At 39.8% G+C, this 72089-nt stretch overlaps 4 protein-coding genes across 4 annotated transcripts; all 4 read right to left on the minus strand.

Moving 5' to 3' along the window:
• Positions 1 to 17305: 17305 nt before the first annotated feature.
• LOC121977706 (GATA transcription factor 16-like) lies at positions 17306 to 18414 on the minus strand. Its single transcript, XM_042530149.1, has 2 exons — positions 18152 to 18414; positions 17306 to 17918 (listed from the first exon to the last, which is right to left on the minus strand). The coding sequence occupies exons 1-2, from the start codon at positions 18362 to 18364 to the stop codon at positions 17610 to 17612; spliced, it is 522 nt and encodes a 173-aa protein (XP_042386083.1). The 5' UTR covers positions 18365 to 18414; the 3' UTR covers positions 17306 to 17609.
• An 874-nt stretch (positions 18415 to 19288) lies between these two features.
• On the minus strand, positions 19289 to 20996 carry LOC121977708 (palmitoyl-acyl carrier protein thioesterase, chloroplastic-like). Its single transcript, XM_042530150.1, has 6 exons — positions 20638 to 20996; positions 20421 to 20554; positions 20130 to 20243; positions 19875 to 20043; positions 19718 to 19786; positions 19289 to 19641 (listed from the first exon to the last, which is right to left on the minus strand). Exons 1-6 carry the CDS (start codon positions 20980 to 20982, stop codon positions 19315 to 19317), a joined length of 1158 nt encoding a protein of 385 aa, XP_042386084.1. The 5' UTR covers positions 20983 to 20996; the 3' UTR covers positions 19289 to 19314.
• Positions 20997 to 21347: 351 nt separating this feature from the next.
• On the minus strand, positions 21348 to 24898 carry LOC121977709 (ent-kaur-16-ene synthase, chloroplastic-like). The gene is made up of 13 exons (XM_042530151.1): positions 24852 to 24898; positions 24480 to 24765; positions 24227 to 24407; positions 23825 to 24039; positions 23610 to 23730; positions 23430 to 23527; positions 23131 to 23348; positions 22952 to 23064; positions 22766 to 22864; positions 22461 to 22676; positions 22231 to 22372; positions 21910 to 22155; positions 21348 to 21801 (listed from the first exon to the last, which is right to left on the minus strand). Exons 1-13 carry the CDS (start codon positions 24879 to 24881, stop codon positions 21493 to 21495), a joined length of 2274 nt encoding a protein of 757 aa, XP_042386085.1. The 5' UTR covers positions 24882 to 24898; the 3' UTR covers positions 21348 to 21492.
• A 26478-nt stretch (positions 24899 to 51376) lies between these two features.
• LOC121977710 (ent-kaur-16-ene synthase, chloroplastic-like) lies at positions 51377 to 55132 on the minus strand. The gene is made up of 12 exons (XM_042530152.1): positions 55068 to 55132; positions 54839 to 54891; positions 54465 to 54750; positions 54211 to 54391; positions 53461 to 53558; positions 53171 to 53385; positions 52967 to 53079; positions 52787 to 52885; positions 52488 to 52703; positions 52271 to 52412; positions 51952 to 52197; positions 51377 to 51847 (listed from the first exon to the last, which is right to left on the minus strand). Exons 1-12 carry the CDS (start codon positions 55117 to 55119, stop codon positions 51500 to 51502), a joined length of 2049 nt encoding a protein of 682 aa, XP_042386086.1. The 5' UTR covers positions 55120 to 55132; the 3' UTR covers positions 51377 to 51499.
• Positions 55133 to 72089: the final 16957 nt, after the last annotated feature.

The raw sequence follows: 72089 nt of genomic DNA on the forward strand, positions 1-72089 counted from the left end.
TAGTACTTAAGTGATTTAGTATGATCTTGTGCGAGGATGTGGCGAGATTTCTCCACCTACAAGGAGTTACACGAGCTAGTCAGAAGTTCTCCGGGGAATCATCCACCGACGGATCAGGATCGTCCACCTTACGGATGGTCGTGGTGTAGGAGCTCTAATCTCTAAACCATATAAACAAGCATGTCTTTGTGGTTTGCTTGTCTTCATTATTCTTGTTTTAGTTTAGTTTTCTATTTGTCAGTTTGTTATGTATTCCGCTATGCATTAACATTATAGGAAGCGAATGATTTAGGTGAGACGTTATTCCCCCCTCTAGCGGACGTCAAGATCCTAACAAATGGTATTAGAGCTTGGTCTCAATTTGTTAGACTAATCGCCAAAGGAGGAACCGTTAGAGAAGAAGATGGAGTCAGAGTGACCTCTCTGATGGGACATCCGGATCCCACCTCCATATGAGCGCGAAGACTTTAGCTATTGGAAGTCACACTTGGAGACGTGGTTCAAATGGATTGGAACCATTGGATAACATTGGATGAGTCATTCAAGACTCCAACTACAAGAAGGAAAAACGTCTCCAACCTCGATATTGGACCAAGGGGCAAAGGGAACAATCAGAGGTGGACAAGGAGGTAGCCAGAATTTTAATTAATTTATTACCTCCTAATGTGGTATTGAATGTAAGTAGGTACAAGAGTGATCATGAGCTTTGAAGCAATGTGATTGCGCTCCATAAAGACACTACACAACTCCAAGGAGTAAAGGAACCTAAGGAGAAGAGTTCATTGGTCCAAGGGAAGGACCAATTGAATGATCCGAGAAGAAGGAAGATGAGGAGGTATCATCCACATCTTCAAGGGAGGAAAAAGTGAAACCATCCACATATTCAAGTGAAGAGGAAGAAGAGCAATCCAAGGAAGAGGAGATCTTGGAAGCTCAACCCTCCACCTCAACTACCAAGAAGAGCACAAAGGACCACATCAAATGCTTTGAGTGTGGTAAGATGGGGCACTACAAGAGTAGGTGTCATTCGCTCAAAAAGATAAAGGAGGTAATCCCTAAATCCAATAAAGTTACTTTAAGAACTAACGTGGGTTGTAGGGATAGAGTCAAGGAGAAGAAGCACTTTAGGTGTTTCACATGTGGTGAGTATGGTCACTATCACACTAAGTGCCCAAGGAGGGGAGAGCTCAAGAAATTGACACACTTGAAGAAATGGGAGAAGAAGAGGAGCTCAAGTCAAGGGGGAGCTCCAAAGGTAAAAGGGAAGGTAATCCTCATTTTAAAGTTTAATCCAAATTCAAATTCCTAGATGCTTGTAAGGAAAAATGAAAATTATATGTCCATGCATAATTATGGATTTAGGTATAATGATAAGAATAGGGTTAACACAGTAGATAACCCTAGGAAATCATGTACAAAGGTTAGACCGAATAAGACCCAAACCACTTTACCTAAGGGAAGGAAAGTGGGTAGAAACCTAGCCATTAGTCCCAAGAAGGGGAGATGCATGCCTAGGAAGGGTAGGTCTAGGAATGTCCATGATGGACACATTGATTCTAGGGTTAGAACCCTAGAATTGGAAAATCAAGCCTTGAAGGCAAGACTTGAGGAAATGGAGAAAATCCTAGATAGGTTCATTATTGGACCTAGAGGACTTAATATGTATTTGGGTGGTCAAAGATCCAAAATGTCAAATTGGGTCCCTCCAAGACCAAAAGGAGGTTAAGTGCTAGGGTGACACATGACATTGATAAGAGAGGAGTGACCAAGGATAAGGGAGTGTCATTCAAAGTCAATGAGAAGAAATATGCTAGTGTTGCATATAATTATGACAAGAATGAAGTGTCCAAAGTTAAAGGCAAGAATAAGTTAACCAAAGACAAGGTGTCTAAGGTTTAGAAAGTTAAGTTTGTAGGTCAAATGTCACCCAAGGTATACCGAAGTGACCTAGCTATAGTGAATGAGTCACCTAGAGAGATGACTAAGGATAAGAGCTCTAGGGGGAGTTCAAAGAGTCTTTGGACATATGATAAATTAATCTCAAGAGGACCATGCTTGGAACTCAAGATGGGTCATCAAGTGTGCCAAAGTGATTTGGAGACGGATTTGAGTCTCAAATCTAAGAAATTAGCATAATTGGATTGAGTTTTATGCATGAAAATATGATTTAGGTTCATATTGTATGAAAATTATTTTTTGATATATTGATGCCATATAAACTAATGATAGGGATGCATTATGGTTTAGTATAGGCAGATACATCAATATTAAGTTAAAACTAGGATGTTAGGTCAAGGTTAAATTGAATCATTTAGCTAGTTTTGGATTTTATGTCAATCTTAGAATCTATGATAGATATATTTTTGTATATATTTTTTCCAAGTAGACATTGGTAAAATAGATCTCTCCATAAAATTTAAAAAATTTTAGAGGCCTGTGGATTTTCTGATGTATTTCTGAAGTTAGGTTAGAAATGTTATTTTTTACTGAAATAGTGTACCAGTCAATTGATACAATTACCAGTCGACTGGTAACACAATCATGAGCACAGAATGTCTCTATGAGCTTGTTTTGAATAGAGCAGTCGACTGGGGTTAATAGAAGTCAACTGATACAGTCTGAAAATATATTTTAGCAATAGAAAATGACCAAAATGATGGTGAACATGTATGTAATCTTATGGGCGATTAATGCATGATATTTATAGTCATTAGAGGTTAAAGAGTCCAATAATTAAGATATTATTGGAGTTCTTTTTGATGTATGGCAAAGGGAGAGAAGTGTTGGGTTTAAGTGGGAAACCTACACACCCATGCAAGAAAACCTAGCTCAAGGAGGAGATTAAGTGAAGGGAGAGCAATTGCTCACTTGTTGGCAAAGGGGAAGAAGTTTAACTTTGTGGAAAATCCTAGATCAAAGGGAAACTTAGGTGAAAGGGGAGCCTAGGGTTAGATTCCATGACTTATGCATGAGTAGATATGCATGTTTCTTTGCATTATTATTGCATTTATGTTTCCCTAACTTAAACAGGTTGTCAAACATGAAAAAGAGGGATATTCTTGGAGTAATCTAGGTGTCCTGGGTTTTGATATTTGGGTAAAGGTTTAAGTTAGGTTTATTGTTGTATTTGATATGCATTGTGAGTGTGCAAGATACAGGTACAATAAAAAAAGTCCAAGTGTGATCTTGGCAAAGGAGAAAAGTCCAAGAGGAGTCTTGGTGGTGTAAATCCAAGTATGTAGTCTTGGTAATATAAGTCTAAGTGTAACTTAAGAATGGTTGAAGTCCCGAAGGTGAGAAGCATCTTGGCAAAGGAAGACCCGACAGCTAGGACAAGGTCGAAGGAAGCTCCAGAAAACAAGGCATAAAGGATGGAGAGACATCTGAGGGGCGCGAGGCTGATGAAGGATGCTAGAAGGTTAGGTCTAGATTGGTTCGGCAAGGATGAGTATTGAGTGAATGTACTCAAGGGTCAAATCATAGTGTTAGGGTTTGATCAGTTGACTGGGACAGGGAATAGAATGTTTCTTTGCTCGTTGGTTGTGAAAACAATCGTTTGGTATTAAAATAGTCAAACATTACTGTAGCGTTATTATAGCATTACTGTAGTAGTCGACCGACTTGTGTTTTCATCAGTCGACGGGTATCGAGTCGTTGGCCTATAACGATCAAAATCCATGAAAGTCAGTCGACTGGTAAGTATGACAGTCGATTAGTGGTGGAAACATTGATCGGATATTTCTATCCGAGCTCTATTTAATGGAGCTCTGGATGCTTGAGCAAGGTGATGAAATTATTGGTGGTTAACCCTAATTAGAGTCTCCAAGTACTCAAGTGATCTACTGTGGTCTTGTGTGAGGTTGTACCAAAGTTTCTCCACCCACAAGGAGCTACGCGAGCTAGCCGGAAGTTCTCCGGGGAATCTTCCAATGAATGATCGGGATCATCCACATTACAGACAGCCATGAAATATGAGCTCTAATCTCCGAACTACGTAAACGAGTGTGTCTTTGTGGTTTTTTTATCTTCATTCTGTTGAAGCAATCTAGGTGCCCTAGGTTTTGATGTTTGGGCAAAGGTTTAAGTTAGGTTTATTGTTGTATTTGATATGCATTGTGAGTGTGCAGGATACAGGTACAATAAGGAAAGTCCAAGTGTGATCTTGGCAAAGGAGGAAAGTCCAAGAATGTGTCTTGGCGGTGTAAGTCCAAGCATGTAGTCTTGGCAACGTAAGTCCAAGTGTGACTTGGCAATGGATGAAGCTCCGGAGGTGAGGAGCCTCTTGGCAAAGGAAGACCCGACAATATGGACAAGGCCGAAGGAAGCTCCAGAAGGCAAGACGTGAAGGATGGGGAGACATCCGAGGGACGCGAGGCTGATGGAGGAGGCTAGAAGGCTAGGTCTAGGTTGGTCGGGCGAGAACGAGTGCTGAGTGAATGTACTCAAGGCAAAATCCTAAAATTAGGGTTTACTGTAGCGTTACTGTAGCAGTACTGCAGAGTTACTGTAGCGTTACTGTAGCAGTACTGTATCAGTCGACTGATGATTGTATCAGTCGACTGATGCACTGTAGCAGAGAGCCGTTGAGATAGTCGTTGGCACCAGTCGACTGGTGCATTGACCAGTCGACTGGTAACGGACAAATCAGGTTCTGATTTGTTCCAAGCTCTATAAGAAGGAGCTTGGTATGGCCGACCAAGGTGACGATATTAGACTTGGTTAAAGCCTAATTAGTAGTCACTAAAGTGCTCAAGGATCTCTTGTGTCCAAGTGTTCTTGGTTGAAGTTGTGGTGAGGTTTCTCCACCCACAAGGAGCGGTTTGAGCTAGCCGGAGTTTCCGGGGACTAATCCACCAACGGATTGAGGGATCGTCCACCTTACGGACAGCCGTGGAGTAGGAGCTTCATCTCCGAACCACGTTACATCGACGTGCATTGGTTTGCTTGTTCTTTTCTTTATCTTTAGCTTTCATATTCGTAATTTGCATTGTATTATTCCGCTTGCGCACTAACGAATACGTAGGAAGCCATCGATTTGGGTGAGACGCTATTCACCCCCCTCTAGCGGCCACCGATCCTCCAACAAGTGGTATCAGAGCGAGGTCGCTCTTCTACGGACTAACTGCCAAGATAGCAAGAAGCTAGAGGAAGAAGAAGATGGAGTCCGAAGGACCGCTCGGATGGGATATCCGAATTCCACCTCCGTATGACAAAGAAGACTTCAATTATTGGAGGAAGCTGTTGGAGACATGGTTCCAAATGGATTGGAATCAATGGGTTGTCTTGAGTGACCCATTTGAAGCTCCTACGGATAAGAAGGGTAAACGGCTCCGACCTCGGCATTGGACCGAAGAGCAACGAGAGCAATCGGAGGCGGACAAGGAGGTAACGAGAATTTTGCATAATTTACTACCTTCTAATATCATTGTGAGTGTAGGTGAATGCACAAGTGCATGTGATCTTTGGAAAAAGATCATTGCCTATCATGAAAACCCCACCAATTCCAAGGAGTAGAGGTCCAAGGAGAAGGGCTCATTGGTCCAAGAAGAGAAGGACCAATCCGATGTTGACATAAGGTCAACATCCGAGGAGGAGAAGGAAGATGAGGAGGTATCATCCACATCTTCAAGGGAGGAAGAAGTGGAATCATCGACATCTTCAAGTGAAGAGGAAGAAGGGCAATCCAAGGAAGAGGAGATCTTGGAAGCTCAACCCTCCACCTCAACTACCAAGAAGAGCACAAAGGACCACATCAAATGCTTTGAGTGTGGTAAGATGGGGCACTACAAGAGTAGGTGTCCTTCACTCAAGAAGGTAAAGGAGGTAAACCCTAAACTCACTAAAGTTAATTTAGAAACTAATGTGAGGTGTAGGAAGAAGAAGAAGGAGGAGAAGAAGCACATTAGGTGCTTTACATGTGGTGAGTGGGGTCACTACCACACAAAGTGCCCAAGGAGAGGAGAGCTCAAGAAATTGGTGCACTTGAAGAAGTGGGAGAAGAAGAGAGCTTCAAGGGTAAGGGAGGTAAACCCTAACTTGAATGCTAATTCAAATTTAAATCGTTATAATGCTATTTATCATGAAAATAGAATGCATGATAAATCTAAGGATAAATATATCCCTCCTCATGATAGATTTATCACACCTAAAGCTAGGAAGGTAAATAACAATTTAGGCAATAACTCTAAGGATTATAGATATATGCCTAGATATAGAAATGCTCATAGGGGTCAAGAAAAATCCAAGTCTATGGATTCAATGACGGAAAACCAAGTCTTGAGGTCAAGACTTGATAATTTAGAAAGAACCCTAGCAAGAATGGAAAATATTCTTAGGGGTCAAAATGAGCATAACCTAGGAAAAGCTAGACAAGAGCCATCCAATGGCTATATAGGTTTGGGATACAAACCTAAAGCCAAGAAGGATGTGACTTCCTTTCATAGGGTTCCATATAGTTATGGGACCAACCCTACGTTTAGTGGTCAAGCTAAAAGTACAAGGGAAGTTGTCCCTAAGAGTACTTTTGCAAAGACCAATGTGACTAAGACTTCTAAGAAGTCTAATAATGTCACAAAGAAGGTCACAAGGGAGGTCATCCCTAGAGTTGACTTAATAAAGGTGACTAAGGCTCCAAAAAGGCCAAACAAAGTCACAAATAAGGTTACAAGGGGAGTTAGCCCTAGAAGTGACCTAGTGGAAGTGAAAAAGGCTTCTAAGAAGCCTAGAAAGGTCCTTAGGAAGGTATCTATGGAAGTCATCCCTAGTGAGTACCTAGAGCATCCAAGGAGCACCAATAGGTTTTGGGTTCCTAGGAGCATATTCTCTACACCCTAGATAGGTTAGAGAGTGTCAACTCCAATTGGAAAGGTAGTTAACCCAACCTTTGTAAAGTTGACACTTGAGAGCATTTTCAAGGTTATTGTTAACCTTTGAAAAAGAAAAAGGTTATTGGGTTACTCTTTGAGAGAGTAATATATGTGCCAAAATTTGAAGAGTTGAACTTAATCTAACTTGGCACACTTAAGAAAAGTATAAGAAAAATCAAGTTAGAATTTTGATACTTTCTTAAGGAATTAAGAGAAAACCCATGCTTTAATCAAATGTGCTTAAAGCCTTGAAGAGCAAAAATGTGTCAAAATTTGAGGAGTTAAATCTAATTTAAATTGACACATTTGGAAAAGGATAAGAAATGTCAAGTTGGGGGTTTTGGCATTTTCTTAGAAGGTTAAAGGTGAATCTAAGCCTTAATTTGATTTCATATACTCTTTGAAAGAATAAAATGTGTCATACTTTGAGGAATTTGTTTAATTTAAAAATGACACAAATTTAGAAAGGGAAAAAGAAATGTCAAAATTGGGTTTGGCACTTTTTTTTGATGAAATTGGGCAATCTAGGATTTAATTTTAAGGTATAGCTAAGAATTAAGGATACTTAGATAGATTATCTAGGTACATTTTATTTATGCTAACTTGTCATGATTGTTTGCCCATCATATGCCATGACATCATATTTAGCATTCACATTTTATTATGAAAAATATAAAAATACCATGTCATGTCATGCATATATCATGTAGTTATAGCATGCTTTGCTTATTTTGATGTATGTCATTAATCATCATGCAGTATGTCAATTTCCTTATAATTAAGAACAAAAGGTATTTATTATGTATGGAAGTGTCCCAACAAGAGGGATCATATCAAGTGACATCCTAGATGGATGATCATGATTTTTACAATGCCTAGATAGAGATGCATGATCCCTTAGTTTAGGGCAAGACCAAATATACATCTCACAAAGAACTATAAGGTGACTTGTATATGTTTTAATACACATTAGATACAAGTGAGATGTTAAGATAGTGAACAAAACTCAAGATGTTGATCTAGTGCATCTTGTTGAGTTTTAGGTTCATCAAAACACATAGTTATGTGTCTTCCAATCATTGGGAAAGCTAATGTACAAGTCATGTGCATTGAGCCCAAAGAACGTGGTTGGATATTGGTTTTGAAAAAGATTTCAAAATACTTTTTAAAAATCTTGGTGAAGACTATCTTTTGATAGTAATCATCATTGGAAAGTTAGACACAAACTAGGAGAAAACATTGAAGTTTTCAAGAGTTTTCAAATTTGTGTCAATCTTTGAAAATAAGAAGTATTTTCATAGAAAACTATTTTTCCCTGATAAAGTATACCCTAAATAATGTTTACATGAGTTTTCATGATGAAAACAAGTATGGATTGGTTAAGAAAAATCAAAGTGAAGTTTCGGTTGAGGTTTAGTATCATTATTGAATTTTGAACCTCAAAACTTCGAGTTTTGATTTTCCTAATTATTTAGGAACCCCAAGTCATTGTTGGTGCAATGATGGAAGTTTGACTATATTTTTAGGGGGAGTTACGCTTTGGAAACATAAAAATCTTTTCCAAGACCAAAAGGAGGTCAAGTGTTAAGATAGCACATGACATTGGTATGAGAGGTGTTACCAAGGACAAGGGAGAGTCATCCAAGGCCAATAAGAAGGAATATGCTAGGGTAGCATATAATTATAGCAAGGATGAGATGTCCAAGATTAAGGACAAGAATAAATTAATCAAAGACAAGGTGTCTAAGGTTAAGAAGGTGAATTTAGTAGGCCAAGTGTCACCCGAGGTGCATCGAAGTGACCTAGCCATAGTGGATGAGTCACCAAGAGAGGTGACTAAGGTTAAGATTCCTAAGGATAGGAAGAGATTTTGGGACCCATGATAGATGGATTATCAAATGTGCCAAGTGGTTAAGAGACATGTTGGTGCAAAATCCCTCAGGACAAGGTTGACCTGGTTAACCAAGCTGAGTCTTGGTTTGGGTTTAGATGTTTGACAATAAGATATTGATCGAAGAAGAGTCAAGTAGGTCAAGGTTGACCGGATACTTGACTGGGAAGTCCTAACTGGCATGTTAGGCAGATGGAAAACCCTAGTGAGTGAAGCTAGGTGAAAGTCCTGGTGAGTGAAGCCAGGCAAGGAAGGAAATCCAGATGGATCAAGGATGATCGGACATCTGGTATTGGGAAGTCCAAGTAGGTCAAAGGATTGACTAGATACTTGGCAAGGAAGGAAGTCCAGATGGGTCAAGGTTGACCAGACATCTGGTGGAAGTCCAAGTAGGTCAATGGAGTGACCGGATACTTGGCACGACGAGTAAAAGTCCAAGTGGGTCAAAGGGATTGACCGGACACTTGGTGAGGAGTCCTGGCAGGTCAAGGGAGTGACCAGATGCGAGGCATGATGTACCAACAGGTCAAGGTTGACCGGATGTTGGTTAGGGAGGTTTGGGACTTGGTTTTGGGCAAAAACCAAGTGCTGGATCGATCCGTGGATCGATCCAGGATGTGGATCGATCAGTGGATCGATCCAGATTCTTCCCAGCGAACAGAAAGCTTCTGGATCGATCCGTGGATCGATCCAGAGGTCCCGATCGATCGGGACGATGCTGCTTCGCGCGATAAGCGCTGGATCGATCCGTGGATCGATCCAGGCGCGTTTCCTGAGCACAGAGGCGCTCTGGATCGATCCGTGGATCGATCCAAAGCCTCCCCGATCGATTCGGAACATTCGAATCGATCGGGATCCGACCGTTGCGTCGGGTTTAAAGCCGCAGGCGAGCGTGGTCTTCGGTATCTCTTCACGAGCTCTTCTCAGATTCATTCCAGCTCCTCCACAGCTCTCTACAAGCACGTGATCGCCAGTTCTTGAAGGTTCTTGGAGGCTTTCCAAGTCAAGAGGCGGATCTATTGCAAGAGGAAGAAGTTAGGGTTAGGGTTTTTACTGCACATCTTGTAAGCTTTTGCTTAACTTGTATTTCCCTTTCTTCTTCTTGTATTGAGAGTGTTGTAGGGCTTCTCCGCCTTTGGTAGTTACCATAAAGGAGTGTTATTCATAGTGGAGGGTGTGTGCGTTGGTGTGGATCCTTGGATTAGTCACCTCTTGTGAGGTGGATACCAAGTAAAATCCTAGTGTTAGCGTGCTTGTGTTTGTTTCTGTATTTTCCGCTGCACATCCAAGAAGCAACAAGCAACGCCAAGCAACGAAGCGCATCGAGCGAACGCGACGAGCTATTCACCCCCCCTCTAGCTACTTTTGGTCCTAACAAGACAGACTTAAGTCTCTAACCTAGTGGGTTGGCACAATTGGGATGTGTTTCATGCATGAAAATATGACATTGGGGGTTATATTGCATAAAAATTAGTTTTTGATGTATAGATGTCATATAAACCCATGCTAGGGAAGTATTGTGATTTAGTATGGGCAGATACATCAAGAGGAAGTCAAAACTAGGACTTTAGGTCAAGGTTCAATTGAACAATTTAGCTAGGTTTGAATTTTGTGTCAATCTTAGGATCTGTGATAAATATATTTTTATATATATTTTTCCCAAGTAGACAAGGTTAAAATAGACCTCTCCACAAAATTTGAGATTTTTTGGAGGTCTGTAGAATTTCTGGTGCATTTCTGAAGTTGGTTAGAAAAGGCTGATTTTTCAGAAATAGGGTGCCAGTCGACTGGTGCAGATACCAGTCGACTGGTAACAGTGTTTTTGAGTACAGAATGTCTCTGTAAGCTCATTTTTATGAGGGCAGTCGACTGGTGCCAAGACCAGTCGACTGGTAACAGTAGATTTCAACTACAGAATGTTTCTGTAAGGTTCTGTCGAAGGGGTCAGTCGACTGGCACTTAGGGCAGTCGACTGATACCAGCCTAAACGTGTTTTTCAACGTTGTTCTTGACCGTGTCAACTCGTTTAAATGTATGAGATCTATGGGAGATAAATACATGAGTTTAGGGTCAATTTGGATGACATGTTTTCAACAATTGGGATATTGTTGGAGCTCTTTTTGATGTATGGAAAAGGGGGAGAATTTTAGGTTTAAGTGGAAAACCTATACACCTTTGCAAGAAATCCTAGCTCGAAGGGGAGCATAGGTGAAGGGGGAGCGATTGTTTAGGCAAAGGGGGAGAAGTTTACCTTTGCGGGAAATCCTAACTCAAGGGAGAGCTTAGGTGAAGGGGGAGCCTAGGGATTTAGGTTCCATTATTTATGCATGAGTTGATTTGCATATTTATTTGCATATGTATTACATTTATGTTTCCCTAACTTAAACAGGTTGCCAAACATCAAAAAGGGGGAGATTGTTGAAGCAATCTAGGTGCCCTAGGTTTTGATGTTTGGGCAAAGGTTTAAGTTAGGTTTATTGTTGTATTTGATATGCATTGTGAGTGTGCAGGATACAGGTACAACAAGGAAAGTCCAAGTGTGATCTTGGCAAAGGAGGAAAGTCCAAGAATGTGTCTTGGCGGTGTAAGTCCAAGCATGTAGTCTTGGCAACGTAAGTCCAAGTGTGACTTGGCAATGGATGAAGCTCCGGAGGTGAGGAGCCTCTTGGCAAAGGAAGACCCGACAATATGGACAAGGCCGAAGGAAGCTCCAGAAGGCAAGACGTGAAGGATGGGGAGACATCCGAGGGACGCGAGGCTGATGGAGGAGGCTAGAAGGCTAGGTCTAGGTTGGTCGGGCGAGAACGAGTGATGAGTGAATGTACTCAAGGCAAAATCCTAAAATTAGGGTTTACTGTAGCAGTACTGCAGAGTTACTGTAGCAGTACTGTAGCAGTCGACTGATGATTGTAGCAGTCGACTGATGCACTGTAGCAGAGAGTCGTTGAGATAGTCGTTGGCACCAGTCGACTGGTGCATTGACCAGTCGACTGGTAACGGACAAATCAGGTTCTGATTTGTTCCAAGCTCTATAAGAAGGAGCTTGGTATGGCCGGCCAAGGTGACGATATTAGACTTGGTTAAAGCCTAATTAGTAGTCACTAAAGTGCTCAAGGATCTCTTGTGTCCAAGTGTTCTTGGTTGAAGTTGTGGTGAGGTTTCTCCACCCACAAGGAGCGGTTTGAGCTAGCCGGAGTTTCCGGGGACTAATCCACCGACGGATTGAGGGATCGTCCACCTTACGGACAACCGTGGAGTAGGAGCTTCATCTCCGAACCACGTTACATCGACGTGCATTGGTTTGCTTGTTCTTTTCTTTATCTTTAGCTTTCATATTCGTAATTTGCATTATATTATTCCGCTTGCGCACTAACGAATACGTAGGAAGCCATCGATTTGGGTGAGACGCTATTCACCCCCCCTCTAGCGGCCACCGATCCTCCAACACATTCTTCTTGTTTTAGTTTAGCTTTCTATTTATTACTTTGTTTTGTATTCCGCTGTGCACTAACATTATAAGAAGCGAACGATTTGGGTGAGACGCTATTCACCTCCTCTAGCGGACGTCAATGTCCCAACAATCATTAGTAGGAAAGTAATACAACTTGAGAAAATTTTCACTGATGGATCATTTGATAAAGGTTCTACCACAAAGCAAGTTTAAGTCACTTCCATGCTTACTGTTTAGAATACTGTGACGATTGACATTAGGTCAAGTGGGAGTGTTAGATTTTGAGGGATGTCCTAAGACAGTCGCCTTATAATTTTACTATTTATTTGATAAATATAGATTCACTATTTGAGTGTATATTATATGTTTGAATAGTCTTAAACTCATTTACTGAATATCCATAATATAATTCATAGCATGAGAGAATTTGTGATTAGATCACAACTTGTGATTATCTTCACATGTGCAATTATGAACACATTGGAATTTTCCTAGTCGTCGAATTAGTGCATTCGGACATCATTAATTCTATAAGACTAGCACGAATTATACTCCTTGGTTTGGCCAAGCAGTTATTTTTCACTAGCTGGAGACATTGGAATGTCGAAAGTTAAACGTGGACACTAGTTATGGTAACTAGTTCATTGGAGTGACTTGATGTAAGACTGCATATGGTCCTTTACATATATGGATATGTTTATGATGTTTTTTACTGTAACTCGAGTGCAAGTTTCATTCGACTTGAGGTATACAAGTTATCTTAGTCATGAAGACTTATACTTTAACATCTTAAGCAAATATCTCTTGGAGGTGTGGACCCGAGATGATTGGGTATAAGTTGAAGTACTTGAAGGTGTTTGAATAACTCACAGAGGATTCACCGCTCCTTACGAGGAGTTGTATACCCTATGACCACTCGTTATGATATTACTCAAAGTCTTTAGCCAAAGTATCACATGTTAAGAGTATGAGACTCTTGTACATATGTATGAGTAATTTGAATCCATAGAACGAGGAAATATTACTTGGGTTAGGTGTGACGTAGTCAACCTAGTGAGGGCAGACACATAGACCATGTTCTGAACCAAGTGGATATAAGACGAGTGAAAGGAATAAGGAATAACTTACTGTAGATGTTGAAGGGTTCATAATTAGTTCTGAGATTAACTGTGATTTTCTGGTTAATTAGGGATCATGATGTACTATTATGTGCACTCATGATCGTTTCATAATTATATAGTTAATTATGGACGACCAAGATAAATCGGGAACCTATTAGGTCACATGTACTACGAGTCTCTAAAGGACATAAAATAAGTTAGAGAATAGGATTCTCATATTAAGAGATAAATATTTTGTTAGACCATACATAAGATAAATATGAAAATATTTATCGGAACGGATGCACGGATGGGCCACATTTCTTATGAAAGAGTTGATCCCTATTTGGTTTAGTCATGAATCATTTGATTTAACCCTGAACCAACTTGATTTAGTTGTGAACCAAACTAAGAAATTAATGGACTAATTTTTTTTTTAAGGCATAATGGGTTAGATTTGGGCTTTCTAATCTAACTCATTAAGGAGGACTATATATTAATATGGTTAAGAGAGAATTAATACACAATTCATTAGTGGCTTGATTAGGTTTTGAAAACTTAAACCCAATATCTCTCTCCCTCTTCCTCTCTCTTGCCGCCAACCACAATAAGAGGTTCTCCTCTTGTTGCCGTGAGCCACCTAAAGAAAGAATATCTTCCTTTTGCTTCTTCTTCCTCTTCTTGATCATTCTCTTTCGCTTGTGGTTAGTACCTTCCGAATATGAAACTTGTTCTCTTGGAGTTGTCTTGAAGAGTCCAGTGTGGATACGAATAGATGTGAGATTCAATAACATCGTAAAATGTTGGTGCCCTTCTCTTTACAGATTATCAGTAAGGTATACCTAGAATAATTATTATTCAATTTCGTTTTGTTTTATGATCTTGTCTGCGCGATTGTATATTGCATGCATGTGGTGTGTGTGATGTAATAAATTAGTTTATTTATCATTAAGTTTTTCGCTATGCATGTTTATGAAACTTGTTTTTAACACACACCGCATTGGACATATCCCAACACGAGCAACAGACTCGAACTGAGGAGATAGTTCGTCATATGCAAGCGTTTGCAGCAACATTCACTCTGGATTCATAGATGTCATGCTCGCATCATTTGGAGTCTCATGAGACCAAGGATCCCGACCATTCCCCTGCTGGATAGATCATTTTAAGGTATATTACCGTTTCTCTTAACTTTTAATTTTTCTATGTTGATGTGGATATGGTTTAGGGGCAGAAGGGTAATTAAGAGAGGAAGGAGGGGCATTTTCGCCCTTCCACTGTTTAGGGCATAAGAAGGCTTCGTGGGTTTGGTTCGAGGGGGGCTTTTTGGTGCGTTCTTGGGTCCGCCACCACAGGGAAGAAGATGTCGCCTTCATCGTCGCCTTCTCCTTCATCGCCGGCGAACCTCTGCCCTTCCTCTCCTCTCTCTCTTGACGCTCAAAAGCCGCAGCCACTACTGCGGTATGCCAAGCTGTAGCCACGCACTCTTGTCAAGCATCACTTCCCATGGTCGTCGCCTGACCTCTTCTCCACACTGCGACCAGTGCCGTTCCTTCTCTCCCCGCGACCCGGCACCGACAACAATGGCTACGACTGAGCCGCCATCATATCCAGCAGCCAAGCACTGCGCTCCCGGCCTCGCCTCTTTCGCCATCTGCCCCTCTCGCTGTCTCCGCCGTCAATTAGACCACGCAGCCCATGCATCGCCTCCATCCGACTCGCGTAGCTGACCACTGGGATGCATTTCATCGCTGTCCCTCCTCACGCGAGCATCGGCTCTCTTCTCCTTCACGATCGCTGTCCACAACCTTCGTCATCATTGACTGCACCTCTCCTCACCCTCACAGCCGTTACCGCTATTCCCAGCACTGATCCAGCAGCCGTCACTAATTCTCCGACCGTTGCAGCTATCTCTTCGGTCATTGTTCGCCGCCTTTCTGGCTCCTTTCCGATTCCGTGCCATCTATTATGCTCCGACCATCAAGCTGTGACTTTACCTTGGCTCTGTGTCATTGTTGTGTTCTGGCCCTCGAGCCGTGGCTATGTTCCGGTCTTTGCACCGTTCGACCTGTGAGTTAGATCCTGGGTTGTGTGACATATCTCAGCCTACGTGCCGATATCATGTTTCAACCTTCGTGCCATCATTGTATCTCAGCCGCCTGTGTGTCGATGTATTATCCTGACCTATGTGCCGATGTCATAACTCGGACTACGTGCCAAGGTCGCATCAGGTTTCGTGCCACTGTGTCCGGCTTCGCATCGGCAGATCCAATTCTTCATCCGGCTTGGAGTCATATGCTCTTCCGGGTCACGACAACTCGACTAGCGTCCCATCCGAGGGCGCCCCCTGGGCCAGGATACATTTTCCGTACTCGTCCCTCGTTCATCTCATTATTATATATTAGCCTGCTACTCATATATTCATTGTATCTGCTTCGAGCCTCGGGATACCAGGGACCGGGGCGATCCGGTTACTGGCTGCAGGTAGCGTTGACCAAAGGACTTTTGACGACTTTGTCAACACAGAAGTCATCTCAGCACACCCCCTCTGGGACATCGCGACTCGGTCATCATTTCATCCACTTCACCCGACGGTCCATCTGACTCAGATTCTGAACAGGATCATATGTATTTAAGTCAAAAATTTTGCTATTATTATTTTTTAATTACATATATCTCCAATTATATTATAATTTTCTATAATCAATTTTAGATATTACATATTTTTATCACTGTATCCCCGGACATCCACTAACTTGAAAGTATATATTTTTAAAGAATGTCATCTGCTTTTATTTATTATTTTACGATAAGTAGTTATGTTTTATGTAGTTTAACATCGCATTTTTATTATTGTATTTATAACTTATGAAATGATATTTTATATAGGATTGACGCTTATTTTGCTCTTATTTTAATTAGGAATTTATTGTATTAGATGATATAAACTTTGTCTTCGAAGATTCAATAATTTTTTTAATCTACAATGAATTTTTATTTATTAAATTTCGACATGTGATTGAATTTAATATTATATGTCTATCTATGTACTTTTAAGTTTATATGGATTATTGTGTTGTAATATTGTCGTGATATGTTGTGAGTTTGTTGTGTTGTAATATTATTATGATATGTTATAAGTTTATTGTGAAAACCATCGCTTAGGATGATTTTAACATATTAGATTTGAATGTAAATTGCTAAAATGAATCTATTAATTTGATGGCAAGATTGACAATAAAAAATTGGTTTTTCTGTCGCTAATTGTTGAGTGCGAATTCCATTCCGTTTCGGTTATTAGCGATCGAAATTTTATTTTTTCGCTGCTAATTGCTACAGACAATTTTCTTTTCCATCGCTATTTGTGACAAAAAATTTACTTTTCTGTTGCTAAACGGAGACTCCATTTCACTTAACAATTAAATTACCATTGCTATTTATAGCAACAAATATTTAATTTTAGTCGCTAATCCATTGCTGTTTGACGAATAAAATATTTCCGTTGCTAACCCGTTGCTATTTGTGAATAGCGATAAAATATTTCCATTGCATGGTGAAATTTTACAGTGCATCCACAAGATGGAAGAATTAAAATCCGACGCATTAGTATTCTATGCTTACTCCGAAAGATGAAGGGGAAGGAAAAAGAATCGAAGACTGAAAAAAAACTCCTTGCAGAAAAAAACACAAGGAAGAATCAACTCGAGGCCGGCGAGGCAACCTCGTGCGGGACCATTGCCCGCGGCCCCGAGCGCGACGAACGCCCACGATGACCTCAGGCGTCTGGTCGTCGCCTACGACCGCCTGAGGTCCACTTCCCTCAGTCGCGCGCAGCTGCATGAGGCGACCTCACTGCCGCGCGAGGGGCGTTCGCGATAGCGATGGGTGTTTGCGATTGCGAGGAGAAAAAAAAATAAATAAAAGAAAGAAGAAGGGAGGAAAGAGAAGCGGATTTCCGTCTAATTTGGATGCATAAAAAATATGTTAAAAAAAATCATCGGCTAAATCCATCTTCGCCTTATTGAGTAAATAAGATAAAAGGAATATAATCCGTTGTTTTACAAAGTAAAAGTTTTACCCGATGGAAATTAATTTTTTCTAAGTTTCCATCCTCCCAAGTAAATCTAAATTAAACTCTTCAGCCATTTACCGGAGAATCAGGTCTAACCTTAATGGCACAAAAACTGGGAATTTTGATATTTTTTTTCCCATTTTTGTCGTCTCTTCTTCTTGTTTGAACTAGAGACCACATGGAAAGAGAGTCATGAAACTAGTACTCTCAAAAGGAAGCGGCGGCAGTGCTAGGAATGGAGAGAGAGACCAGAGGAGAGTGACATCAGGAGGAGGGCAGCCTCCTCCACGTCTTCGCCGTGCTCCGCCGTTGCGCTCTTCACCTCCTCCCTCCTGCCTCGCCGCTTCTCGTGCTGCATGAGCAGCAGCTTCAGCATCCTCTCCTGCTTCGATCTCTGTCTCTTCTTTAACTCCTCCGGGCAAGGCGCCGCCCTCATCTGGCCGCCGGATCTGGTCGGTCTATTGGGATTTCCTTGGGCTGCAGGTTCGAATGCCTTTTTCCTCTTTCTGTACTTAATCCCGCACGCGTTGCAGAGAGACTGCCGAAAACATCCGAGCATTTTGAGTAGTTTGTAGGGTTGGATTTGGGGGTTTATCAGGTCGCGATCCGAAGAAGAAACAATCGCTGATTGCGAGTTCGATCGAATACGAGATCGATAAGCCCCAAGTAAAAAAAAATATATATATAGAAAATTCAAGAAACCAAACTCGAAATTACGCCGGTGAATTCTGAGAAATGTGAAGCGAACAGGGGAGGAGAATAGATCGCGACCTTAGGCCCTTCAGGACCGCCCCGCCACAACGGCGTCTCCGATGCGCTGCAGTCGGCACAGGTTCTCGCTGGAGATCTAGCGGCCGCCGGCTCCTGCTCTGCCTTGACCCACCTCGCCGCCTTCGCGCGATCGCAGCCGCCATTCGCACATCGGAAACCGCCACCGGACTCCCAATCCCTAGGACTACCATTCGCGATCGCCGTCGAGGTCATTGGAGCACAGCTCGCCAGTCTCACTCCCTCAGTGCTCAAATATTCCCCCGCAACACGAAAGGTTTTCTTTTTACAACGGAGGGTTTTGCCGTTCCGAGCCTATTTTGCATACAAGCCCCTGTCCCATATTTGTGTACCAAAAAGGCCCTTTCAGAGACAATAAGTATATCAAAAGATATCCTCTTTTAAAATTATTAAACGGGCACTCTCTTGCTTTATACTAAAAATATTTTTTATGTTTTTGTTTACAAATATAGATTAGAAAGTGTATTTTTTTTTAGAATGAAAAGAGCCCGGATAGCGATTAGACCATCTAAGTGATTAATGAGATATTTAAAATTTATGTAATGTACTATAGAGATTTTCATCACGATAAACTTAAAAATATTGGCTGTTTATATGAGTATCCGTTAAGATTTTCTTATTTATAAAATTTTTATCAAATTGATGCTCTCCAAATTTAATGGATTTGAAAAATACTTGGAATCTTTGTTTTTTTACGCGAGCAACGAAGGCAAGCAGTTGGAATCACTGAACGACGAAGAGAGAGAGGGGGAGCTGTCGAGGGAACAGATTCTGACAATTGCAGAATTATCGGAAAACGACAAAAAGTTTGTTTGCTTGGAAAAAGTGTTTTTCTATGATATATATATTTCTTCTAATTCTTCGATAAATATGCCATCCTTTAATTAATTAATTAGACATCCCATAAATACACTAAATATTTTACGACTCTACCATATGACAATATTGAATATATTTTTGTTAGTTCAGTGGATTAGTTTATTATTTGTCATAATATATTTATTTTTGATTTTGAGTCAGGATTAACTTCATCATATGGTCTAACTTTGTCGAGAGCACTTGATCGCAAAACTTACTTCTGAGTGTGAGTTTGAAGAAGAGTGTGGCTCAAGATAGGGGAAACTTTATTATTTTTAACAACACTATCAATCACAATTTGAAAACTTGAACATCTTCTTCTTCCATGAGGTCTTTCCCCTCACAATTTCCTTATCCTTTTTCTCACCTTTGACTTGAAGGAGATGGGTATACCTCGTTGGCCATTTGTCGAATGTTCCCAACAATCCACTACCATCAAGAAACTCCGGAGCGAGAGAGAATCCCGTGAGGAATCTTATGTTATTGTCGCGAGGGATGGATTCTTCGTCGGGTTCACAAATAGATTGCACCGTATCGGAACTATCGCACTCCCTTCTGTACTCCAAGATAATGCTCGAGAGTTGATGATTTTCCATGAATTGATCGGGAATAGTCTATAAAAGTGAATCACCAAAGTTAATTAGTAGCTAAGAGGTTTTGATACATCAAATGTTTTAGTGTGCCAACTACCTCAAGCATCCACCTCACATACTTCACATTGTTTACGTGGTGGTTCATATCCAAGTCACTCCATTTCGGCTACACGAAATTCATTAGAAAATTAGCATTGAAGTATATCTTCGATACTACAAGTCGATCTTAGGCATTGTTTTAGTCGATCACTCACCTTCAAGTCGGAGTTCACATACTTTGCATTGTCATCTAGCTTATCGATCTTCTTGAGTGCCTCCTCTTGGACCGCCCGTGTTTCGATAAACCAAGGAGAGATCTCATCCCTCACCTCTTCGGGCATCTTCGAAAGTCGCCTAGTTTCTTGATTCATCATCGCCCAAGTGCTACAACCAACTCGAACCATCAAATTATCAAAAGACCTATGAAAGAAAAATCAACAAAAATCGAAAAAGGAGGGCATCAAACATACCTTGTAGCTCGACAAAAGACTCGTTCGGTGAGACGACTCCGAATCAACCAATCCCTTCTCATCCCATTTTTCCCTGATGCTCCAACCCAAGTGTCGATCTCCACAACCTCTCCCCTGTCAATAAAAATGATGAAAGAATATGGCTCAATATGCAAAAATTCAATATGATCATGATATGGTCAGATATATAAAAAGGACAGTTTACAAAATTCACTTGTCCCAGAAAAGGATCAGACCATTTAAGGGGCTGTTTCAGCTACTCAAACCTCCTTCATATACTGATGAACTTACCAAATTGGGTACTCATCAACAAGGACGTGCATTCTTGTGACCACCCAAATGAGGTCGTTCCTCATCATCCCATGAGTAGCTCCGAATCCATCCCCCAACAAACCAGACATCCAAACATGATTCAGAGCCGTTTCCTGATCCAGACAAATCACTCAAGAACACGCCATGAACATATCATCTTCATCTTCAGCTTCAGTTTCAGTTTCAGTATATTCACCTGAAGGAGATTGAGGATGGTCTCCAGCGTCGCGGTCTTGTCGGGCCCGATCTCGTAGGACCGGATCACCACGGTCTGCCGGTACCTGACGCCGCCGTCGATGATCACGCCCTGCCGGAAGGGGTCCACCAGCTGCTTCTCTCTCGGAATGTTCTGGCGTGCGATCGCCGCGTTTTTGTCGGTGACGGCGCTAAGGGGATACGCCACCTCGGCGGCCGCCGCCTTGAGGCCATGGAGCGAGCCGCTTCCATTCACCGCGACGGAGCTCTTCTTGTTGGAGCCGCCGCTCTCCTTGACGGAGCAGCATTTAGCAGGGCAGTGCAGAGCACGAGAGATGGAAGCCATTCCAGAGGGAGAGAATGAAGCCAAACCAATCAATTGAAGAGACAGAAGACTGCGTCGGAGTGGATTTAAAGATGATAGCTGGACGGAGAGGGCAACATATTCAAAGAGGGAAAGGCCTCAGAAGGATCGCCATTGGAGGCGTATTAAAATAAGAAGGTGGCTGGTTTTGTCTCCGAGTGTGCAGGAAGAACGATCGTGTTCCTTGTGGGACTCGTAATCTATGCATGAGAATCTAGGAACAATCACTAGGACAACCAAGAGTGGAGTTCATATAAATTAAATGAGCAATTTTGACAGAATCCACGTTGTGGAGACGTAATTCCCCATGAACTGAAGATTGATTCCGACGGTAGAGAAACAAGAACTGAGACGGAATCAAGCGAGCCGTTCTGTTTCACTTTATTGATTCTGTCCGATCAGAATCTAAATGATCAAGTTCTGAAAGAAGAACCGTAAAACACCAAACAAACCAATGCTGCCTCTCTCAATTCAATCTCGTTGATATTGTTGTCATATCAGCTTGGCTTTTATGGGTTCATGAATGACTGCGTTGACAGCCCTCGCCGTCTCTTTCAGCGCGGTAAACCCGTCGTTGTTCATGTAGAAGAGGTGCATTATTTTGCATGTCTTCCAGAAGAGATCCTTGCAAGGCCTGGGAATAACGCTCCCATCTTGTTGCACCACCATTCTCAAGAGCTCGGTCCTGGCAGACTCTATTTCCCCATGCATCTGCTGCTTTGCTTCTTCTTCGGACATCGAACCGCCACTGTGGAGAACGCGTAGTGATACGCCATTCAGCTTCCCTTCTATACCTTCTCTCTGCGGTGAACAAATTAAGGGGAAAAAAAAAATCTCATACAAGTAAACGAAAAAAGAATGAGGATAACGAGAAACATCAATCCAACTTAATGCATTTGTTTCTCTTACTCGAACACTTTGCATGTCGTTGAGCAGACGCAAACATATGCGCACCAACCGGAGCAAATTCTCGTGTTCTGTATTTCTGAAGGCACCTTCAGGAAGTTCTGGAACAAGAAAACAGAGTGTTGGGATAATAATTGGTTCGAGGGCAGTGGACACAACCCCATTCTTCATGTACTCATCCAGTGAAGGAACTTCCTTAGTTATCCGCCACTCTGCCTCTTGCATCATGGAATTCATCAACCTAAGCCACTAACGATACGATCATCTGTTACAATCTTAATTAAAGTAAAGATTTTTTTTTTTTTGAAAGTTTTCAGATCTTACTGCCTCAGCTAAATGGTGGGTGATAGCTCGCTTATGTAATGCCGACGCCTTGGTCCCAAGCTCATTGACTGTGTTGAACAGAGCAGAAAAAATGATCTTAACTTGCTCAGAATTGGTCTCCTTTTCCCAACTTGCATCCCACCTATTATCAATAGCAAACGGAGATTTTGCTTGTGAACCTTTTAGAGAACAGTATAACGCAAGATCAAATAACAGGAAACAGCACAGACTTCTCCACCAATGAAATGAGATCGTGAAGCTCCTCTATAGATCCCCCTATGTCAAAGAAGTCATCGACCACAGTGACAAGGACACTGCTTTTGGCATATGATATGCGAGCATCGCACATTTGAGGAGTGAAAAGTGTTGCAGCAGCAGAAAAATAGCAAACAATATGCCTTTGCCGGACAAATTCCAGTCGATCTAGTTTGTTATCTTTCACCCAACTGTCACATTCAAGAAATATGATCACTGAAAGAGAAAAAGAGGAGGATTAAACTATCTAGTCATCTACACAATTGAATAGTGCAAATACTTGTCGAGCATTTGGAGTTCTTCCTGATATCTACGCTGAGAAGTTTCGAAGGAACCCAATGCCAACTCCACTAGATCTCTATCCTGTATGCTATAACGCCTATTTGGTGGTTCAAAAAAAATCAGCAGCATAATATGCAGAAAGCTGAAGATATCATTGTTGCCACACATTATATTCGAATCTTACTCGTATGAAGTTTTGAGAACTTGTAAGTTGCCAAGAGTGAAGTTCTCAATGGTATTTTTATGCTCTAAACGTTCCACATTGGACCAAATCGGAAACTTTAGAGCATAATCCACCTGAACAAAACTCCAAATTTGTGAATGTTCAGACATGATTTTTCTTTGCAAGTAACATCCATTTACCTCTTGTAAACCTATCTGGTGTTGGGGATTTCGGTTGGTGGTTAATGCTTCTTTCAGAAACATTCTTGACCAGGAGGCTAATTTGTCTAAACCTTGCTCGTAGGGAAATATTTTGATATGTGATGCCTTGTACAATTCTAATACAGTGTTGACATCCTTCAGATATCCTTGCAATGTATTGTTAAAATAGTGCTCATCACCGAGCGGACTTAAGCAATCTACACCAAATCAAACCAACATCACAGTCACCAATAAGTATCATACATTTGATTCGATATCAACATAGATATAACAATCACCTGAAGATACATCATATCCATTCAATCGAAGAAGGCGAAAAGCCATGGCACATGTGGCTACATCTGAATATATTTCTTCTTCCTCAAGCAACCAGCTTCTGCATATGTTAGAACTTACAAAGAAACTTTGTTTTAAAAAAATCATAATTATTTGAAAGAATTAAATATCTAACAGTGCACCTATATGTTTTATCCAATATGCTCTTTATCTCATGTCTGAAGTGTTCGGCTATTCCCAACTTTTCAATACTGTCAATCAGATGAAGATGTGTATGCACATCCACAGGATATAATGTAGGAACTGTGAAGAATCAACGAGTAAATTTAAAGTAATAAATATGTAAAAATTAGTAAATCCACTTCCATTTTCGTAGGATATGAGAATATTCAATCACCTGAACTGTCAAACTTCAATAGAAGAGAATGTAAGTATTCATGTGCCTTAGAATCATAATGATGAATCAGTGCAGCAGAAGTAGTTGCAGGTGAATTAAACAATGATCCATTTTTTCGCTGATATTTCATAATTTTCTTCCAGTCGTGTGCATTCCCTAATCCTTCAGCAACATATGCTAAGTAGGCTTCTCTTGCGTTGCAACTTCCTTGTTCTCTTACATGTTACAAATAAGTCTGTTTCAGTAATCTCTAAGAACATTTAGGAAAAAGGAGTTATAAACGGCAAGATTTTTATAAATATTAAAGTTCAACAAAAGACCAACAATTTTTTTTGTATATAAGAAAATACAAACAGAAAAAAAGAACAGTTTGTGTTCTAAACTACAAAGTACAGTTCCAACCTGAGTAGTTCTGCATTTCGTCGGCCGAGCATGTTACCTATCTTATGATGTTCTATAGGAACATCTAAACCAATGTTGATGGCATATTCAAGCATGCCTGGAAATACAATATCGAAGCCAATAGGTGACTGCAAGTGCTCATCCAAAATGGATGAAGAATTACTCCCAATAAAATTCAGACCTGCAGTAACAACATGACTAATCATTTAACCCATACCACTCAAATGCTATAACACTGTTTATCATCACTTACCCTTCCTGACTTGTTCTTGACCAACTTTCCAGCGTTGGAGGGCGATTACACAAGCTAATGTCGAAGACAGGTAATCTTTGACGAGAAAGGGTTGGAAGTGATCGAGTCCCCATGATCCATCAGAATGTTGATGCTTTATTATCCAATCAAGGCATTGTGGAAAGCATGGATGGGTAGGAGAAGTTGGAGAAGGGACCATTGCTACCCATGCAGTGTCATAAGATGAAGCCGATAGTTGGATCTTCTGGAATTGCATACTGATTCTTTCAATTGATCCACCTTGGCACTACAATAAATTTGAAACTTATTTGATATACAACAAAGAATACCATCATATTTAGAGGATGAATATGAATGAAAATGCCACTTCACCATATATGTTTTGCTGCCACTTCTAATCATCTTGTGCCCTAGATCAACAAGTGCTGCACCAATTAGCAGGAATACAAAGATTACATGAGAGAATTTTGTTAGAACATTCATCCTTTTATTGGCGTGAATGATTTTCATTGGTTTTCTATTTATATATGCTTGCAGTAGACGTGCCCAAATCAGACCTAACCTAGAACCTGAACCAGGTCAATGGACAGGTTATCTGTTGACCCGATTCAACTGGTCCGACTTGTAATTGACCTGTCTAGAGACGAGCTAGTTAAGGATTGGATCCCTAATTAATTAGTGAACAGACGGTTCAACTAGTGGTTTGACCTGACAATTTTATAATATTTTAATAATACTATTCTACCTTTTTTTTATTAAAGTTAATTTTATAAATTCTTTGATGTGATTATTAACCTTATTTAACTTTCTTAATTGCTTATTAGTCTTATTTTATCATTTTATTCATTTAATATTGAGTTTATAAAAATTATTCGACTTATATGATATTTCAATAAAAAATTTATTAAGAGTTATAATTTATTTAATTATATATATATATATATATATATATATATATATATATCATCCATATAAGATTAATTAAAAGATATAAGTTATGTGATATATATATATATTTCATAAGACTAAAATATAATAATATTAATGTTAAATTAAAAAAAAATATGAGTATAAAAAAACAAAAATACTTAAGGATTTAAGGATTTAGTATAATATTCTTCACCATCTATTTGCTTTCTACGTTTTTGAAGCTCTAACTTTGAAAAGGTCAAATAGAAGATTTTAATATTGAAATATTTTAAAATAAAATAATAATAATTTTGAATCACGAATGGAACTGTAACTACGATTTCGAATAGTGAATCATAATCGTTTTAAAATATTAAGGTTAAAGATTGACATTCTGGAAACTATTGAACCGATAATTTTGAATTGATAAACCGTCGACTTTAACCCGTGATTAAATCTAACTTATAATGTATAAGGAGCAACAATGGAGAAGGAAAAAAAAACAGGAGAATATGAAAAACAGTTTGTAAGTAAGCCTTGTATACTGAGCATTGAACTTACTACATTTAGGAGCAACAGCTATGACGGAATGCATGATCTGCAATGATGGACTCATTGGAGAATCTGTATCTGCACACCTTAAGTTAAGAAAGTAGAAGAAATATGCATCAGAGAATGATAATAAATAGTTAGCATTTGCAAAGAATAGTCTCTCCATAGACAATAGTGCATTAATTTACAAGCAATAGTTATGACAGAAATTGTCATTCCACATGTTTTACATGTTTTATGACAGAAATGATCAATCCACATGTTTTACGTGTTTTCTAGGAAGTCAATTGAATAGTTGTAGGATGGTGATGGATTGAGATGGATGTGGGAGCTGAGATTATTAATGTTCTACAAAATTTATTTTTAAAAAAAATATTAAAAGAATGTCTCGTTCTAACTTTTTTTTTTTTTCTTCGACAATTTATCAAAAGACGTTGCTTACATTTTATATTTATAAAAAAAAACATCGTAAGTTTGTATTTATCAAAAGACACAGTTTAACAAATTCAATTCCTAGATTACACTTCTGGCTACTGGCAACTACCTTTTTCAGTCACCATTTTCCAAGCATCTAAGGCACAAATCGAATTGAAAATTAATTTGTGGTTCGGATGCACGTCATCTCACCGTCTCACTCCCTCCATCCCTCTGCGTGGTTTTATAAACACGAAAGAAATATAAACCCTGTGCTTGCCATTACTGCTCATGCTAGTTGGCGGGATTGCAATAGACCAGTTAGGTTTTTGGGATATTGGCGTAAGAGTTTCAAGAGGAGACCAAAGGACAACTGCAGTTAAGAACGTCAGCCGAGAAGGACAAACGTCTTGCAAGAGGGAAATTAGTAGAAGAATATATTTAAAGATTTAGACATGTATGTATAGATTTATTACTGTAATTAAAGTATTGTAGCAAAGGGTGGTGAAAAAAATGGTTGCTATGGTTTATTTAGGTTGTGTGGGGAATAAATATTCAACAACACCTGCAATATGATGTAATAGAATACTTAATCGATTTAAGTCTTGTTAGTTTCTGAGGTTGATAGGTAAGTTTGCCTAACCATTTTTTATTTAGGGTTAAGGTTTAGTCAGTGGTGGTCCTAGTTTACAAGAATTGTCTACTTCAGTAGGGGCCTGATATCAATGATATCAGGTCCAACGTGGGCCTGATATCATCGATATCAGGCCCAATGCGATCTTTGGTTAAAAGTTTACTTTTACATCATATAGATCTTTTCCTCGCTCAACCCTTCCTATTACATCACTTGATTATGTAGTTAAAAATTGACTTAATTAGTTTGGAATTTATTTATCAGGGACGATTATATAACCGAGGAAATTCTCTCTGAGATATGGAATACACTTGATACAAATTCAAACATTGGAAATGGAGCTAATGTAGAAGTATCCAGAACAAATATTCCATCATCTTCGCAGTATAGTTGTGTGCCTAACACAAATAGAAATAGAAGCAGTAATTTCACATTTGATCTAAATGATGATGCTAGTATTCAAGAAGATGAAGTTCTGAATCCCTATACAACACTTGCTGATTACTTTGAGCCTACTTGGAGTGAGGAGGAAGGGTATTATAACCGAATTGGAGAGGAATTGCAATGTAATACAGATGTACAAGAATTCTTAGCTGATGATATCCAGATTGAACAATATGAAATATCTCCAGAGCAGTATAGTGACTTAGAGGAGGAGTTCCCAATAGCTGATGATCCATATATTCTAAATTCTTGATTGCTCCAAAGGCCAATTGAAGAAGCAATAGATGAGCATGAATTTTTTGTTGGACAGATTTTTCCTTCTCGACAAGAGTTCAAGAATGCACTTATGAAACATGTCATGGTTAAACATATGAGATATAACACAGTTGACACTCGGAAAAATAAAGTAAAAGTCGTCTGCTTCAATCAACCGTGTAAATAGAGAGTAGTTGCCCGAGGGGATGTAGAGTTCATTGTTACGAAATATTTAAAGGAATACTAATGTGGCACCATTAGGGAAAGTGCTGATCATCAAGCATGCTCTTCATCCTTTGTAGCTTCTTTTGTTGAAGAGCAATTTCTTGCTAATGAACAATACAAGCCAAGTATGATTATAGTAGATATAAAAGCTAGGTTTGGAGTGACATATCATACAGAAAAGTATACATAGCTCGAGAGAAAACAATGAAGAAAGTCGTTGGAGATTATGACCAAGCATATAGAGATCTTCCACTATATCTGCATGAGTTAAGAGTCAAGGATCCTGAAACATATGTGGCACTACACAGGAATGAGGATAATCAGTTTCAACGCTGTTTTTGGGGTTTTGGAGCTTGTAGAAGAGTATTATGGTCTTATCTTCGCAAATTGATTGGAATTGATGCCACACACCTAAGAGGTAAATATCCGGATGTGTTGTTGATGGCTACATCAATTGATGCTAATGACAATGTCCTCCCAGTAGCCTTTGGAATTGTTGAAGTTGAATGTGGGTCTGCATGAGAGTGATTTTTTGATCATACGAAGAGATTCTTTGATGTTAATCCAGAGTCAATGAGTATAGTATCAGATAGACATCACGACATTATATTAGTAGTTAGAAAAGTCTACCCTACAACCCATCATGCTTTTTGTTGCCACCACATGTCTTACAATATGGTAATAGATACTGACAGTAGGTCAGGTTTAGGCTTGTTTTGGGCAGCAGCTCGAGCAAATACAACACTCCAATTTGATCTCATAATGCAGTCCATGCTTGAAAAACATCCAGATGCTCATAAGTGGCTTCAGAACATTGACCCTAAAAGATGGGCTAATGCACACTTTAGTGGCAGAAGTTACACAATGCTAACAACCAATTGTGTAGAGAGTTTAAATGCTTTGTTCAAGGAGACACATGAACTTCCCATAAACAGGTTAATTGATAATACCAGAAGAAAGGTTGCTTAATGGTTCTTTAACCGTAGGGAGGAAGTGTCGAAATGGTATGTTGTGTTGACACCTCATGCTACCAAAGAAATGGAATCAAGGAGAGAGAAAGTTAGACGATATAAAGTCCATCCCTACTCTTAATCTGAAATGGAAGTAGAGACATGGGGCACTTCATACATTGTTGATTTGGAGAGAAATATTGTAATTGCAGGGAGTTTCAAATTTCAGGATTGCCTTGCTCACATGCAATTGTCGTCATCATTCACAGGAACATGAATACACTCCCATATTGTGAACATTATTTTCATTCACAGAATTGGAATGCGACATACATGGATCGTATTTACCCCTTTAGAAGCAAGGAATTTTGGCCTAGGGGAGTAAACAACATTATAGTTCTATGTCCCCGTAGCCTTGTGCAGCCGGGTAGGCGAAAGAAGACAAGGATCGAATCGAAACATAATGGGAAGGTAAAAGTCAAATGCAACAGGTGCAAACAACTTGGCTATAATTGGAGGACCTGTAGAATGTCGCCAGCCCTTGGTTCTTGACTTAATTGTAATTTGGAGGAGTTGATCCATATGTATTGTATGCAGTACATACATAGGAATGTAAGAAAAATAGTTTTGGAAAGGGATGTTTATGTTATATCGTCTTATGTAGTATTTATTTTATGATAAGTGTTATTGTAGGTATGAGAAGTGTAAACCATCATCTGCAAGGCAGAATTAATACTTCACACCATATCTCGATTGGGTAAAAAAAACGCGATACCAGTTGTGAATATTCAGAATTATAATAGGTTTAGTATCTCTCTGCATTTCAATTTAACAGGAAGGGGTTTGTAATTTTAAAGTCATGTAAATATTTCTTGAAATTTAAATGAGTTAAAACTCAAACAAAGGGATTGGAGTCATCCTTGAAAAATAAGATTGGTTCTCGGTCATTGTAAAAGAAAACAGGACACTGTTCCGTGCCAACCAGCACGGAGGCATAACTTCTAATCCATGGTGTATAAATTCTGTTTGACACCATATATACCATCTCCCCACTAAGACCTTCACAGGGAACTGTTGGTGCGGGAAGCATCCGACGATCGAATCTGAGTTTTGATAATGGCAAAGGATTCAAAGTTAAGGTTTGTGGTGATCTAACATGTTGAATAAGTGTTTCAGGAAAGTCCTAGCTGCGGTTAGGCAAAGGGAAAATCCTAAGGGGTGGTAACCTTAGGTCCTAGGGGGCGGTAACCTTAGGTGAGGGAAAACCCAAAGGGGCGGCAACCTTAGGTCCTAGGGGGCGGTAACCCTAGGTGAGGGAAAACCCTAAGGGGCGGCAACCTTAGGTCCTAGGGGGTGGCAACCCTAGGTGGAGAAAAACCCTAGGGGGCGGTAACCCTAGGTCCTAGGGGGTGGTAACCCTAGGCGGAAAGTCCAGTCGGTCTGGAGAACCGGACTGACATCAGGTAATCTCTCCTGAGGGGAGTAGGTGAGGACGCGTTCCCCGTAGAGGGAACAGTAGGCGTCGGGTTGGCCTAGGGTTTCCGGTTGGAAATCCGAAGTCAGACTCGGACAGTCCGAAGACTGTCAGTTCTTCTTTACTATGATTTATCAGATTCTAACACTGTCTTGCAGGGTATTTGCTCGGACTAACCTTGTTTTGCAGGAGAGGGACCTGCTGGAAGAAGGTGGTCCGGACGCCCGGGATCAAGTTTTATCCCTGCCGCGACTTCGCCACATGGAGCATCCTGGTTGGTTGGCCACGTCACACTCCAGGCGCCCGGAAGGGATCCAGGCGCCCGGAATGTCATATAAAAAGAGGGTCGAGGGAGCAGCTAAAAAGATAAGAAATTCTAAGCTTTCTTCTGTGAAGTGTTGCCATCGAGACGACCTTGAAGTGCTACGACTAGACGCCGACGACCCGAAGCTCAGAATCTTCGATCTTTCGTTGTCGGTATTAGTTTTCGCTTTACATAATTGCAATCTCTACTGTATTCCAGTTGTAATATTTTACGAGCTTATAGTTGTTGCCCACGGAAAGTGATCAAGGATCGCGGGCCTTCGAGTAGGAGTCGTCAAAGGCTCCGAACGAAGTAAACTCCCTGTGTCGTTCTGTGCTTGCTTTACTTTTTCCGCTGCGTTACTTAAGTTTACGATTCTGATATTTCGAAAAACGAAATAGCCACGAGCGCTATTCACCCCCCTCTAGCGCTTTCGATCCATCAATTGGTATCAGAGCGGGGTCATTTTGAATTGGTGCAACCACCATTCAAAATATTTTCCGTGGTATTTTTAGATTTTTCGGAGTCAATTAGAATTTAGCTTCATAGCTATATTCTAATTCTTTTTCTCGAATCAGTTTTCTGCTCGGAGTTGGTGCAGCACCACCCGAGTTCGAGATCCATTCTCTTCCTTCCACACTACTAAGCCAGGACCAAGTCCTGGGACATTTTGTCAGTTGTTTTCTTTTTAGGTTGATCTGAAATGGCCCTTCAAGAAGGCTACAGTACAACCCGCCCTCCGCTATTCACCGGAGACGACTTCGGGTACTGGAAGAGTCGGATGGAGGCATATCTCCAGACTCACTTTGAAGTCTGGATGATTGTTAAAACCGGACTCCAACTACCAACTGATAGCGCCGGCAAACCACTACCATACGAAGATTGGGACGCATCTCTGATTAAGAAGGTGGAAGCTAATGCCAAGGCAACCTGCACCCTCCAGTGTGGCCTATCAAAAGAAGAACTCAACCTCGTCAGCCCCTTCAACAGTGCCAAAGAGTTGTGGGAGAAGCTCATTGAACTTCACGAAGGGACATCTGACACCAAAGAAGGTGAATCAGCTGCCCAACTCCATGCTCGGATTCAAGATCTGCTCAATGGTCTTCATGCAATTGGACAGAAGGTAGACAACCGGGACATCATAAGGTATTCTTTAAATGCTTTTCCAAGGAACACCTTGTGGGTATCCATGGTAGATGCCTACAAGGTCTCCAAGGACTTATCTACCATTAAGTTAGATGAGCTTTTTGCAGAATTTGGACTTCACGAACAAACTAATGCACGCCCGACCGAGAAAGGGTTGACTTTGGTTGCAGGAACAGGGAGAACGCGCGAATCAAAAATCAAGCGCAGAACCGAACCTGAGTCAGAAGAAGAACCATATTCGGAAGACGACGATGAACTTACAACCGAAATAGTCAACTTGGTAAAGAAGCTCTGCAAAAAGAAGGGCTTCAACAAAAAGGATGTCAGAAAGGCCATCCAGTCTAAAGAAGCCCAACCAAGCTCGAAGGTTAAATTTGAAGTGACCTGCTACAGGTGCAATCAGAAGGGGCACATCAAGGCAAACTGCCCGAACCAGAAGGATCCAAAGAAACCAAAGAGAAAGAAGGCATTGAAGGCAACATGAGACGAGTCTTCTTCCGAGGAATCCGACGACGAAGAACTAGAGCAGACTAACTTTCTCACATTAACAGCTCGGGACTACACCAACGAATCCGGAAACGAGGACGAATAAGAAGCCGAGTCCGAGAGAAGCCACGGATCCGCATCCGTTTCCGAAGGGCCAAACCCCTCTGTAAGTCAAAATAGGTTATATTGCATAATTAATTATTTAATGCATAAAGTAGCTAAGTCCAAAATTCGAATCAAGTCGCTTCTAAAGGAGATAACACTCCTTAAAGAGACGACTAATAACGAATCCTTGACTGATCCAGTTCAGACTGGAACCTCAACTCAAGTTCAAAAACTTGAGGAAGAGAATTCCAACCTGAAAAGTCAAGTCAAGGATTTGAAGACAACCTTAGAACGATTTTCCTTGGGATCCAAGAATCTTAACATGATTCTTGGAACACAAAGGGCAATCTACAATCGAACTGGACTAAGATACAAAACGAAAAACAAATATAGGTCATACCTATCTCTCATACAAAGAACAAATAGAAAAATGGTCCAAGCATGGGTTGCCAAGTCCAACCTGATCAATCAAGTTGGACTTGGACAATATTGGGTCCCTAAGGATCAAATACATTACCTCAATAGACCTTATCGAGGCTATGATCCAGGGGGAGCTAAAACGATAAAAATTTGAAATTAATTATTAAAATTCAAAATTCAAATTCGAAATTAATTACTAAAATTCAAATTCGAAATTAATTACTAAAATTCAAAATTCAAAATTCAAAATTCAAAATTACTAAAATTCAAAATTCGAAATTAATTACTAAAATTCAAAATTCAAAATTCGAAATTAATTATTAAAATTCAAAATTAAATTCAAAATTCAAAATTAATTACTAAAATTCAAATTCGAAATTAATTACTAAAATTCAAAATTCAAAATTGATTATTCAAAATTCGAAATTAATTATTAAAACTCAAAATTCAAAATTCAAAATCAATTATTCGAAATTAATTCAAAATAGAAGGAGGGTCCAGAATAGCTGGCAACTCCGAAATCTATTTACCCGACTGGGTAACCGAACTTAATCTACCCGAAATGGGTAAACAAGAGTAAATTACTCGACAGGGTAAGTAAGGATAGATTAAAAGGGTTATATTTAACTTGAAACACAGTACTGATGAAGTTTTTGGATGATAGTACGTTGGGGAAGCTTGGGCATCGCATGTCTAGGAAGATATGGCTTCGACCTAGTGCATTTGGCCAAGTGGAACTAACCGAAGCTACCCTTAAATGGATCCTAACTAGTTAGACCAAGGTTCAGTATTAAGTTCAATGGGTAGGACTATTTGGAAAACCTCAAAGGCATGGTTACTTTAATGAGCTCCTTGTGACTCACCATAGCCCAGAAGTTTATCCAAAGAACGCTTACTTGTTGAACCCAAAGCTAAACCCAAATCTAACATAAAGTTAAACTAAACCCTAAAAATTGAACTAATTCATCTCACAAAATGATAGGATCCCCTGATTGAAAACATAGATCGGGTGAGATGACTAAAATTTAAATATTTTCAAAATCAAAATCAAACTTAAATATCTCTCAATTAAACATCAAATCACCATACAAACACCAATAGAATTAACTCAGATTGGGTAAGATGCAAAATTAGGGACTTACTTCAATCAAACTGTCTTTTGATCCATCAACTACTTTATGTGTAGGAATTGGATCAATGGATGTTGGACAGTGGATGCTCCAGACATATGACTGGAGATATGTTGAAGTTCACTAAGCTAAAACTAAAGAATCTAGGATCAGTTGCATTCGACAACGATGGAAAACTGAAAGTAATCGGAAAAGGTAATATCGAACTTAACTCTGATTTCATTATTCAAAAAGTATTATTAGTTGAAGATTTTAATTTCAATTTATTAAGTATAAGTCAATTATGCGATACTGGTTACTCAGTCAATTTTACCAAGTCCAAATGTATAGTCAAACATGTTGATAATCCAAAAATCGTACTTAAGGGTACTAGGAAAGATAATGTCTACACCGTTTATCTACCAACCTCCTCAATAAAGTGTTTTCTGACACAACAAGAGGAAACTGAGCTATGGCACAGAAGACTCGGTCACACCCACACAAAAATCATTTCAAAAATGAGTCAAAATGGACTAGTTAGAGGGTTGCCCAAACTAAAAGTTATTGAAAATTCAATCTGTAATGCATGTCAACAAGGAAAACAAACCAAGTCCACCCACAAGTCAACCAATTCAGTTAGAACTACCTATCTACTTGAGCTCCTTCACCTAGATCTATTTGATTCACATGGAGCCAAGTCACTAAGCAAGAACCAGTATTGCTTAGTCATAATCGATGACTACTCCAGGTTCACCTGGGTAAAGTTTCTAAAAACAAAAGATGAAACCTTTGAAATATTTAGCAATTTTTGCAAATTAACAGAAAATGAAAAAGATACCAAAATCAAAAGAATAAGGAGTGACCATGGAGGAGAATTTGAGAATCACAACTTCACTAAATTTTGTGAGATAAATGGGTACAAACATGAATACTCCTGCCCTAGAACACCCCAACAAAATGGTTTAGTAGAACGTAAAAATAGAACCCTACAAGAAGCTGCTAGAACCATGTTAAATGAATATAAACTATCTAATCAATTCTGGGCTGAAGCAGTTAGTACAACATGCTATATTCAAAATAGGATTTTAATTAACAAATTTCAAAATAAAACACCCTATGAAATTTATTATAATAAAATTCCTAACTTAAACTATTTAAAGGTATTTAGGTGTAAAGTTTTCATTTTAAACACTAAAGACTACTTAGGAAAATTTACATCAAAAACAACCCCGGGAATATTTTTAGGGTACTCAACCACTAGTAGAGCATATAGAGTATATAACAAAACTACCCTAAAAGTAGAAGAAACAACAAATATAAAATTTGATGAAGACACTATAAATGAAACTGAAAATACAGAAAATGCTAATCCAATAAACAAAGAAGATGACGAAATTCAACTTGAACCTATTGAATCTGAAGAACAAATCACTAATTCAAATGACACACGACCAACCAGAACAAGTACAAATCACCCATCTAACCAAATCTTGGGTGATCCAACTGTAGGAGTCAGAACTAGGTCATCCTATAGAAACCAGAGTCAAATAGCCCTAATTTCAAAAATTGAACCCAAAACTATAGAAGAAGCCCTACCAGACCCAGATTGGACTATAGCAATGCAAGAAGAATTGGCCCAATTTGAAAGAAATCAGGTATGGGAATTAGTGCCTAAACCCATTAACAAAATCATAATTGACACTAAATGGGATTTTAGAAACAAATTAAGTGATCAAGGTGAAATAGTCATAAATAAAGCCAGGTTAGTAGCCAAAGGATTCAATCAAATAGAAGGGCTAGACTATGATGAGACCTATGCTCCTGTAGCAAGACTTGAATCCATTAGGATGCTGTTGGCCTATGCAGCACACAAAGGATTCAAGCTATTCCAAATGGATGTAAAATCCGCATTTTTAAACGGATTTATTAAAGAAGAAGTATACGTAGGTCAACCCCCAGGATTTGAGGACATAGAACATCCAAATTATGTCTTTAGATTAAAAAAGGCCCTGTACGGACTAAAATAAGCACCTAGGGCTTGGTATGAACGACTGTCCAACTATCTAATATCAAAAGGGTTCAACCAAGGTCAAATAGACCCAACCCTTTTTGTAAAAACCTTTGAAAACGACATCTTTATAGCCCAAATTTACGTCGATGATATTATTTTTGGATCAACCAACTCAAAATTTCTAAAAGAATTTACCAAACTAATGGAAAATGAATTTGAAATGAGTCTAGTAGGTGAACTTAATTTCTTTTTAGGGTTACAAATCAAAAAACCAAAGATGGAATTTATATTTATCAAACCAAATATGCTAAGGAATTAATTAGTAAATTTGGAATGGAAAACTCAAAAATCATTAATACACCAATGACTACTAATGTTAAAATTGACTCAGACTTAGAAGGTAAACCAGTAGACTTGAAATACTATCGAAGTGCGATGGGAAATCTACTGTACCTAACTGCAAGTCGACCAGACATCATCTTTGCAGTAGGTATGTGTGCAAGATACCAATCTTGTGCAAAAGAGTCTCACTTAACCTAAGAATCCTTAGGTATGTTAAGGGAACCCTAAACATAGGACTTTGGTACCCTAGATCTTGCACCCTTGATCTAACCGGCTACTCTGACTCTGACTATGCCGGATGCAAGCTAGATAGAAAAAGCACAAGTGGCAGTTGTCAATTTTTAGGGCACTGCCTAGTAAGTTGGTCAAGTAGAAAGCAACACTGTGTTGCCTTATCTACCACTGAAGCTGAATATATAGCACTAGGTGAATGCACATCTCAGTTACTATGGATGATGCATACCCTTAAAGACTATCAACTTGAATATCAAAAAACAAAAATCTCAATTGATAACATCAATTCAATAAATCTAACAAAAAACCCAATTCATCACTCAAGGACTAAACATATAGAAGTGAAGCACCACTTTGTAAGGGATCATGTAGCTAAGGGTGATATTGTACTCAACTACGTTGAGTCCAAATCAAACCTAGCTGACATCTTTACAAAACCTTTACCTGAACTTGAGTTCAGTACACTCAGAAGACAAATAGGAATGTGTTGGGTAGAATAGGTATCTTCAAATCTGTCCTCTTAATGCTTTTTGGTTTAAAATTACATTTCTAAAATTCTAGGCAAAATTTTGATTTTTTCAAAATCCCTACTTTACTAGACTTTCTAAATTTGGACTTAGCCTAGGCTTTTCCCCTAGAAATCATGTTCCCCCAGGATTTAGCCAGAGCATCTCACAAACACCTAGGTTTACCTTGATTGTGTTTGTAAAACATAGAACGGTGTGAGATGCATAGGGTAAAGCCTGGACTCAAGAATGCTTATTTCTGTGCATCAATATGAGTCTGGGCGTTAAATATTTTATTAACAGTAATCAAATCAAGTCTTCCAGTCCTAGTCAAATCTAACTGGATCAATTGACTTGACTTGACTAACCAAGTGAACACTGTTGCTATCTAGGCAATCAGCAAGTAGCTAAAGGTTAGACAGTTGGTGAAGGAAATAATAAATTTAAGCATGCTTGTACTTAAGAGATATGATACCTAATCAAAACAAATCTTAACTCATGCTTGGACCTTAGGGCTCTGATACCTTACTAAAATAAAATTTGTAAACTATTAAGCACTAAGGCTAACGCTTCTCCTTTGCCTTAGGTATCTTTGAAATTCATTTATCTTAAAGCAGCTTTTCAAAAAGTTTTTCAAATTTAAAACTTTCAAGTCTCTTCTATTTAATTTTTTTTTTTAATTCTGTTAGAAAATGCACTAAGTTAAAAAGAGCTGAATATATCACAACGAAAAATCTCCTCTAGCAAAATCAATGTTTTGTCTTGAAAAGTTAAGTTTTTTCAAATCTAGCTTATTTTTTATATATGGCAAAGGGGGAGAGTAGAGAAATTCAAAGAGAACAAAAATCCAAAGGGGAGGTTATATTAAGGGGGAGTTTGTAATGCCCATTTTTTTTCCTTGTACTTATACCTTACTGCATATTATTACTTAACTTTGAATTTCGATTGCCATAATAAAAAAGGGGGAGATTGTTGGTGCGGGAAGCATCCGACGATCGAACCTGAGTTTTGATAATGGAAAAGGATTCAAAGTTAAGGTTTGTGGTGATCTAACATGTTGAATAAGTGTTTCAGGAAAGTCCTAGCTGCGGTTAGGCAAAGGGAAAATCCTAAGGGGTGGTAACCTTAGGTCCTAGGGGGCGGTAACCCTAGGTGAGGGAAAACCCTAAGGGGCGGCAACCATAGGTCCTAGGGGGCGGTAACCCTAGGTGAGGGAAAACCCTAAGGGACGGCAACCTTAGGTGAGGGAAAACCCTAGGACTAGGGGCGGTAACCCTAGGTGAGGGAAAACCCTAAGGGGCGGCAACCTTAGGTCCTAGGGGGCGGTAACCCTAGGTGAGGGAAAACCCTAAGGGGCGGCAACCTTAGGTCCTAGGGGGTGGCAACCCTAGGTGGAGAAAAACCCTAGGGGGCGGTAACCCTAGGTCCTAGGGGGTGGTAACCCTAGGCGGAAAGTCCAGTCGGTCTGGAGGACCGGACTGGCATCAGGTAATCTCTCCTGAGGGGAGTAAGTGAGGGCGCGTTCCCCGTAGAGGGAACAGTAAGCGTCGGGTCGACCTAGGGTTTTCGGTTGGAAATCCGAAGTCAGACTCGGACAGTCCGAAGACTGTTAGTTCTTCTTTACTATGATTTATCAGATTCTATCACTGTCTTGCAGGGTATTTGCTCGGACTAACCTTGTTTTGCAGGAGAGGAACCTGCTGGAAAAAGGTGGTCCGGGCGCCCGGAGGTCCAGGCGCCCGGAACAGGTCCGGGCGCCCGGGATCAAGTTTTATCCCTGCCGCGACTTCGCCACGTGGAGCATCCTGGTTGGTTGGCCACGTCACACTCCAGGCGCCTGGAATGGATCCAGGCGCCCGGAATGTCATATAAAAAGAGGGTCGAGGGAGCAGCTAAAAAGACAAGAAATTCTAAGCTTTCTTCTGTGAAGTGCTACCATCGAGACGACCTTGAAGTACTACGACTAGACGCCGACAACCCGAAGCTCAGACTCTTCGATCTTTCGTTGTCAGTATTAGTTTTCGCTTTACATAATTGCAATCTCTACTGTATTCCAGTTGTAGTATTTTACGAGCTTATAGTTGTTGCCCACGGAAAGCGATCAAGGATCGCGGGCCTTCGAGTAGGAGTCGTCAAAGGCTCCGAATGAAGTAAACTCCCTGTGTCGTTCTGTGCTTGCTTTACTTTTTCCTCTGCGTTACTTAAGTTTACAATTCCGATATTTCGAAAAATGAAATAGCCACGAGCGCTATTCACCCCCCCTCTAGCGCTTTTGATCCATCAGGAACTTGATTTCAGATAAATCCAAGTAGGAGAGTGCCATCAGTTTGTTTTGGTCAAAACCCACTGATGGACCTAGACACCTCTGATTGTACCCATTTCAGTTGGAGTTGGATTCTGGAATTCCAAGGACTCCATCGGTGCTAGCCAATCATGGTTTAAAGCTCCATAGGTGTGGTGGCAAGTGTTGGGAAAAAAAATCAGGCACCGTTGGGCCTGGTATGATATCCTTTCTTAAAAATTAATACTATCTCCCCCTTTCTATAAACTCAAAATGTGCTACCATGCTCCTTATAAAAAAATCAAAAAAAATAAAATTAGAAGCTGATACCATAGGGTTTAAGTCTATAGCATGGCCATGGCCATAAGTGGAATATGTGCCAAGTGGCACGGAGCCATACCTTCTAATCCATAGGGTATAAATTCTGTTTGACACCGTATATACCATCTCCCTACCAAAACCTTTACAGGGGACTTGATTTCATGTAATTCCAAGTAGGGGAGGGCCATCAGTGGGTTTTGGTCAAAACCCACTGATGGACCTAGACACATCTGATTGTCCCCATTTTAGTTGGAGTGGGATTCTGGAATTCCAAGGACTCCATCGGTGCTAGCAAATCAAGGTTTAAAGCTCCATAGGTGTGGTGGCAAGTGATGGAAAAAAAATCAGGCACCGTTGGGCCTGATATGAGAGAATATCAGGCCCAACGTGGGCTTGATATGAGAGCATATCAGGCCTAACGTGGGCCTGGTATGGTATCCTTTCTTAAAAATTGATACTATCTCCCCCTTTCTATAAACTCAAAATGTGCTACCAAGTTCCTTATCAAAAAATCAAAAAAAAAAAAAATAGAAGGTGCTACCATAGGGTTTAAGTCTATAGCATAGCCATGGCCATAAGTGGAATATGTGCCAACTGGCACGGAGCCATATCTTCTAATCCATGGTGTATAAATTCTGTTTGACACCATATATACCATCTCCCCACCAAGACCTTCACAGGGGACTTGATTTTAGGTAAATCCAAGTAGGGGAGGACCATCAGTGAGTTTTGGTCAAAATCCACTAATGGACCTAGACACCTCTGATTGTACCCATTTCAGTTGGAGTGGGATTATGGAATTCCAAGGACTCCATCGGTGCTAGCAAATCAAGGTTTAAAGCTCCATAGGTGTGGTGGCAAGTGATGGGAAAAAAAAATCAGGCACCGTTGAGCCTGATATGCTTGAATGTCAAGCCCAACGTGACCCTGATATGAGAGAATATCAGACCCAACGTGGGCCTGATATGAGAGCATATCAGGCCCAACGTGAGCCTGATAAGAGAGCATATCAGACCCAACGTCAGCTTGGTATGGTATCCTTTCTTAAAAATTGATACTATCTCCCCCTTTCTATAAACTCAAAATGTGCTACCATGCTCCTTATCAAAAAAAGAAATTAAAATAAAATAAATTGATTCACCATAATTTTAATTTACACAAACACAAGAATAGTATATTACAATTATTCAGTATCTATAGTTTAAAGTTTTTGTCAGACATGATTTTATGTCCAAGTCTAAATCTATAAACTCTCATATCAGCTTATACAAAGTCTGCAGATCTTTAGAACATCAAACTCTCTGCATAGCGCATTATAAAAAAAGCACAATCCAACCTACAAAACAAAAGCACAATCCATCATAAAAAAGCCAAATCCAATTATTATGGAACATACACAAATACTTACGATTTGCTTTGTGTGGGGCCATTAACTTGAATCACTTTATACTCTCTCCCGGAGAAAGGTGCTAAACCTTTATGCAATATGTGATAGTATGACCAGTTTAGCTCCTTAAAAAACAATACCTACAACTATCAAACTATAGTAATTAATACATAAACAATGATTATTGGATATAAGGAATTTGTTACTTACAGTTTGATTAAAAACATCAGTGTAATTTTCTGTGGTGCCAAGAGAGTTATAATGAATTATTTGACCTTCCTCCAGGTCCATGACCATTAGATGCCAATGATCATCTTGGTTATTTAGAGGACAGAAAATATATCTAATGCCCTTGTCCTTATCAGTTTTTGCAGTTTGTTTCAATGCATTCACGTGCATCATTCCAAACAAGTCCTATGCAAATAATAGAGCTATTTAGGTGACTGCATCCAATAGATATTATAAACAATTTACAATGAGATAAGGGACATACTCGGAATCCAACCCCACAAAATATGGATGGGTGGTACGGTGAGTTAGAGTTTTTGGCTTCATTAGCAAGAATATTCTAATAAATATTTATGCAATCCCCATTGGTGTATTGCGTCCAATCAAATATTGTCAAAAAAGATTGCATATCTAAAGAGAAATTATCATTTGTCTATATTGGTTGCACCGTCTCCCTACACATAAGGATACAGTCAATGATATTTAATAAATTAAAAGTATAATAAATATTATTAAACTCCAATAATAATCCTTCGTTGACATGTGGTTTAAGTATTTAGGCTAACAACTACGTTACTTTAACTGACTGAGCTTCAACAATGCATCGGCTATCATATCATCTTTACTCTTTTTAAAAAATGTCTTTGCTTGCTGAGATAATTAAAATACTACTATGTCATTAAGGATTATAAAATAACAACTTACCTACTCTTGACCGTACCTTCAATATTTTGATTTTGACCTTGTTAAGTTCATGACATTTCTATTCTATTTGTGATGAACTTGTATCTTCGGTCTTTGATGGTGCAGGAGCATCTGGTTCGACAGTAACAACAAGCTGTTTGCCTTTTTTTTGTACATTCGGATATCAAACTTCTCTGAGTTCTCTTTCTTTTGAGGCCTACCCGAAAATTAGTTGCAAGTCTAGGCAGATTAGGGTCTATGCCTTCTGATGCTCTTGGCTCCCCTGATACCTTGCTTTTTATGACTTGTTGGAGCTCTTTAATCTTATTTTCGGTATCGGCGATGATTTTGTCTTTTACATTTAAAATTCTGTTATCCACATCAGAATTTATAGTGCCAGTCTTGGTGCCACTCGTATCTCGTTCCTTATGCAGTTCACTTATTTGTTGATCCTTTTCTTTAAGCATAGATTACATATCAGCAATCACAATATCCTTTGCTGCTACTAGACTATCCTTTTCTTCTATCACCGTTGCTAGGTTTTTATTAGCTTCCTCCAAACTCTTAGTAGCTTTATGTAATTCTTGCTTTAAACTTTCAATTTTTTCTCCCTTTTCCTTACACAAAATACAATCTACCATATCGTCACACTGCAGTAGACCTTCTTCGGCTTGCTGTAAAGATCTTTGGGCAACCAACTCAAGAGACTCAGTTGGCTGAGCCCGGTTTGGTAGTAAATCCAACTCTGATTCTGCCGGAATTAAATCTACTAAAATTTTATCTGTAGTTACACGGTCTATCATTTTTTTGACTGTGTTAACATGATAGTTAGACCACCTCCACCGTAGTATTCTTGGTAATTTTTCTGGATGGTCTGGATCAATAATCCTGATGTGCTCACACACCCATACCAACAATATGATTATAAAAATAATTCATAATCTTTACAAACATTAAAAAGGAAGAGATTGTTGGAGCAATCTGGGTACCCTAGGTTTTGATATTTGGGCAAAGATTTAAGTTAGGTTTATTGTTGTATTTGATATACATTGTGAGTGTGCAGAATACATGTACAACAAGAAAAGTCCAAGGGTGATCTTGGCAAAAGAGGAAAGTCCAAGGGTGAGTCTTGGCTGTGTAAGTCCAAGTATGTAGTCTTGGCAATGAGTCCAAGTGTGACTTGGCAAAGGATGAAGTCTCGGAGCGTGGCTCTTGGCAGTAAAGACCCGACAATGATGACAAAGCTAATGGAAGCTCCAGAAGGCAAGCGTGAAGGATGGGGAGGCAATCGAGGGGCGCAACGTTGATGGAGGAGGCTAGAAGGCTAGGTCTAGGTTGTGCAGGCAAGGACGAGTGCACGAGAGATTGTACTTAGGTTAAAATTTCATTATGCACTGTAGCAGCACTGTAGCATTACTGTAGCAGTCGACTGGTGTTTTCATCAGTCGACTGGTAGCCGACCGTTGGCTTGTAAGGGTCAAATTTCACTTATGACCAGTTGACTAGTGGTTGTACCAGTCGACTGGTGGCGGGAAACACAACTAGGTGTTTCCTCCTGAGCTCTATTTAATAGAGCTCAGGGAGCTTGGCCAAGGTTGACGAAATTAGTGGTGGTTAACCCTAATTAAAGTCTCCAACTGCCAAAGTCATCTAGCGTGCTTGTACTAGGTTGTGGCGAGGTTTCTCCACCCACAAGGAGCTACGCGAGCTAGCCAGAAGTTCTTCGAGGAATCATCCACTGACGGATCGGGATCGTCCATCTTACGGACAGCCGTGGAGTAGGAGGTCTATCTCTGAATCACATTAAATCAACGTGTTAGGTTTACTTTCTTTGGTTAGTGTTTGTTTTTGTATTCTGCTTTGTGCACTAAACATTATAGAAGCGACGTTTTGGGTAAGACGCTATTCACCCCTCCTCTGGCGATGTCAAGGTCCCAACATAAGTGTCAAAGACTCTCGACCCGTTCAGACGAGTTATAAGTGAGTTGAGCTCTCACACCTCCAGACTCTTGCATCGTTCAACCAAGTTATAATCAAGCAAAGCCACACACTAAAGTGTCAAAGACTCTCGACCCATTTAGACAAGTTTTAAGTGAGTTGAGCTCTCACGCCTCCAGACTCTTGTGTCATCCGACCAAGTTATAAGCAAGCAAAGCTTTCACGCCTAAGTGTCAAAGTCTCTCGACCCGTTTGAGCGAATTATAAGTGAGCTGAACTCTCACGCATCCAGATTCTTGAGTTGTTCGGCCAAGTTTCGGGCGGGCCCATCTCTCACGCTCTACAGTGCACTTACATTACGTTTGGAGGAAGGAACATAAAGGTTAAAGGGAATGAGAACTCTAAAAATGCTGAACGGATGCACATCGACTTAGACTTAGAAATTTTTTACAAAAGCTATTGAGTTACCACAAAAGGTTGATGATAAATACAATATAAAGCTAAGCCAGATCGGTGGTCACATGTCAGGGATAGAATCTACAATCTTCTCCCTCTGGATATTCTTGTTCGAGACCTCAGTGGAGAGATAGCTGCTCTCCTTTAGTTGCTGAAGTATCCCATTGATGCCATAGTCAAACAGGCGAAAGGACTTATCGGTAATCATTTGATTAAAGCCCTCTGATTGGAGATACTCAACTCTGAAGGTCTCCAATCGGGCGGGCTTGTCTTCTTGTAACTTGATAAGTTGGGCCTTGGACGCCTGCAACTCAGCCTTCAGTGATTGCAACTCGATGTCCTTTCCAGCTCTTATTTGTTGGTACTCCTCGATTTGGAGCTCGCTGCCCATCTATTCAGCCATTCGGATAACTTGCTCTGTTGCCAAAGCTGTGTTTGCCTCATGAAGTTTCTTGGCCAAGACCCGGGCAACTAGTGTTCACAGAGTTGATCTTGGCATCGAAATTATGAGCATGTTTGGTCAATCGGTCGAGCTGGAGAGCCTGATCATGATTCTTGTTCTTTTCAACCGTCAGTGCCTACTCAGACCCTAATAGCTATTCAGAGGTCTTCTCCAAGTCTTCTTTTAGCTGAGTCACTTGAGTAGTAAGCCTATTGACCATGGCCTGCAAGGCACTTGACTCCCCGATCGGAGTTTGCTGTTGCTTGTTTTCATGTTCGAGGAATGCCAGCCTTTGACACATAGCCAAGCTTTCAATCCAAAACTGCAAGTAAAAGAAGTCAGTTAAGATTGACCAGGAAAAATAAATGAGAATTTCAAATAAGTTTACCCTAGTAGATTTCTAACTAAAACTATCAGTAGGCTCCCTGGGTAGGATAGTCACCGCCCTAGCCCTAGCATCTGCCCAAGTATGGGTTAGGGGACCTTGTATCCTTATCTGATGTTCGGGGGAGTACGACTCGACGTCGTCCGAATGACTCCAGTCATCAGTTGGCAGTTTGATAATGGTCGTAATATGCCTATGCCCGCTCAGATTTGAAGGCTCCAAAGTAGCATTGCCCTTGGACATAGGGGAGGAATGGATAACTGAAGTAGGGGCCGCTAGGTCGACCAGTGGCGGCATCAAATAGGAAATTGGTGCATTGTCATCATCCCGACTAGAAGTTTGGACAAGGAAGGGGGCTGATCAGAAGATGGCAGTGTTGGCAGGTCGACCATTCTCTCATGGATAGTGGATAAAGAGCTCTCACCCCGCTCGGATGGAAGTCGAGGAGCTGACATAGCTATAAAAGGTTACGGAATAGAGGCCTCCAAGCGGGAGGAAGCCTCCGTTCGGAGCCTCTTCCAGTGTTGGTGATGGATCATAGGCTCGCTGAATGTCTCCAACTTAGAAGGAACGACTACTGGGACCACGGAGGGTCGGGCAGGTGGAAGCTCGCCTATGGTAGTTGCGACATCGCTTCCCGCCGCTTGGCTTACTTCTTCGGTCTGCTCCTTCGATGTGCCGACCGGTAAGCACCCATGACTTTCCAGCTTGGGCACCTCCTTTGCATTGATCTCGGTATTAGTTGGCTTATGCGTGTTGCTCATCAACGACTTAAACATGACTTGAGTTGTAAAAAAAGAAAAAGAAATAAGTTAGAATAAAAAATGACAGATATAGAAATAGCTTACATAAGAAATCGGATAGCCAAGTTTGGATGAGACTCAGCCTAAACATATATAGAACGCCTTCCTGTAATAATTTATGGATGTGATATTTCTGACCGGCCAACTACGCGGTAGCCTAGAGGTAGGTTGGCTCCCAGCGATACTTTTCCAATGCGGGGGATTTGGATAGCTCCATTTGCCAGTCGGGAAGTTGAATGTTGAAATAATGGTCCTTCTAGCTCTTATTAGTGTTGGAACCTCAAGGTTGTTTTGATGTGATCAAAAAGTTAAGTTAGGTCCTGTGGTGTTTTAACTTTGTGTTTAAGTGTGTAGGAGCTTAGGAGCACAGGGGGTCGAGAAAAAGACGCAGCTAGCAAGAAGGACAGCACGGGAGAGAGCCGACGGGCTCGCTGCGTTTGAGGGACGAGGCGCTGCGGAAGAATACACCGACGAACGAGAAGGAAGTGTGCGATGTTTTCGAGGGACGAGAAGCCAGAGCGAAAGATTGCTCGGGGAGCAAGAGACGCAGTTAGCGAGAAGGTCAGTATGGGAGAGAGCCGACGGGCTCGGTGCGTTCGAAAGACGAACTGCTGCGGATGAGTACGCTGCCGGACGAGAATGAAGCACACGACAATTTCGAAGGACGAGAAGCCGGAGCGGAAGCACGCTCGAGAAGACCGGAAGTTGGGTTCGGGTGAGCCCTATTTCGGATGGCCGAGATCATCCAAGCAAGCGGAGTCGGAGCGGAAGACCCGAACCGAGGTGAGCTAAACCAGAGCAGAGGGTCCGGACCGAAAACGTCAACATTGTTGACTTTCTTAGTCCGGGCGCTCGAACCCAGATTTCATCTAGATCATGGTCAAACGTGATCTATGCAAAAGGGATAAAGTTTTATCCCCTTCCCAGGCGCCTAGAACCCTCCAGGCATCCCGACCAAGGCTATAAATACAGTCTTGGTCTAGAAGCTTTTCATTCATTCAAGCAATTAGCAAACCAACACTTGTGCGCTTCCATTCTTAGTTTAACTTCTATTTTTTGTTCATCTTTGCTGTAAGAGGCTTCTCCGCCTGAAGGAGATACTAGTGCGGCTCATTCCTTGGATTAACAACCTCCCCGGTTGTAACCAAGTAAAAATTCTTGTGTCTCTACCTTTTTTAATTCTGTCTTTAATTAATGTCCGAGAAGGGTAGTTTTGTTTTTATTTGGGCAGGCTATTCAACCCCCCTTCTAGTTGGCCAACGTGTTCCAACAATTAGAGGTAGACATCTTGTCAAAGTAGACAGCATCCACTCGAGCCTGGAAAAGAAAGGTGTCCGGCTTGGACAATTTTGGATAATAAAAGTAGTAAAAATGTAGGGCAAAAGAGGAATTCCGTATGACAAAATAGTATAACAACCCCACACTGTAATCTAAAGGAGTTAGGGATCAACTGGTGTAAGGGAATATGGAAGTACCTATGGATCTCAGAAAAGGGATAGATAGAAAATCACATACTGATGTAAAATTGGTCTTTGAAGAAAGGAAAAAGTCATCCGGAGGCATATGAGGGCGAGCATAGGCAGAAGGGATTGTGATTCTATAATCATCGGGAATATGGTAGGTCATCTTCATTTGATCAACCTTGTCACCCTCGAAATCAGATGCGATGAAGGTGTACCACATTCCGGGGACAGGAAGGAGAGCACACTATAGAACAAGAGATAGAAATCGAGGATTGCAAGGCAGAAAAGAGAAGAAGCATACTCGGGAAGGATCACCAGTGATAAGTAAAGAATAGAGAGCAAGGAGATGAATGAGAAGAAGACGAAGGCAATATAGTGAGCAAAGGAAGAAACGGAGGGTTTAAAAACTCTGGGGGCGCTGCCCTGAGCCATCCGATTAAGTGTTTAGGAAAATGAGGTTTAATCTTGGCTACTGAATTCAAAAAGGTGGTCATCGCATCAGATCCAAACAGTCACCTGCCACATCACACATGCGGCAGCAGGAAAAAACGACATGTGGCTTTCGACTACAGGCAACATTAATGAGGAATGAGAATATATGATTAAAAGGCGTGGTTGACGTGTTTTACATTAATGGTAGAGGATTTGAACAGTTTTTAAGAAATTATGATGACATTAGTGGCAATTAAAAGACACTAAGTGAGGGCAGTCGCTCGGAGGAGAGATTAGAAAGAAGTTAAAAAATGGCTAAGTGTTGTTCGTGTTAGATTCGACCCGCAACAACTTCGGAATATAAATAGCCGAGCGACGGCTCTAATCTCTAGTACGTCCGATCGGGAAAAAAGTAACTTCTTGACAAATAGCAGGAACAATGAATGTCACAGTCGAGCGACGACTCTAAACCATAGAACACCAGATTAGGAAGAGGAGTTGCAGAGCATATTAATTGTCTAGTCAGTTAGACTTACCACCTTCTTTGACTAAACTTAAAGGGAAGACTTGTGATACGGTGATAAAGAGGCACCCCACCAAAGATAGGCTAAACCAGTGAAGAGAGGCCGATGTGGAGGTCAAATTCAAGATAGTTAAAAGCCCAGGTCCACAAATCGGGCATAGTTGGCAAAACGAGCAGGGTCGTCCGGACAGATGGGGTCGTCTGGACGGCCGTAAGCGGAAAACCTGTGATTGGGGCTAAGAGACAAATAATGAATCCCCTGACCACCATCTTGATCGGATGTCATGGTCGGTCGAGTGAAAGGCATCCCTTCAGTAACAAGAAACCCGAGTGAAGGGAAGTGGCTCTGTTCGATGCGACTAAGTTGAGACGTCCCCGCCGAGCAGCCTCTGTGCCCGCCGAGTGGCTCTTGGTCGGCCTAAGGGGGATCCACCTGCTTATCTCCTTGTGCTCTTTTGGAGGTTTGTGCCACTGACAATAGAGCATATTTAGCAGATAAATCACACTTTAGAAGCTTTCAGTCTGTCATATCACAGATTTGTGTTCTCGTTTAAGAAAATATGTCAAGGATACTTTTTGACTTATCTTTTCCTAGAATGCTTTGAAAAATGTACATGCACTTTGAGATGCGTGCATATATGCTATAATGACACTATAAAAAGGAGTTTTTATCCACATGCGGAGGTATGCGTTACTTTACTATTCAACATGCTCATTTCTACAACTTTTCCACTATTCTCCACCGTATCAAGGATTGACTTGAGCATTGGAGGGACAACGCTGGAAACCCCTTCTCAGCTCGGCACAACACTTCTTGTCTTGCAGGACCTCGTAAAGTCTTCATCAAGTCAATCGTAGAGCCACATCCCTAGCTAACCATCTTTTCCACTTTCGGACGGGATCAAGTCAAATGCATCAATCTACTTGAAAATCTACTATTATATTAAAAAGGTCGAATTTGTCACCCTAACGGTCCCACACTATTGGTCTCATGGCTATCTATAAAGAGATAAATGGAGAAACTATAGTTAACTACTATAGGAGAGGGTTATTCATTTGACTTTGTCGAAAATCGATCCCTACCCGTTGTAACAAGCTCTACCCCATAATACGCTCACAGCCTCCCACTAGTCATGAGAGCTCACATGGAGAGGGAAGGCAAAGCAACCGATTGGTAGACGATCCTGCATGGTGAACAGTGCAGAGGAGAGGGAAGGGAGGCTGTCAGCAACGAGCAAGAAGAGAGATGGGTGCTGCTACGATTCGAGATTCATGAAGGTGGGAGTTGATCGGCTCACTGATCAATTACACATGGCGTAATTGACTGGTGAGAATCTTGGATCGATTTGGCGATTCGCGAGCACTATGCGCGTCATTTTTGCTATTCACTATTTTCTCAATCGATTGGCACATGCGGCGTGATCGATTCAGCCAGAGGTGTCTACTGTGCGCGTCAAACCACTGTTTCACTGTAGGTTTTAATGGATTAGTGAGGGAGTTGGATCGATTCAGAGGCATTTGGGCTTCATGGAGGACTGTTGGTTCACACGCCACTGAGCTAGACTCTTCTCTGTTTAACATAGAGTCAGCCCCTTGCCTTGGCCGGTGAGACTTGTTCTCGCACGGAGGGGCTAGCGGGGTGGCCAGAGCATGGGCACTTGCTGGTGCTTCGCCGTGATGTCTGATCAGAATGGAAAGAGCTAATTTCAGATGGTGTAGTGACATTTCTTCCATGCTTAGTGTTTGCTGAAGATGGTTGTTGTTTCGGACGAAGGCTGCCAATTGTGGAGGATGCACAGTGTCGTCTACGCCTATTCTGGGCTAGATCAAATGGTTTGAGCTGCTGATGGAGTCATGACTGCTGGCTGTTCAGTTGGGTGAAAGAAGACACGGAAGGGTGAAGGCCAGGAGATGCCACGATACTCATTGGTTGGGTGAGGGTACTGCTTACTGGTGGCCAGAGCTCTGGAGAGGGGCCGGAGCTTCATTGATTTCATGTGTGGTGTGGTTCGGGACTACGTTGGGCAAGGGATTGCTAACCTCTTCATCACCAATAACCACTTAAGGGGCTGCCAGTTCAATTTTTGTATCTCCGGCGTGGAGTTGGTAGGACTTAGCTTGCGGAGGTGAAGAGGCAAGGAGGACACAAGCAAAGCGATGACAGTGACATTCGTTAGTGGCAGTGATGTATGTCAGTGTGTTCGTAAGATAGTGCATGTACCTGAGATCATATGAGGCTGTGATGAAGGTTGGTGTTTACATACCCAATCTAATGCTTAATGTGTACATTGTCAATCCCTTTGGTGCAGTGCTATATCTTTTAGCGGCCCTAGTTTTCTTAGGAGCGAAAATCATGAGCGGTTAATGTATATCCCTTTCGTTCTGTTTATATATATATTTATCTTTTATAAAAAAAATTCTATCATATAATAATCTCTCAACTTTACCTCGAGAACCGTGAAAACCTACTATGCACGATTAACTGATGGATCTATATTAGCAATAGACTAATGAAATAGTCAAATACACTAATTAGTTAAAAAACCTTCTCTACCAACAGTCAACAAATGGAAATCAATCAAGCACTCCAATTCAACTAAAAACTTTCTGTTCTTGATCCATGCCTAATAGTTGACTAGTCTATTTGGTAGTCGATTGATGGTATTAGTCGAGTGCCTAACGGACTCAAAAAATTTCTGTGCTCGTTTTTCAAGCCCAACAATTGATTCAATCGAATATGACAATATGTTCCCTACTTTAGGCACATAAGCGATTGATAGCAAGTCCATTCGATTTTTGCCGGTCAAATGCGATCATTTTTGCAAAAAGCGACAGTGGTTAGCAAAAATTGTCGGGAGAACCAGAATTTGATAATATTTAAATAAATCATATTTAAAATAAATTTAAATCAGACTCAAACTTATAAAAAAATAAATCAGATTTGAATATCATAAAACTTGTTTACCGACTCAAATATTAAAAGTTTAATTTATTTTAGACTCGATTTAATTAAGTTATGAAACAAATTTAAATATCATAAAATATAACTCAGGTTCACTTGTTTATCGTCTTAATTGTAATTACAACCACATTTTTCCTATAATGACTAAGATGACCTGACATATTTTTTATCATCATTATATTTATTATAATATTTTTATATATTAATATGAATAAATAGGCTTCTTAGCCACGGTGATTTCAGCTTGGTTTTTATGGGTTCATGAATGACTGCGTCGACCGTCCTCACCATCTCTTTCGGCGAGGTAAACCCGTCGTTGTTCATGTAGAAGAGGTGCAGTATTTTGCACGTCTTCCAGAAGAGATCCTTGCAAGGCCTGGGAACGACGCTCCCCTCTTGTTGCACCACCATTCTCAAGAGCTCGGTCCTGGCGGACTCTATTTCCCCTTGTATCTGCTGCTTTGCTTCTTCTTCGGACGTCGAACCGGCACTGTGGAGAACGCGTAGTGATACGGCATTCACCTTCCCTTCTTCACATTCTCTCTGCGGAAAACAAAAAGAGGAAAGAACAATTTGTTTCTTAGGTTCTTATGAAATTAACAGACGATATGGTCTACTGGTTTTTAAGGACAGTTTGTTTCTCTTACTTGGAAGCCTTGCACGTCGTTGAGCAGACGCCCACATATGCTCACTAATCGGAACAAATTCTCGTATTCTGTATTTCTGAAGGCACCTTCAGGAAGTTCCGGAACAAGGAAATAGAGTGCTGGGAGAATAACTGGTTCGAGGGCAAAGGAGACGAACCCATTCTTCATGTACTCATCCAGCGAAGGAACTTCCTTGGTTATCCGGCACTCTGCCTCTTTCATCATGCAATTCATCAATCTAAGCCACTAACCATACGGCCATCTGTCACAATCTTCATTAAAGTAAAGAAAAGAAAAACTTGAAGTCTTCAGATCTTACTGCCTCAACTAAATGGTGGGTGATAGCTCGCTTCTGCAATATTGATGCCTTGGTCCCAAGCTCATTGATTGTGTGGAACAGAGCAGAAAAAATGATGTTAACTTGTTCAGAATGCGTCTCCTTTTCCCAATTTGCATCCCACCTATTATCGATAGCGAAAAGAAATTTAGCTTGTGAACCTTTTAAAGAAGATCAAATAACAGGAAACGGCACAGACTTCTCCACCAATGAAATAAGATCTTGAAGCTCCTCTACAGATTCCCCGTTGTCAAAGAAGTCATCGACCACAGTGGCAAGGACACTGCTTTTGGCATATGATATGCGAGCATCGCTCATTCCAGGAGAGAAAAGTATTGCAGCAGCGGAAAAATAGCAAAAAGTCTGCTTTTGCCTGGCAAATTCCAGTTGATCTAGTTTGCTATCTTGCACCCAACTGTCAAATCCAAGAAATATGAACACTGAATGAAAAAAAAAAGAAAAAGAGGAGTCATATGCACAAAAGAACGGTGGAAATACTTGTCGAGAATTTGGAGTTCTTCTTGATATGTTCGCTGAGAAGTTCGGAAGGAATCCAATGCCAATCTCACTAGATCACTATCCTTTATGCTATAACGCCTATTTACAGGTTAGGGAAAAAAAATCATTAGCAGAAAGCTGAAGATATCATTTTTGCCACACACTATATTCAAATCTTACTCGCATGAAGTTTTGAGAGCATGTGAGTTGCCATGAGTGAAGTTCTCAATGGTACTTTTATGCTCTAAACGTTCCACATTGGACCAAATTGGAAACTTTAGAGCGTAATCAACCTGAGCAAAACTCCAAATTTGTGTTTGTTCAGACATGGTTTTCCTTTGCAAGTAACAACTTTTTATCATCAAAAGGCGATCGACTATTTACCTCTTTTAAATCAATCTGGTGTCCGAGATTTCGGTTGGTGCTTAATACTTCTTTCAGAAACATTCTTGACCAGGATGCTAATTTGTCTAAACCTTGCTCGTTGGGAAATATTTTGATTTGTGATGTCTTGTACAATTCCAATACAGTGTTCACATCCTTATATCCTTGCAATGCATTGTTAAAATAGTCCTCATCTACGAGCCGACTTAAGCAATCTACACCAAATCAAACCAACATCACAGTCAGCAATAGGTATCATACATTTGATTCAATATTGACATAACAATCACCTGAAGATACATCGTATCCATTCAATCGAAGAAGACGAAAAGCCATGGCACATGTGGCTACATCTGAATGGATTTCTTCCTCCTCGAGCAACCAGTTTCTGCATATGTTAGAAGGAAACTTTGTTTAAAATATCACAATTATTTGAAAAGAATTAAATATTTAGCAGTGCACCTATATGTTTTATCCAAGATGCTCGTTATCTCATGTCTGAAGTGCTCAGCTATTCCCAACTTTGTTTAAAATATCATAATTATTTGAAAGAATTAAACAGTGGTTTTTCAATAGGAAGTTACCAAATCTCAAAGAACATTAAGAAATGAAGAAGAGAGTTTTGTTCTTAGGCAACAAAGCCAGGATTCAAAAACAATGGTTATGATGCTGTATTAATGTGTTATGATCACTGGATCCTTTGACCTGAACCATTAGACTAAGTATAATGTTAGATGGATAACTTCACAGTGAACATGTCCTTGATGCAAAGTAAATCATCAAATTCGAAGATGCACAAAGCAAAGTTCTACATTTGAACTGACGGAAAGAAGGTATATTTAGATGACAAACGCATAGTCTACATCATCTGCATCAAAGGAAAAAACGTGTATATAACATTCTTAGCATGCTCACTTAAACACCTGGTAATCAAATTGTTTTTTATCTGCCATCATATGTGATGCAATTAATGCAACCCATGAACAGAAAATAGGAATAGCTTCTTCTCTAAATTACAACTTGGTCAAAACATTTCCAACCTGTGTAGTTCTGTATTTTGCCGGCGAAGCATGTTATCTATCTCATGATGTTCTATAGGAACATCTAAACCAATGTCGATGGCATATTTAAGCATGCTTGGAAATACAATATCGAAGCCAATTGGTGACTGCAAGCGCTCGTCCAAAATGGACGAAAAATTACTCCTAATAAAGTTGAGACCTGCAATAACAACATGACTAATCATTTTAACACAGATCACTCAAATGCTATAACACTGTATGTTATCACATACCCTTCCTGACTTGTTCCTGACCAACTTTCCAGCGTTCCAGGGCAATTATACAAGCTAATGTCGAAGACAAGTAGTCTTTAATAAGAAAGGATTGGAAATGATTAAGTCTCCATGATCCATCAGAATGTTGATGCTTTATTATCCAATCAAGGAATTGTGGAAAGCATGGATGGTTAGGAGAAGTTGGAGAAGGAACCATAGCTACCCATGCAGTGTCATAAGATGAAGCTGAAAGTTGGACCTTCTGGAATTGTCTACTGATTCTTTCAATTGATCCGCCCTGACACTACAATAAATTTGAAACTTATTTGAAACATACAACAAAGATTACCATCATATTTCGACGATAAATATGAACAAAATTGCCACTTCACCATATATATTTTGTTGCCACTTCTATGCATCTTGCATCCTAGATCAGTAAGTGCTGCACCAATTAGCAGGAATACAAGGGATTATATGAGAGAATTTTATTAGAAAAGATTTTCACTGATTTTCTATTTACGATAGATGTTTGCAGTGTATAAGGAGCAAGAATGAAGAAGAAGAATACGAAAAATAGGTTGTAAGTAAGCCTTGCATACAGAACATTGAACTTACTACCTTTAGGAGCAACAGCTATGACAGAATGCATGATCTGCAATGATGGACTCATTGGAGAATCTGTATCTGCACACCTTAAGTTGAAAGGAGAAGAAACATGCATCAGCGAATGATAATAAATAGTTAGCATTTCCAAAGAATAGTCTCTCCATAGACAATAGTGCATTAATTTACAAGCAATAGTTATGACAGAAATTGTAATTCCACATGTTTTACATGTTTTATGACAGAAATTATCAATCCACATGTTTACGTGTTTTCTAGGAAGTCAATTGAATAGTTTTAGGATGGTGATGGATTGAGATGGATGTTAGAGCTGAGATTAATGTTCGACAAAATTTATTTTTTAAAAAAATATTAAAAGAATGTCTCATTCTAACTTTTTTTTTTCTTTCAAAATAATTTTTTTTTATTTAAACGGTTCAATACTTGTATAATAGTCTTGGTCAAAAAATAGTTGATTAAAATTTTTTAACATTTGGTTAGGGCAAATAAGAAAAGTAATTTAGGAAAAATAATTAGGGTGTAATATCTTTTTAATAGTTTTTCAACATGTACCTAAGTTTTCAAATATTTTAAAATATATTTTATTTTAATAAAAAATAATTAAAGTATAAATATAGTAATCAACTATATGCATATCTTTCTTTCAAGGGGTTGATAGCTCCACAGGCTCACTAGGACTACTCGATGCAAGGGCCTAATCCGGATTTTAAACTATCTAGATTGACGATTGACAACCTAGCGCGGACTATCTGGGAACTTAAGGAATAACAGATTTGCCTATGTTTATAGTTGGGAAACTTAAAAAAAAAATAGATTCTTTATCATAATGATTTTTTATGCCGATCCTACGGATATAGAAAAAGGTATAATTAGAAAACTCAAGAAATAGGTGAGGTTAGAGCTAGAGTCGTCAATTTTGGTTGAGTCCATCGGATTGACCTACCCTGCCAAATAATATAAACGGATTGGTTTTGAATTTTATCAACCCAATCCTATCGTAAGCCGACCCGTCCAAGCCCGTGACTCGTATGGGTTAGCCCGCGATAGGCTTGGGTTAGCCTACTGGTTGAAAGCCACATGTAAGCCAAATTTCATGTCAATTTATTATTTTTCTTTATTATAATTTTTTTTAAAAAAAACGACACTTTACACTAAACATGAATACTCGTTTGTCTCTATTTATATTTAACATACATATTTTTTTAATACATTTGATTGATAAAATATTTCTGAAGTAAAATGTTGAAGATATGATTTTTTTTATTTTTTTTTTTAAATTTTTGATAGGCCCTTGGGTTGGCCCTCCAAACCTACAACTCATCTTGGATTGAGTTGTGTTAAGGATTTCCTAATCCGCCAAGATGATGGATTGATCCACCCTGCCCCGCCAAATATCTGACCCACAATAGGCCAACCCACTCTGTTATGTATTAGCCCGTCTATCATCTCTAGCTAGAGTCTACCCTAGCTCAAGAGTAGCTCCCTCCTTTGATATAAAAGGGATGTACTATTGGCGTTGGAAATTCTATTCTGTGTAAATCCCCTGTACAAAAATTTGTACAAGCACAAAACTTTTCCTAGCAACCCACATGCTCGATCAGACATGTGTTTGATCAACCAAGTAAGTTCTTGATTGATCAAAGCGCACCTTGATCGAAGCACAAGATCGCTGGCCTCTTGTGTTGGTATTTAAAATCGATATCCAAAATCGACACGAAGAAAACAAAACCAATTACGCAGCGGAATTAAAGAACTAGTTGTACATTTCTTCGTAGCTAAAAACCTCTTGATCTTCTGCCATATTCCTCTCCTTTTCTAGGACGTACCAAGGCAACACCACCCTCTTTTCTTCTCTTCCAAAACCACTGGCCACAAAAGAGTTGCTAGGATGAGGCACCTTCTAATCTTCTTCCTTCTCTTCTTCTTCCTCTTCTTGCTTTTCTTGCTCTTCTTCCCTTTCTTCAAGCCACCGTCCACAAGTGGATGGGAAGGGGCGCCGACCACCAAGGGAGAAGGGGGGCGCCGGCCACCAAGGAGGAGGGGATAAGGGTGCCGACCCTAAGCAAGGAGGAGGAGAGGGAAAGGGGGGAGGAGAATAGGTTTGTGCCGTCGGCCCTAGGAGGAGGAGAGGGGGTGGCAACCACAAGAAGAGAAGAGATTGTGGAGAATAAGAAAGTTAGGTTTTAGGGGCCACATTCTACTCCTTTTTATAGACTTGCCATTGGTTACAAGGAAGGAAAAATTAACAAAATTTTGTTTAGAAAAAATCTAAACAAACTTTGTTAAACCAAACCAAGTTAAGTTAAATCAAATCAAGTTAAACCAAACCTGGTTATGGATGGGTGGATGCGAGGCTTTATAGAGGCTACAACATGGACCGAGAGGAGGAATTGATTTTGGCCTCCTGATGGACTTGAGCTTCCTGTGTTCGACCCGAACACCCAACTCAAGTTCATCAATAATAACTCGTACCACTAAAGGGTTATTATTGAACTACCGCATCAATCCCATATTATAATATGAGCTCCTACTTATCATGAGTGTGTTAATCTCTCTGTGTTTAAGATATCGTATGCCCGTTAATTAAATGAGTTACTGACAACTCACTTAATTAACATCTGACTCTAAGAGTAGTACCACTCAACTTTATTATCATGTCGGACTAAGTCCACCTGTAGGGTTTACATGATAATCCTTATGAGCTCCTCAAGGGGGCATCATCAACCAAAATAAATTGGACACAATTTCCTTTTATAATCAACAATACACCATATAAATGATAATATCTTCCATCTTATCGGACCTATTGATTTAACGAATAAATCTCACTCATTGATAAGTTACAGAAATAAATACTAAGTATATGTGTTTGTTATTATATCGGGATTAAGAGTACGCACATCCATAATAATAGAGGTCCTGTTCTTTTATGCAGTCAATATAAATCGAACAACCTCAAATGATCCTGCTTAATACACACATAGTGTAATAGTGTAATTTTATAGTCAAAACAAACTAATACCAAATTACACTACAACCGTTCCAATGGTTTGTCCCTATCCATCTTGGTTGTGAGCTACTATTTATAATTTATAAGGAACCGATAACATGATCTTCTGTGTGGCACCACACACCATGTTATCTACAATATAAATTAAATGGACAACTGCATCGACATATATAAATATAAAATACAGACATTTGACCAAAGTGATTCTCATTTCAAAATATCTCAAAAACAGATGTTCATACAAAGCTAGGCTTATAGTATACATCCCAGCAATCTCCCACTTATACTAAAAGACTATGCTGCCATATACGCTGCCATACATTTGATTCCCATCCCCTCAACATGCCCATCAAAAGTTCTCGCCGGAAGGGCCTTAGTGAAAGGATCTGCCAGGTTATCTGCTGATGTAATCTTGGCGACAATAACTTCTCCTCGCTTTACGATGTCTCATATCAGGTGGTACTTGCGCTCGATGTGTTTACTTGCCTTATGGGCTCCTGGTTCCTTCGAGTTTGCTATTTCACCACTATTATCACAATAAATTATGATAATTTTGGACAAATCAGGAATCACATCTAAGTCCATCAAGAAGTTTCTGAGCCATACAGCTTCTTTGGCTGCCTCAGAGGTTGCTACATACTCAACTTCCATGGTGGACTCTGAAACGTATTTCTGCTTAACACTCCTCTATGTTATGGCTCCACCTCCCAAAGTAAACACATACCCTGAGGTTGACTTACTATTGTCCCTATCTGATTGGAAGTCAGAATCTGTGTAACCCACAAGGAGCAAATCATCTACCTGGTAAACCAGCAACTAATCTCTAGTCCTTCTCAAGTACTTTAATATATGCTTTACGGTAGCCCAATGTCCCGGTCCTGGGTTACTTTGATATCTGCTAACCATGCCCACGACAAAACAAATATCCGATCTCATACATAGCATTGCATACATTAGGCTTCCTACAGCGGAAGTATAAGGAACTGCCTTCATCTCCTATATCTCCTTTGGTGTCTTAGGAGACATCTCTTTAGATAAAGGTACTCCATACTGAAATGGTAGAAAACCTTTCTTGGAGTTTTGCATGCTAAAACGAGCTAGGATAGTATCGATGTATGAAGCTTGGGATAAGCACAACATCCTTTTCTTGCGATCCCTTATTACTTTGATCCCAAGAATATGTTTATATTCTCCCAAGTCCACTACAAGAAAAACCCTCATAGACATCGGTGGAACAACAACAGTTTTAAGGAAAAACTAATGTCTTTGAGTATTTTACACCGAGTTTTCCAAAAACCGGTGTCTATGAGCGTAAATTTTTGCTCATAGACATCGATTTTTTAGGCGATGTCTATGAGCGCCTTTTTTTCATTAATAGATACCGATTTTAACAGCGGTTTTTAAAATCCGGTGTTAATGAACCAAAATAAAATATTTTAATTTTCCCACTAGCCAAAATTTGCAACACTTCACAAAGTTCCCTCCAAACCTACACCTATATCGCGCCCCTTCCTCCGACCATCTCTCAGCCTAAACCTAAACCTAAACCTTCGACCATCTCTCTCAGCCTCATCTCCCTCTTCCCCTTCCTAGATCGACGCCCCTTCCTCTCCCGATCAGGATCAAGACACGACGCCCTTGTTTCTCCGTCCAATCACACTGCATCTCCTCCAACTCCTCCCTTTGGGTGAGAAGAGGAAGCCTTCTTCGCATTTTGGTATGTTTTTTTTTCCACAACACTTGTTTTTATATTCCGCAGCCAAAGACTTAGCTCTCCTTCTTGCCTTCCCAAATCCGTCGGGTTTCTCCTTCCCGATCGCCATGTCCTCCTCCCTCCTCCTCCTCCTTTCTCTCTTCTTCCTTCCTCCTTCGCAATTGCGTTGCTATCTAGAAACCTCTTGCCGTTGATCTCTCTCTCACACCCTCCCTGAGCTTCCTCATCCTGACAAAGTCAATGTTTCTTTTGCGCAGCTTGCTGATACTTCGTCATCGATCTCTACGGAGAGTGCTACGTCGACTTCGAGTACGTCGTCTACTACGCCCCGCGCGTGTCTGGCTTCCTCGGCTACGACTCCGTCTCCAACCTCGAGGGTGTCCAGATCCGGAGTTATCTCATCTGGTATGGCGTCAGCTACATCAAGGTCGACCTCCCCTACTCTTATTTCGTCTACATCCAGTTCGGCTGGGTCACTTGCAAGCTTGGCATTGACCAGTTCCAGCACATACACTCTTGTAGAGGGAATCTCTCTCTGTTTCAGCACACCAAGAAGGTTGTCCGTTCAGCGTTCGAGGTAATGCCACTGTGTAGTTTCTGCGTTTACAATCGATTTACTTTATTCCATGAGTCAGAGAGACTTTCCAAGTAGCAAAGGTTGCAGGGAGAATTTAAAAGGGCTTATTTTATCCTTGCTTGATAGAGAAACTAAAAAGAATCCAGCTGGACTTCATTGATTCAATGTTCTTGTGAACAAGTGGAACGATGTCTTTAGTAGTATGAGAATTACAGACTCCGTCGGTCTTACTTTGAACTAAATCTTGCTAACAAAACAAAAAAAAAAAAGAAGAGAGAAATAGATAACCCTAGTAGTTTTTTCAATGTTCTTTTTGTCATTTAGTATAATTCAGGGACTTCATTTAGTAGTTTTAGCTTGACTCCCTGCTGGCGTATTACCTCAATGGTGACTTTGCCTTCCTTGCCAACTTCACAAATCATTTATTAATTAACTCTTTTTAATGTTTTCATTGATATGGAATTCCATAGGTTGTAATAGATTTATTAATTAACCCTTTATTTTATGCAAGTATGTCTATGATGGGGAATTTTGTTATTGGTTATATATTGAACCATTTTTTTCCATTTCAGAATATTTTTGTTCCCCAACTTTGAGTAAGTCATGTGAAAGAAAGAACCATACTACCCTTTTTTACAAGAATTTTTGTAAGAAAGCAGTTGCAATCAACATGAGTTGTAAATTTTACATATACTGCTTTATGCATTTCATTATACACTCTAGTCGGTGAACTTCAATTTGTCCATGGAGTATGTAAGTTTGTCATGCACTATTCATTCCCTTGGAAAAATGCTTGAAATTAACAGAATTTAATCTCTATCGTACATAATTTCCATTCAAGATGACAACAGATATAACTCAAGTAGAGGTGCACATTTAAATCTCAAACGTGCAGAAAAAGCTCGCATATTTGGTTAACAAGATTCCAGGTATGATTTGCACAACCTTGATAGATTTAATTTTAGGTAAAATAATGGCATGTAGCCATGAGGTAAGGAATGTATCCGATCCACCTGGTGAAATAGGTTTGCTTTTTGAGTAATTATGATGATTTTCTTTTTTGTCTCCCTTTTACATATTTAACATACACTTGGTACTTGGACACTTTACAGTGGCTGCTTGTGACTTGTTGATTATTTTTTACGTTTATGTGTCTTATCTGACGATTCTCATGACTTGCCTTGAAACAAGGTAGTAGTAAATTCTATAATTGTGTGAGTGTAGCTGATGGGTAACTTTTGATTACAAAATGTGTATTATAGCCAAGTTAAGGGATTTTTTCTTCCCTTCAAATGGAATCCAAATTAGTCCTTTTGTCGTCTGGATACAGAGAAACTAGGAGAAAAGGTGTTAATTATCAGAAGGCTAACTTGTCATATTAACACGAGGATCAATTTGAAACTGTTCAACCCTGAGCCTAAAAGTTTATGTTAGCATGTATGCCATTTGAATGCTAATTTATGGTTTTTTTTAGATTGTTCTGTTAGCTGAGTGGCGCTAATAATTCTGAATTATCTACACCACAGCTAACTTTGCATTGGACTGATAAAGTGATAAAGCATTTTAAAGTCTCTCTTTCCATGTATAATAATTAAATTCTTTGTTGCTGCAACTCTTGTTGATACTCTGGTCGGTAAGACTCATGCTTGGGAGGAGGATCGTGGCATGCTATTCATGTATGACAGTGTTCCGCTCCTCTCAGAGTGCCCATCTCAAAGAAGCTCAGGGCCTATGTGGAAGAAAAATACAGCAAAGTCGGAGTTCGAAAGGGGGGGATTTGTTGTCATTCATGGCATTGAAGCAGATTCTGTGGCTTCAATGAGATCCAAGGGGGACAGTGATAGCTTGTTGCCGATCCAAGTTTGGGTTGAAATAGTAAAAGGTTTGAGGTATGCAGAACTCCTTTGTAGAGATACAAGTTTATAGAGTGAAGCCATGCTATCTACAATAAGTTCAGTCAAGTGGAAGAAACAGTCAAGAACAAAGTATACATGGATGACACTACTGCCATCATGTAGAATCTATAATCTAGACATGAATGACACTTTACTAGATGTTAACTCATGTGCATACTTTAACTACTAGATCAGTACACAAAAGATGGGTGATTTTCAGCTCATGAATAAAGAAGCCAAGATAATATAATCTTATAGTTCCCTTTGTGATGGTGGTAATGTATCCTTGCTTTGCATAGAAAATTTAGTTCACTGTCTAATTCATATAGTACTTGTTCTTGATGGTCTGCAGAAGAATACTTACTCTTGGAAAGTGAATTTAGAATTCTGTGTCCTATTCTTATGGATATCAAATCTTCAAGAATTGATTTCATATTAGATACATCTTATTAGCTTGTGGAAACAGGGGTGTGAAGCCTCTCTTTGTCATCCCACATGAGAAAGTGAGGGAGGATGTAGAGGAAGTGGTCGGATATGACACACATATCCTCTTCATTACCACTCCTAGCCAGGTATCCTAAATCTAATTACTTATCCTCTTCTATATTTCAATGCATTCAGTACTAATTTGCTTTGCAATTGCATCCTTAGCTAGCATCTCTCGTTGATGATGCAATCGGAGTAATTGCCACAAACACTGCTGCCCTGCAACTCGCTAATGCTCGCAACAAACCGAGGTCATTTTTTCTTAACTCTGTGTTCAATCCTTTTATTTGGTTATCTAGGCCTTTAAGTTGTGATTTAAGTAAAAGGTGTGTGAAGGATAACTATGGTATTAGTAGCAATATAATCTAATTGGTGAGTTAAGATTAATATTGTCAGAGCCCCAGTTAGTTGAACCTTTGGGATACAACACACTTTGAAATTGTATTACAACAATGTCAATGTCTTACAACAATTATAAGTTATTGGGGGATGGAGGCTCAAGGGCTTCCTTTATATATCTTTCTGAAAAAGAAATCACAAAATTGCATTTGCTAACTATTTAGATCAATTATACACAATTTTGTGAGAACTTGCGGAAAGAATAATATTCTTGATGATTTGTTCAGCATTGTTCTGATGGTGATGTTCTAGGACTTATGCAGCATGTATTATTCTTCTGTTTTTGTTCTTTGTTGTAGTTAAGTAGACCAAATGATACTTTTGTTTGACAGATAAGAACAGTAGATATTTTAACTCAGAAAACTAAGCATTTGAAGGTGAAAAGTGGTGAGATTAGGTAAATGAAAGGCGCAAGAAGAATGAAGCAGTATAGCAAGTTGAAGAGATTCTGATTCTCATAATTTAATGTAGCCTCAGCTTGATTTTTGACTCACGATGTTCTACCTTGATGTGTTGTTAAAAGAATGTTCTACCTTGATTCTAATATCTATTAGCTTTTGATGTAAAAAGAATGTTTGTGTATTTTATGAATACTGTTGTAAGAAGAATATTTATGTAATTTGTGAATATTTATGTATTTTATGGATATTGTTGAATGAAGAATATTTGTGTAATTTGTGAATATTTGTGTATTTTCTTGGTTACTGTCGGTTTTCACTGTTTCGGAAATCAAATTTGTGTTGGTAAAAAATACTGATATTACATCGGTTTTCCACCGCTGCAAAATCGGTGTCATTAACTAATATTACATCGGTCATATACCGTTGCCAAAACTGGTGTTATTACCATATAATATTACATCGGTTTTACACCGTTGATGAAACGGTGTCGTTAAGTGATACTACACCGGTTAATAACCGATTCGAAAATCGGTGACGTTAAGTGATACTACACCGGTTTTAACTCGATGTCTAAAATGACAGACCTTTTACATCGCCTTCATAGACATTGGTCGAAAATGTAATAGACACCGGTGGAAAATCGATGTCTATGAGGGTTTTTGTTGTAGTGGTCCTTCATATCAAACTGCTTAGACAACCATACCCTTACGTTTGACAGCATTTTGACATTGTTGCCAATGAGTAAAATGTCATCTACGTATAGTATAATAAATATCACCACATTTTCGTCACTTTTCTTGTATACACAAGACTCATCCGGACACTGAATGAATCCATAAGATTGATCACTTCATCAAACCAGATGCTCTAAGATCTTGAAGCTTGCTTCAGTCCATAAATGGACCGATTGAGATTACATACAAGATGCTCTTTGCGCTTCGCAATGAATCACTCTGGTTCCTTCATATGGATATTTTCTTCAAGACTTCCGTTAAGGAAAGCTGTCTTGATATCCATTAGTCAAACCTCATAATCCATATGAGCAGCAATAGATAAAAGAATCTGGATAGACTTAAGCATGACTACCGGTGAAAAGGTTTCCTCATAATCGATTCCCTTCGCAACAAGCCTTGATTTAAAAGTTTTCACCTTCCCGTCTGTCCCTCTTTTCCTTTTGTAGACTCATTTACATCCAATGACTTTTATATCATTTGGTGGTTCTACAAAGCTCCCAGACTTGATTAGAATACATAGATTCTATTTCAGAATTTATTACACTTTGCCAAGATGCTGCATCTTTATATGGAGTGCTTCATCATATGTCCAGGGATCAACTTCATGTTTACCAAGGATCAAGTCTGAAGACACTCCCAAAAACATGAATCTTTCAGGTTGTTTAACAACCCTCCCACTATGACGAGGCACTACCTATAATTGCGCATCATTTGTGACACGTGTTGCAGTTACTTGTGGTATCTTATTTTGTACCGTTGGTACTAAAGTAGAAGCGTCCTCTCTTATTTCCTCAAGAACAATTTTACTCATGGGCTTGTGGTTCATTACATAGTCCACTTCTAAAAATCGGGCATTGGTGCTAATAATGACCTTCTAATCTTTAGGACTATAAAAAAACCCACCTTTCGTTCCTCTAGGATATCACACGAACAAGCGAACTTCTGTACGTTATTCCAACTTATCAGCGTCTCTCTTCAACACATGTGATGGACTACCCCAAATCTGAATGTGTTTCAAACTAGGCTTACGCCCGTTCCACAATTCTATGGGCGTATAGGGTACTGACTTAGAAGGTACCAAGTTCAGAATGTACGCCGCCGTTTCCAGAGCATATCTCCAAAACAAATTTGGTAATTTTGAATAACTCATCATTGATCTAACCATTTCCATAAGAGTTCTATTCCTTCATTTCGCCACACAATTCTGTTGGGGTGTATCAGGTGCAAATAATTGGGATTGAATCCCGACCTCTGATAAGTAATTTCTAAACTCTCCTAAGAGGTACTCTCCACCATGATCAGACCGTAGTGTCTTAATACTTTTACCATGACGTTTCTCCACATCAGCCTTGTACTCTTTGAATTTATCAAAGCACTCAGACTTGCGGCGCATCAAGTAAATGCACCCATATCTCGAATAGTCGTCTATAAAAGAGATAAAATATTTGAAACCACCTCTTGCTTGGATAGTCATAGACCCACACAAATCAGAATGAACCAATTCCAACACTTCTTTGGCTATATACCCTTATGCCTTAAAATGTCTCTTGGTCATTTTTCCTTCCAAGCAAGATTCGTAGGTTGGAAAGTTTTCCACCACCAATGAACCCAAAGGTCCATCGGCTATTAACTTTTGAATCCTACTCAAATTAATATGATCTAGCCTTAGATGGCAAAGATATGTTTGGTTCATTTTCAAATGTTGCTTTCTCTTATTAGAATTAGAAGATGTATTATTAATTTTCATTTGTTGCATCGTGAGAGTTATTGGATTAAGAGTGTACAAATTGTTAACCAACTTACCAGAACAGATAACCATCTTATTTTTCTTGACAACCACTTTATCATCAAAAGAAACAGAATATCCATCCATAAATAATTTAGAAACTAAAACCAAGTCCTTTCTAAAACATGGTACGTAAAGACAATTTCTCAGAATCAAATTTTTATTCCTATCAAAAGATAAATAAACATCTTCCACTGCAACAACCGCCACTCTCGTAGCATTGCCCATGTAGATAGTGGTTTCCCCTTTATGTAGTCGTCGGGTTTCCTGGAACCCTGCAATGAATTGCAGACATGATCAGTGGCTCCCGTATCTACACACCAGGTACCGGTAGATAACACAACTAAACATGTTTCAACAACTAATGAATAAGATACACCTTTATTGTTCTCCTGCCTGGCAGCCCGATTCTGGTGTTCGAAGAGTTCCTTGAGATTGAGCATCACGTCATAGGCAGTGGGTAGGGTTTGATGCTAATGTTGCAGCATATTTGACATAGAAGCCAAAATATAACACCGCGCCATCTATTCTGCCTTGTTCCATTTCCTATGTCTCTCTATCTCCTCTTCACTATAATCCTTATCAGGCACGCTAGGACAGATCTCAAGAAGTATGAACTTGTATTCTTCAGCAGTTAAGACAATGTCCAAGTTTTGTTTCCAATAAATATAATTTGGACCAGTAATTTTGTTTTCTTTTAAAATAACTGCAAGAGGATTGAAAACCATTTTGAAATTCTGAGAATCACAAAATAAAGTATTTGGTCAAAACTTTTAGAATTTAAAATAATATTGATTCCTCAAACAATATAATTTAAATTCACCAACACCTCAAAACACCGTGAATTTCGTATGTCACGATAGTGTGGACGTATACTAATTCAAACATTTGTAAGAAGAGGTTTTACCCATTAATTTTATTATATTGTCAACCTAACTTTATGACAAATAAAATTAATAGTTGGTTCATCTTCGGTCACACAAATAATAGCAGTGACTCCGATGAGGAGGATACTATTAAATGCGCCTAAGTATATACCATTACTTGATACTTAGTCCATTAATTAGGATTGTGCCCCTTGAAATGGAGAAGATCACACGTACCTAAATAATTTCCTATAATCATCTATAGAGGAAGTTTGATCTAGTGATCCGCAAACAAACTCATCCGATATGGAGGAAGACACTTAAAGCCAACGCGCAAGTTTGAATGCATCACTTACAAACCAGTAATGGATATTGTGGAATTTATTTAAATAATCTCTCTCCTACTTAGTTATTTAAATTGAGGAATTTTAACATGCACACACATCACAACACGCACAACACAGCACACACATCACAACACACAAAACAGCATATAAAGGCAATAAATATGAAAATAAATTTCTAACTATTATGGCCTCATCCATCGCTGTCCTCCGTATGCCACCAACCCTAGCCGCCGCCAACCCTAACCAGGTGAGGAGGAGAAAACCTTGTTGGGACCGATGTGTCCGCTAGAGGGGGGTGAATAGCGTCTCGTAGCGCGCTTGTCGGTTGCGTCTTGATGATGATATGCAGCGGAAATAAAATACAAGACTCACACAATGCTAGCAAGTAGATTTACTTGGTATCCACCTCAAGAAGAGGTGACTAATCTAAGGATCCACACACAATACGCTCCTCCACTATGAAAACCCTCCTTCTCGATCACAGCCGGAGGCGAAGAAGCCTCGTACAAACTCACACACAACACAAACACAAATACAAGAAGAAACTCTAAGAATAAAAGTGAATACACCTTTCTTCTTTCTACTTGTTGTTGCCTCTTGAACCTTGAAGATGCTCCTCATGTGCCTTCAAGAACTGGCGTGAGTGCTGGAGAAATCGCTGTGAAGATCGCTGTAATCTCACAGGAAGAAGAATGCAAAGTTCTGACGAAGAAAACGCTCCGGCTAGGCTATACAATGCCTCCAATCAATTGAAATCAACCCCAATCGATTGTCACGTCAGCACCGCTCCATTGCAGCCATCCATCACCTGCATCCTGCGCAACGGTCACTTCCCAATCGATCGACTGATTGATTGGGACTGTCTGAATCGATCGCCCGATCGATTCAGGGCCTTTCTGTACTCTTGCGTCCGCGTGAGATCTTTTGCTGCCCAATCGATCGACCGATCAATTATCAACTCCCAATCGATCTCGGTCCTCGCGATTTCACATCCCAATCAATCGGTTGATCGATTGGGCGTTCCCACAATTGCAGCACGGTCTAAATTGATCGACCGATCGATTTGGACCCTGTTCAATCGGTCGCCCGATCGATTGACCAGCTTGGACTTAACTCAATCTCAAGTCCAAAGTCTCCAACCCAACTCCCAGTCAACCGTGACAGGTTGGGTCTCCATGCCTAGCATTTGGCCACACCCGACCAACCTCGAACTAACCTTCTAGCCTCCTCCATCAACCTTGCGTCCCTCGGATATCTCCCCATCCTTCACGCCTTGCCTTCAGGAGCTTCCTTTGGCCTCTTCATAGTTGTCGGGTTCTCCTTGCCATGTTACACTAGGACTTATCTTGCCAAGACCACATGCTTGGACTTACACCCTTTGCCAAGATCACACTTGGACTTTCCAATTGCCTGACTCCTCACCAGGACTTTCTCCTTTGCTAAGATCACACTAGAACTTTCCAATTGCCTGGCTCCTCACCAGGAGTTTCTCCTTTGCCAAGATCACACTTGGACTTTCTAATTGCCTGGCTCCTCACCAGGACTTTTCCTTTGCCAAGATCACACTTGGACTTTCTCCTGCCTAGCTCCACACTAGGACTTTCCCGTTGCCTGGCTCCTCACCGGGACTTTCTCCTGCCTAGCTCCACACTAGGGCTTTCCCTTTGTCTGGCTCCTCACCAGAACTTTCTCCTTCCTAGCTCCTCACTAGGACTTTCTCATTGCCCGACTCCTCACCAGGACTTTCCAAATGCCTAACCTCCAGCTAGGATTTTCCCAGTCAAGTCTCTTGTCAACCTTGACCTACTTGACTTGTATTCTCATCAACCTGGTCAACCCTTTGACCATCTTCATAACCGGACGATTGCTCCAGCAATCTCCTTATATTGTCAAACTTCAAAACTCAAATCTGACTCAAGCTTGACTCAACTCAAGCTTAGTCAAACTGGTCAACCTTAACCTAGGAAAATTGCCCCAACAATCTCCCTCTTTTTGATGTTTGACAATACCTCTAAGTTAGGCTAAATCTCATAGCCTTAACATCTTCTTTATACCAAGGCTAAATCTCATAGCCTTAACCGCTTCTTTACACCAAGGCTAAATCTCATAGCCTTAACCTCTTCTTTATCACAAGGCTAAATCTCATAGCCTTAACCCTTTCATGACAAGACATGAATGAAGGTTTCCTTCATTCTCTCCCTTTCCTAGAGGGCAAACTCCCCCTGCTTGGGATGAAAGCCTAACTTAACCTTCCATTCTCCCCCTTTGTCACACATCAAAAACTGAAAACAAACTCTTCTCCATAAGAGTTAACTCTACGTTATTAACAACCTCATATGTCATTAGCAACCCTACAATGAATATCTCATATTTTTCATTGCCGCCTAAGCTCCCCCTTGAGCTCTACTTCACTTCACAATGCTCATCCTAGAGCATGCATCAACTTCCCAATGAAACTCCCATTCATTGTATTCAATGCTCCCCCTTGAGCAGTAATCTTCTTTTCAATGCTTATCCAAGAGCATTTTCCACTTTACCAATGAAGGTCTGATCCCTTTATTAATCTAATGCTCCCCTTAGCAGTAACCTACTCCATAATGCTCATTCGAGAGCATTTATCATCCTAGCAATGAAGATAATCAATCTTCCATTGTTCCCCAATACTCGACCCTGAGTATTATCCATCACGAAGGTTTAACCCCCTTCCAAGGTCCTTGGAGATAAATTTTCATGCATTTAAGGAGTAGCTCCCCCTAAAACCATGGTCAAAATTCTGTCATGGCACCAACAATAACTTGGAGTTCCTAAACAGTTAGGAAAACCAAAACGTGTAGTTTTGAGGTTCAAAATTCAATAATGAAACTAAACTCCAACCTAAACTTCACCTAAGTCTACCTTAACCAATCCATACTTACTTTCATCATGAAAACTCCCCCTAAATGTATACAAGTGTATTCCAAAGGGTTAGGAATGATTAATAACCCTTGAAAACCAAAACTTGAAGTTTTGAGGTTCCAAAATTCGAAATTGAAACTAAACCCCATCCTAAACTTCACTTTGATTTATCTTAACCAATCCATACCTGTTTTCATCAAGAAAACTCCCCCTAAATGTATACAAATATATTTCAAGGGATTTGGAATGGTTATTGGAACCTGAAGTGGCTTAATGTGCTGAAATCAGGCTTTTCCAGCCATAATAAGACTTCCCAATCGATTGAAGTTGGGACTCAATCGATTGAAATCACTTCAATCGATCCATTGATCGATTCCACAAGCTACTGCTCGTAGAAATTTCCTCTGAATCGATCAGCTGATCGATCTAGCCTGGGTCAATCGATCGGCTGATCGATCCACTGACCCTCTGTTCATGGGAATTGGCTTCCCAATCAATCGATTGATCGATTAAAACCATCCCAATCGATCGACTGATCGATTGAGTTTCTGATTTCTTTGAAATTCAATTTCAGCAGACTTCAGAAACTCCCCAAAAATTCTACAAACCTCTAAAAATCATGAAACTCATGTAGACATTATTTAGGGTATACTCTATCAAGGAAAAATAGTTTTATATGAAAATACTTCCTATTTTCAAAGAGTGACACAAATTTGAAAACTCTTGAAAACTTTAATGTTTTCTCCTAGTTTGTGTCTAACTTTTTAATGATGAATACTATCAAAAGATAGTCTTCACCAAGGTTTTCAAAAGAATTTTAAAAACATTTTAAAAACCAATATCCAACCATGTTCGTTGGGCTCAATGGACATGACTTGTACATTAGCTTTTCCAATGATTGGAAAACACATAACTATGTGTTTTGATGAACCTAAAACTCAACAAGATGCACTAAATCAACATCTTGATTTTTGTTCACCATCCTAACATCTTACTTGTATCTAATGTATACTAAAACACATACAAGTCATCTTATGATTCTTTGTGAGATGTATATTTGGTTTTACCCTAAACTAAGGAATCATGCATATCTACCTAGGCATTTTGATGGTTATGAGCATCCGCCAAGGATGTTACTTGTTAGTGAATGCCATTGGTCCTTCATTGCAAGGAATTAAACATGATGCATGATATTTTATGACATACATCAAAAAGAAATAATTTTCAAAAGAAAATTTTCTATAACTACATGATGTATGTATGACATGACATGGTATTTTTTTTATATTTTTCATAATAATCATGAATGCAAAAATAAATATGATGTCATGACATATGATGGACAAACAAAGCATGACAAATTAGCATACATAAAATATACCTAGATAGACTATCAAGTATCCTTAATCCCTTTGCTAAGCCTTTAAATTCGTATCCTAGATTGCCTATTGAAGAAATGCTACAACCCAACTTGGCATGTCTTTTACCCTTTCCTATTTGTGCCAATTGAAATTAAGAATTAAATCCTCAAATTTTTGTTTGGCACATCTTACTCTCTTAAGGAGTAATCTTCTTAGATTTAAGACTTAGGTTTGCTCTTAACTCTTAAAGAAGTTATCTAAGTCTTAACTTGACATTTCTTTTGCTTTCCCAAGTGTGCCAATTTAACCTAATTTCAAATCCTCAAAACTTGGCACATATATTACTCTTTCAAAGAGTAACCCTAATAATCCTTCTCATTTTCAAAGGTTAACAATAACCTTGAAAATGCTCTCAAGTGTCAACTTTACCAAGGTTGGGTTAACTACCTTTCCAATTGAAGTTGACACTCTCTAAACCCATCTAGGATGTAGAGAATATGCTCCTAGGAACCCAAAACCTATTGGTACTCCTTGGATGCTCTAGG

Source organism: Zingiber officinale, chromosome 4B (assembly GCF_018446385.1).
Source record: "Zingiber officinale cultivar Zhangliang chromosome 4B, Zo_v1.1, whole genome shotgun sequence".
In the NCBI taxonomy this organism is placed as follows: domain Eukaryota; kingdom Viridiplantae; phylum Streptophyta; class Magnoliopsida; order Zingiberales; family Zingiberaceae; genus Zingiber; species Zingiber officinale.

Excerpts from the sequence above, each read along its gene's own strand:
- LOC121977706 (XM_042530149.1), bottom strand. The coding sequence starts at position 18,364 with ATGACCTCGACGGCGATCGCGAATGGTAGTCCTAGGGATTGGGAGTCC. Across the intron at positions 17,919-18,151 it reads GCGGTCCTGAAGGGCCTAAG|TCTCTCTGCAACGCGTGCGG; the intron begins GTCGCGATCTAT and ends TGTTTTCGGCAG.
- LOC121977708 (XM_042530150.1), bottom strand. The coding sequence starts at position 20,982 with ATGGCTTCCATCTCTCGTGCTCTGCACTGCCCTGCTAAATGCTGCTCC. Across the intron at positions 20,044-20,129 it reads GTCTTTTGTCGAGCTACAAG|CACTTGGGCGATGATGAATC; the intron begins GTATGTTTGATG and ends AGTTGGTTGTAG. Across the intron at positions 19,642-19,717 it reads ATGTGAGGTGGATGCTTGAG|ACTATTCCCGATCAATTCAT; the intron begins GTAGTTGGCACA and ends TCACTTTTATAG.
- LOC121977709 (XM_042530151.1), bottom strand. The coding sequence starts at position 24,881 with ATGATTAGAAGTGGCAGCAAAACATATATG. Across the intron at positions 24,408-24,479 it reads TCAAGAACAAGTCAGGAAGG|GTCTGAATTTTATTGGGAGT; the intron begins GTAAGTGATGAT and ends TTGTTACTGCAG. Across the intron at positions 23,528-23,609 it reads ATATTGGATAAAACATATAG|AAGCTGGTTGCTTGAGGAAG; the intron begins GTGCACTGTTAG and ends TAACATATGCAG.
- LOC121977710 (XM_042530152.1), bottom strand. The coding sequence starts at position 55,119 with ATGAGTCCATCATTGCAGATCATGCATTCTGTCATAGCTGTTGCTCCT. Across the intron at positions 52,886-52,966 it reads GCTCTCAAAACTTCATGCGA|GCGTTATAGCATAAAGGATA; the intron begins GTAAGATTTGAA and ends ACCTGTAAATAG. Across the intron at positions 52,704-52,786 it reads GAACTCCAAATTCTCGACAA|TTGGGTGCAAGATAGCAAAC; the intron begins GTATTTCCACCG and ends TGGATTTGACAG.